Source organism: Salvia hispanica, chromosome 4, assembly GCF_023119035.1.
Source record: "Salvia hispanica cultivar TCC Black 2014 chromosome 4, UniMelb_Shisp_WGS_1.0, whole genome shotgun sequence".
Lineage (NCBI taxonomy): Eukaryota > Viridiplantae > Streptophyta > Magnoliopsida > Lamiales > Lamiaceae > Salvia > Salvia hispanica.
Genome location: NC_062968.1, coordinates 37,067,511 through 37,135,389, shown reverse-complemented (window position 1 = coordinate 37,135,389; position 67,879 = coordinate 37,067,511). Strand labels below are relative to the sequence as shown.

Here is a 67,879-nt window from a genome sequence, read left to right as displayed (position 1 = left end):
GAGGAGGCCCGATGTGACGGTGCTCATGACCACGACCACGGTCTCGGCATTGTAAGCACAAATTTAGATTATTTATTTTACACAACTGGTCGTTTCATTTTTCTTTTTTATTGCATTTATATGGAAATAGATGTATCTCATTGTTCGCCGTTTTCGTTTGTGTTGCAGTGAAGTGATAAAGGAGAGACTTCCAAGTAATGTCATATATCAGGTGCTTGAAGTTTGTTTGTCAGTCTATGTGAATGTTGTTCTTGCCTATGAATCAAGTACCAAACCAATCATTTATTTTTCAGTATGAGTCTAATCTTTTGTGTATTCTTCTTATTTGGCATAAGGCAGTTTGCTCCTCTTGATATACCATATAGTATGGATGTTTTTCTTCAATATTGGAGGCCAAATGCAGTTATGCTGATGGAAAGTGAATTGTGGCCAAATCTCATCATGGGCGCTGCAAGAAATGGCGTGAGTATTTATTCTCGCGTGAAGAATCGCAATTATAAATTCGTCCTTGCTTGTCTCCAGGTCCGAGTAATATAGAATTATGTTAAGACTGTTATAACTAATCATCAAGAGGCACTTTGAGTCATGGTTCCAACATTTTCTCATCTGGTGGTATTTCTTTTTTTTCTTCCATGTCTGTAGATTGCATTGGCGTTGCTAAATGGAAGAATCTCCACAAAATCATTCCGAAATTGGTCTAATCCAGTAATTTTACCATTGATCAAGTTGATGCTTTCAAAGTTTTCATTGATTCTCCCATTGGTATGTATCATGCTATATTTGAAACTTATAAACTTTCTTCGTTATACCTAATTGCATCTCTCTTTCCAAAATGCCAGAGCACAATCCAAGGGATTCAGTTTCAGCTATTGCAAGCTCCACCATATGTCATAAACTATACTGGAGACCTCAAATTTGGTATCTTATAGAAACACTTTCAGAGTCATTAAGATAGATCAGACTAAAAGGTGGTGCACTTCTTGTTGGTTTATATTCTTGCATTCTTTTATATTTTCCAGCTATATCAGATTATGGAAATTCTGTTGGAGTAAAGAAAAGCCTCGAAGAGATCCAGGCACAGCTTTCCTGTAGGAAAGTATGGATGGCGTCTTCAATTCATAAGGGTGAAGATGAAGGTAACTGATGAGTATAAATTGAACTGATTTTGTGATGTTGTTGTCTTAGTGTGATACTGTTTAGTAATCAACATGAATCAAGTGCTGTTTGGTATAGAATTTTTCAGATTATTTTTAATTACTCTGTTAATTGAATCTTCATTTCTACAGTATTTATCAGAGCTCACAAGTTACTAAAACAAAAGCATCCAGATCTAGTAACTATTATCGTCCCCCGTAAGCCTCACCTTGGACAAGATATCACGTTGGTACAAGTGCTTCTATTTATTGATTGACATTTCTATGTACATCTGTTATTTGGTTTAAGGAAAGCAAATTTAGCTATTTCTCGGGGTAGTATTATAACTTGAGATATTTCTGATTGGGCTTTGCATATTTGGACAAACTCTTATTCCATCTTGAAATGTTGTGTTGGTTCAATATAAGATTCATCTTCATTAGTTTTCACTTTTCACACTTTAGCTAGCTATGGTCAATCTGAGGTATAACAAACTTTGTCATAGTATGTATTCAGATCAAATCCTGATCTCTGTGATGTGAAAAACATTTGGGGTAGACATTGGGTTATTTTGACAGGTGCCTTTTTGCCACGATTATTTCCTTCAAAATGCTTGACAAAAGCAATTATTTTCATCTAAATAAATTACTACTCCAGTAATTATTAAGTTCACTAGTTGGGTAACATTCTATAGAAATATATATGAGTAATAGTTTATAGAGGCATTACATTGTTCCCGAACCTTTTCAATGTGACAGATTTTAGTATATATTCGTCTTTCATGAACTTGATTGATGGTGTTATCTTATTTGATGATACAGAGATCACAGGAGGAAGGAATTTCTGTGGCATTGCGGTCTCGTGGTGATAATCTAACCAATGAAACGGGTATATATATGGTTGACACATTAGGTATTACACATTTGCAATTTCTCTTTCTCTTTGTTCTTCCTCCATATAATATTCTGTATATAGAATGTATTACCAGTGTTCTGACTCTCTCTCCCCTCCCTGGTTCATCAAATGGAGTATTATTTTGCTCAACCAAAATGTAGCTATCAACTGGCTGCTTTTATTTCAAAATTTTAGGATTCAGCCAAATAAGTTTTATGAAGTTTGGAATGTAACAATCATTAGTGCATGATGTCACACTGTACATTAGCCCCTTACAGTATCATACTAGTACTTCAGTTCTTAGTCCTTACAGTGTCAGTGTACTTTTTATCTTCAACAAACTGATAGAATCTTATTTTATGTTATAGGTGAACTTAGAGACTTCTACAGCTTAACGCCAATAGCAGTAGTAGGAGCTTCATTCCTTCCTGGATCAGCAGGTCACAATATATCAGAAGCTGCTGGAGCTGGCTGTGCTGTTTTAACAGGTCATTTTGACTATCTCAATTGAGATTATGTAAAAAGGGGGAACATAATCTATTTATTGATATCTGGTAGTTTATTTTCAGGCCATCATGTTGGCCACTTTTCGCACATGGTAGCCGAAATGCAACATGTGAATCCCCTTTCAGTTCTGCAGGTATGCAAAGTCTCTTTAAGGTTTAGATTATGATATGTGCTTATTAGGTGGATTAGGGAGCTAAAGATATACTCTACTACTCCTTCCGTCCCATTGAAGATGACTCACTTTCCTTTTTGGTTTGTCCCAATCAAGATGACTCATTACTTAAAATGGAAATCCCTTTATCTCTACTTTATTCCCTCTCTCTTACTTTACTCTCTCCACTTAACACACAAAATAAAGTTGCATAAAATCCCGTGCCGCCCAAGAAAGGGGTCATCTTCCTTGGGACGGAGGGAGTATTAGATTCTGTTAGTGAGCTCTTTTAATGGTCAAACTCAAATATTTTCCTTTTTTTTCATGGCGTCGCTCTTAATGATATTATCTCTATATTTTCAGGTTTCACATGAAAAGCTAGTAGATGTTGTTAGTGAGCTCTTTGTCAATGCCGAGATTCTTGAAGCTCGCCGACTGGCTGCCAGACAAGCATATCTTACTCTATCGCGTGGAATTGTTGAAAAATTATGGGATACGTTGCATTTTCACATTTTTATGAAATCTGTAAGCACCGATGATGCACATGGTGAGAGAGGCTAAAATTTAAATGCAAAGGAGAACAATCGCAATGCTTCCGGTTTATTGCTTTTGCAAGGTGAGAAAATTTCCTATTTTGTTGAAAGTTGTTTATTTTTGCGTACCCTCCAGCCTTTTAGTGTAGCATACATGAATGCATTTTAAGTAAAGTGCAATTTCATTAAACATTCTTTGCATTATTAATAGCGAATCAGATGGGAATATGGTTGCTGAGTCAAATTACTATATCTCTGTTTTATCAAATTACAGTAAAAATGGTTGATTTTGGTCAAAAGAAGCCTATTTGTTATGTCAATTTGCTGTCTGATCCGTACATTGAAATTCGATAGAACCGTAGTTTTATTTATCAAATGAAGAATACACCATTTGGAAGACGTCTAATCTCAATTTTCATAGCTTATTTTGCTACGAACACAAGGCTGTAACACCATTCCTTGCTTTTGCCGACAATTGTGACATCGCCTTCTCTGTCATTGTTCATTTTCTTTTTTTTCTTATTACGACAAAGTTTCAAAACAATTATAAAGGTCCGCTTCCCTATGTATCTGTCGACTTTATATTAGTAACTTATTTAACCCAGACACGCTTTTAACTTATGAATCTATTAGTAACTTATATTCCTCTTTTGTTTTTCATAAAATAGTTTACTTTGTCCTATAAATTTGGATTTTGTATGCGAAAGGTGTTACTATATGCGATGTTGAGGATTGATGGAATGAATAACATGTGTGTTATCGAGCTCGATTGATTATTATTAGAATTGCATGTAATTTATATACGTGACGTGAGATGAAATTGAATAATTTGATGATTTGGCAAACGCAACTTTGCTTCTGTGACACTTAAAGTAAGAGCTTTTCTTTTTGAAACAGGAAACAAAAGAAAAGGTAAAGAAAGAAAGAAATGGCTTGTGGATTGGCGAACTCGTACTAATTTATTCTGTAAATCACTACAAATGCCGAACCAAATTCAATTTATATGCCTAGTCTATAAATGAAAAATGTGTAGGTTTACCGCTTTTCTAATTTAAAGTTTCTATATTAGCTAATAATATCATGTGATGGGAGGGAAATTGCGTTTTTTAGATCTATAAGTCAATTTGTAGAGAAAATGATCAATTTGTATTGGCTAAAGTAGCTAAAATTTGAATTTGGTCTTGGGACTGAACTAGTATTGGCTGATCTACAATTACAGTACTAAAGTTGCAGTTTCCCAAATGACATTCTTTACTTTTAATTGATGGTTAAAAACCAATGATTCAAGTACATTTTGAATATACTTAATCAAAGGTTAAATTTGTATGGCCAGTGACTTTGTTACTGAAATGTGGATCCATTTTGTGTCAACTAATCTGTTTTTTACTGTTAACTGAATCGGAAGAATTTGGTTAAAGTCTGAATGTGATCCCTCTCAAGTCTTGAAGAATGTTAGCCCCTTTTATATGTTGCTCAACAATCAGGCCCAGTAAAAAGCATTGAAAAGCTCTACAAATTCTCTTTTCCATTATACCACAAATTTTACAATTTTTTTACTTGACTCCATTTGATTGGAATAGAGTGGAGAACAGCAATCATTCACACAACAAACACACTCTTCACTCTCGCACTCCTTTAATCATTTCGCTCTTTTTATCTATAAATTTTATTAAAGTAGTAAATCAAGCACAATTCCCTTTTCTCTCTCTCTCTCTCTCTACAATCATTGTTCATTCCTATTTGTACTGGCCTAGTCAACATTTGTTTTGAGAAAGATAGAGCGGGAGAGAGACTAATTTCTTACAGCAATCCAGTGATCTTATTTAATCATGTCTTTATTATATACTAGTACTATATTTGTGATGCTTTATTAAGAAAATACTAGCTCAATAAGAACCCATTTTATGAATACAGAGTGTACTAATTAGCTTTTGATGCCCCTTTTTTTTTAAGTTCCATGGTCATTTCTATTAAAAGGAGGTCCAATATAAATGAAAAAATGTATAAAATACATGAGTATATTTGTATTGACCACAATAATAATGTCATAAAATAAAAGGTAAAGTTATTTGTCTGTCCACAGTTTTGAATAAAAGTGAGCCTCTGACGTCCCATGCATTTGCGCTCCATGCTAACAAAAAATGGACCTCATCTCGTCCTCCTTTCTCCTCATTCTGACCTCACTCTTGGTCGCTGCCACCGCCGCCGTCAATGACACCGCCGTCCTCTCTCTATTCCGCTCCCAGACCGACCTTCACGGCACACTCCTCTCGAACTGGACCGGCTCCGCATGCTCCGCCAACTGGCTCGGCATCAACTGCACCAACAACCGCGTCACCGCCGTCTCCCTGCCGTCCCTCAGCCTCCGCGGCCCCATCGACGCCCTCTCCTCCCTCGACCAGCTCCGCCTCCTCGACCTCCGCTCCAACCGCCTCAACGGCACCCTCGCCGCCCTCTCCCAATGCCCCAACCTCAAGCTCATTTATCTCTCTGGAAACGACTTCTCCGGCGAGATCCCGCCGGAGCTCTCCTTCCTCCACCGCCTCCGCCGCCTCGACCTCTCCAACAACAACCTCCGCGGCCCCATCCCCGCACAATTCGCCAACCTCTCCCGCCTCCTCACTCTCCACCTCCAGAACAACGACCTCTCCGGCACAATCCCTAAATTCCTCGATTCCTTTCCTCTTCTCAAACAAGTCAATTTATCGAACAACGAGCTCTACGGCGCCGTGCCGAAATCCGTAATCTCCCGATACGGCGAGGCGAGCTTCTCCGGCAATGAAGGTCTCTGCGGGAGCAGCCCTTTCCCCAAATGCTCATACACAGGCGGCGATCATCAATCATCAACCAATCAAACCGTTCCGTCAAACCCTAGCTCTCTTCCTTCCTCAACAACCGCCACAATCGACGAGCCAACAACAAGCAAGCATCACAAAAAGCTTAGCAACGGCGCAATCGTAGCAATTGTGGTGGCGAACTCTGTTTTGGTATTGGTAATGGCATCGTTCGCGGTGGCCTATTGGTGCGGCGGAAAGCGATCGAGGGAGATTACAAGCTCGAGCGAGGGCGGGAAGAGGAGCAGCTATTCCAGCGAAAAGAGAGTTTACGCTAACAACAACAACGGCGGTGGAGACAGCGACGGCACTAACGCTACCGATAAGAGCAAGCTGGTGTTCTTCGATAGGAAGAAGCAATTCGAGCTGGAGGACTTGCTCCGAGCATCCGCGGAGATGCTCGGAAAGGGAAGCCTTGGCACAGTGTACAAGGCGGTTCTAGACGATGGAGGCACGGTGGCTGTAAAAAGGCTTAAAGACGCAAACCCCTGCGCTAGGAAGGAATTCGAGCAGTACATGGATGTGATCGGGAAGCTCCGGCATCCTAATGTCGTCAGATTCAGAGCTTACTATTACGCCAGAGAAGAGAAACTGCTCGTTTATGATTACATGCCTAATGGCTGCCTCCATTCACTTTTACACGGTAGAGTTGTTGGATATGAATGAATTTAAACTAACACTTGTTAATTATTGATAAAATTGATGGTGGCAGGGAACAGGGGAGCAGGCAGGGTGCCATTGGACTGGACGACGCGGCTGGGGCTGATGCTGGGCGCTGCGCGGGGGCTAGAGAGGATTCACCAAGAGTATGCAGCTTCGCGAATTCCTCACGGAAACGTGAGATCATGCAACGTGCTTCTGGACAAGAACGGCAACGCCTGCATTTCGGATTTCGGGCTGTCGTTGCTGCTGAACCCTGCTCACGCGATTGCGAGATTGGAAGGGTACAAGGCGCCGGAGCAGAATGAGGTGAAGAGGCTGTCTCAGAAGGCGGATGTGTACAGCTTCGGGGTTGTGGTGCTTGAGGTGCTGACGGGGAGGGAGGGCAGCGTGGACCTACCCAAGTGGGTGCAGTCGGTGGTGAGGGATGAGTGGACGGCGGAGGTGTTCGATCAGGAGCTGCTGAGGTACAAGAACATAGAGGAGGAGATGGTGTCGATGCTGCACGTGGCGATGGCGTGTGTGGTGGAGCTGCCGGAGAAGAGGCCGACAATGGCGCAGGTTGTGAAGATGATTGAGGATATAAGAGTTGAGGTTTCGCCCTTGGGGGAGGACTATGACGACTCACGGAACTCGCTCTCGCCCTCCCTTCCCACAACTGAAGATGCATTCTGAGTTGGTTAGGGAAGAATTGCAATAAGATGCATTCTCATTGCTGCTACTCAACTCTACTGTCTTTGTCCTACGTATTATTTAATTTACTGTGTTTCTCTACGTACGTATTTTGCTATAAATACCTGTTCAATTTTTGGATTTAATTTATGGTAGTCATCAACACTATGCTCCACGTTTCTACTTATTTTCCGCCGGATTAGTGAACAAATGATGAGTTTAATCGATAATGATTCAATTAAATAGACAGTTACTGTATAAAAGATTGAAGGCCTGATGGAAAAATTATAGTGAGTGAGCAGGCCAAGTGATTGATTGGTATTGTATCAAGTCAATAAATAGTCGGAGTGATAATTAGTGTTGATTACTATGATAATCATGAGACATTTATATTTAATGGAAAATAGCTCATCTCATCTATATGGAGATGGAATTTGAGCCTAAGTAATAAAGGCTTCTTGGCAAAGGAGCATTGCTAGGTCCCTTATATAATGACTATCATTACATTTACATCCATGGTTGCTCTAAAGTCTAAGCTGGATGACTATCAGTAACAAGACAACATCATTTTACTCACAAGAGCACCTTAAATCTTTTTTTGCTTTCTTGGATTTACATCAACAACTGAAACTCTCACAAGCTGTGATGAATTGGAATGGAAACTCTCTCTTGCTTCTGTATCTTTCTTCTGTTTTGCAGCCTTCCTTTCTATGATGAATTGGAAACCCAATCCAGTCCATTCTCAATCACTTGCGTACGGATGTACTATGTGAGAGTATATCCCCCTTTTAGGGTTTAGGGTTTTAGTATAAGAGAGCATTCACAATAGGGTGGACACTTTGGCTGGACACTTTTACGTTTTTTGTCCATAGCCACTTTTTATTTGTCCACGGCCACAAAAAAAAGTTTCCGCAGCATTAGTGGACATTTTTTTTAGCCACATTTCACTTTATTTTATTTGTTGTAGTATATTGTAATTCAATTACAATTAAAATTATCGGACTAAAAATATTTAGATAAAAACGACTAATAAAACAAATTAAAATTGAAAACTAAATTTCGTCGGATAATTACAACGAAAATTTGATCTACGGAAAATCACACATGTTCTTCACGCTACGCCGCCTCCCCTACGTGCCCAGACCTCTTCAATCAAATTGACCTGGAGTTGGTCATGTGTTGTGCTCCTGCGTATATCAGCGAAACGTTGGATCAGATATTCATTACTACGTGGTACACCCATCTGTATCGGCGCGGATGCAACGCCGTGACTTGTACTTGCACCATCTTCCGGTGCCCAACGTTTTGCAGCAAATCCTTCATCTTCTATTATCATATTGTGCAATATGATACATGCTAACATAATATTCGCGACATCATCTTCGTGCCAAACTCGTGTCGGGCAGCGTATAATGGCGCACCGCGCTTGGAGCACACCAAAAGCTCGCTCAACATCTTTCCTAGCGGCCTCTTGTTTTCGCGCAAAATGTTGTCTCCTCGCTCCGGCCGGTTGGCGAAGTGTCTTGACGAATACGGGCCAACGAGGGTATATTCCATCTGCCAAATAGTATCCCATGCGATACTGCGTGCCGTTTGCTACGAAACTGATCTCTGGACCCTCTCCCCGGCACTCATCATTGAAGATAGGCGACGACTGCAGAACGTTGATGTCGTTGTTCGAACCTGCAACACCGAAATACGCATGCCAGATCCACAAACGGTAGTCAGCAACGGCTTCCAGGATCATCGAAGGATGTTTGCTTTTGAAACCAGTAGTGAACTGGCCTTTCCACGCCACCGGGCAGTTTTTCCACTCCCAATGCATGCAATCAATGCTGCCCATCATCCCTGGGAAACTGTGCACCGCACCGTGCATATCTAGCAGTCTCTGGCACTCATCGGGGGTTGGCTTTCGTAGAAACTCCGGACCAAAGACTTCTCGCATGCCCTTACAAAACTGCCGGAGCACCTCTAGACTAGTCGTCTCACCCATCTGTAGGTATTCGTAGAACATATCAGCCGGTCCGGCATAGGCAAGCTGCCTTATTGCAGAGGTGCATTTCTGAAAAGTAGACAGTCCGATCCGGCCAGTGCAATCACTTCGGAGGTTGAAGCAACCGTACCGGTCCGCCAATGTCGTCGCTATATGGGTGAAGAGCGGTCGCGACATTCTGAAACGCCGACGGAATATCTCAGCTGGGTAACGGGGGTTAGCGCTAAAGTAGTCTGCCATAAGCCGCTCAGCCGCTCCGACATGGTCTCGTGGGATTGTCCGACGATGACGAATCTCACGAGGGATCGCCGCCGCTGCCAATTCCGCCGCCGCCGCCGCCTCATCCTCCTCGTCGGCTTCCTTCTGCACCTCTTGAATCAAAGAATCCCAAGCTTCATTCCACAAATCATCCATAAATAGCAATGGAAATCCTCAAATTTTTAGAGATAGAAAAATTGGATAGAAAGTGAAATAGGTGTGAAGGTGTGTGTGGAGAGAAGATGAAAATAAGAGGAATATTTATAATAAAAACAATTAAAGATCCGAAATTTAAAAAAAAAAATGTAAATCGGCGACCGCCGCGGTGGTTTCGCTGTGCAATAGATAGCCGCGGCGGCTGCCGCGTTTCTCTCTCCTCCGGCTCGTCCTCGGCGCATTTGGGGCGAAAGCCCTTCCGCCCCACAAAACCGTCGGCCTTCGGGGCGGCCTCTTCCGCCACAGTAGACAGGCGCGGCTTAGCCGCGATCGGGGCGGCCGCGGCGGCGCCCCTACTGTGGATGCTCTAAGATCATACTCCATCCGTCCCGTGATAGTTGTCCACTTTTGCTATTTTCGTCCGTCTCCAATTAATTGTCAACTTTCACTTTTTACTATAAATGGTAAGTAGGCTCTATTCCCCTAATTCATTTCATTCACATTTATTATAAAATTATATAAAAGTGAGATTCATATTCCACTAACTATTTTAACCCATTTATTATTTTTTTAAACCCGTGCCAAAAAAAAAAGAACAATTATTAGGGGACAAAGGGAGTATAATAACAACAATATCACACACAATTACTCAAACCTGAGATGGATTGCATACAATTTGGTCCATGGGCTGGCAAAATACCCATTAACCAGTTTCCCTCCAGCCCACAAAATGACCTTTGTTATCTTCCTCTCTGGCTACACACTTACTTATGATTCTTTCATTTTTTTAACTTCTGAATACAATTGAGATAGACACCATCGAAACACATGATTTTCGATCATGACAGTGCTATACTTATTTCACAAATCAGGACGACCAGAAGACTGCCTGCAATTCGACTAACAACTTATGAAGTTCCAAAATTATACACCCCAAAAGCTTACACATTTCCCCTATTGGTCATAGGTCCCATTTATCAACCCTACATTTTAGATAGCTAAGATGGATATGAATTTAAACAAAAACTGATCACTTAAGACTTTACGAGAAGTAGATCAATAATATCCTAAAATAGGATTATAAAACAACCCTTTTCATGAGGATTCGAATTCAAGCAAAAATTAAGGAAATATATTTAGTGTGTTTAATGAACGAAGAATTGTAGCTGTAGATGGGAAGAATGGTCCCTTGAGAGTTGACGGTAACACAAAATGAATGAGAAATGACCATCTAAATGAACTTGTATGATTTCACATACTACACTTTTGCCAATTCTTTTTCGCAGTCTTTCTTACTCATGGATTAACAAAAAGAAGATATGAAAAATGTATTTTCATGAAACTGTTAACTGTATGTTGAGGGCATCAGATTACAGATGTATTTGCCATCAAGACTTCCCAACATTCCACCATTAATTAACAAAAATAGTACTAAGTTGAAGTAATTAGGGGAAAGTATTTATTTTAATTGAGGTTTAAGTGGACCAAAAGAGGAATATGCTCGCGCATCTAAAATTTCTACTACTATTACTCGCGACTTATTATTGGATCATTCATTACGTGGTGATTTGTTAGTGAATTTACTAATTAAAACAAAAGTATCAACTAAAATAGGAAATTTATACTAGTATAAGAGCAGTTAAGTGCAATTGGCATGTGTTTCTCTGCGCAGATTTAAAAATTTCTTCATCGTCTTCCATTGTAATCAATTAGAAATTCATTTTTGGAAATCATGCATCATTCGAATCACCTGCTGCTCGAGGAGCCTATCCGCATGGCCACCATTCTGGAGCCATCCAAAGCGGTTAGTATGTGTTGGACAATCTGGATTTCGTAATAGATCTGCGCATGCATGATTTTGATATTTGCATGATCGATTTGCCGCAGAGTTTCTTCCCTGCAATGGCGAAGATCGTCGGGACGTTGGGATCGCGCTCTCGATCCGTCGATCTTATTTCTGATTGTCTTAAAGCCGGATTGACTGGTAATTTGATCGACTTCCTTTTTTTATGAGGCCACTCTTCTGATTTATAATGTTCCTATTCTCTCTCTGTTTCGGCAGTGGGGAGATTTGATTTTTCGTTGGGTGATGCCGAGTATCATCAGGGAACTCTGGAAAATTTGAAGACTGCGATTAAGAGCACTAAGAAGCTCTGTGCTGTATGTATATTACTTTTATTAAAAATCGAAACAAAAACATGAATTTAATAATTAAGGAATCAGATTACTTCGGTCAACCAAACATGGCCTTAGTGCAGAGCGTCGATTTTACTTTGTTTCTTTCTTTGCAGGTTATGCTAGACACAGTGGGACCTGAGTTACAAGTGGTTAATAAAGCTGAAAAGGCTATAACACTTAAGGCTGATGAAAATGTTACTCTAACACCCGATAGAGGTCAAGGAGCTTCGAATGGAATTTTGCCTATCAACTTTGCTGGACTCGCCAAGGTTAAGCATCTGCCCTCTTTATCATTGCCTGGTGGCTTTATGTATTGGGATTCTAGTAAGCATGTCATTTGCTGGTTGTTTCATTCCAAGAATATGGATTACTTGCAAACATTTATCAACCTTGTTTCAACCGTCTGGGCATGATTTCCTCTTGCTAACATCTTTCAGGATGTCAATGAAAAAGCACAGTGATGAGTAAATTCATTTCTCATGTTTAATGCTTGCATTCTTTATAAACTAGTCTACCTTATCTGTACTTTGTAATATATCTTGGATACTCGCAGGCTGTGAAGAAGGGCGACACCATTTTTATTGGCCAATACTTATTTACAGGAAGTGAAACCACTTCAGTGTGGCTTGAGGTATGTCTAGAGCAGGAATTCAATTATTGAAATTTTACAATATTCATAGTGAGGCTCCTTTTCCCCATTATTCTTCTGAGGCTTTTTGTCCTGCTTGTGGGTGATTTTCTTCTCCCTTCTTTAAGTATCTCTCTGTCATTTGTTTGCGGCTTTGCATTGCTAGATATTGGTGGTTTTGCTGCGCAGGTAAATAAAGTAAAAGGCAATGATGTGGTTTGCGTAGTCAAGAATGCTGCAACATTGGCTGGATCGTTATTTACATTGCACGCTTCTCAAATCCGTATCGAACTCCCTACTCTGTCTGATAAGGACAAACAGGTTTGTGTAGGACAAAAGGGCGATGTATGTTTTGTGGTTTCTTTATCTGGTGCTTTCATAAAAGGTTTTTTTAAATAATTTGTCTTGTGCTTCTAGTAATATTGCTCTTTTACTTCAGATTATCAGCACTTGGGGTGTTCAAAACAAAATTGATTTTCTATCATTATCTTACACCCGCCATGCAGAGGATGTTCGTGAGGTAACTTTGAAAATGAAAAGAAATGTTTTAACAGGTTAATGTGCATTATATGACCCACCAACTTACTGATGATGCCTTCTTGTAATGCAGGCACGTAATTTTCTCTCCAAGCATGCTGATCTAAGTCAGACACAAATTTTTGCTAAGATTGAGAATGTAGAGGTGATTTCATAAGCTATATCTATTTCATTCCGTGTAGTTGTTAGAGTTTGTGTGAGTACCAGAAAATGAGATATGTTGTAGTTAAGGGGAGTCAAACAGTTTACTTCAGCATCTCCCTCACTTTGCAGGGTTTAACCCATTTTGATGAGATTTTAAAGGAAGCTGATGGCATCATTCTTTCGCGTGGAAATCTTGGTGTAGATCTTCCACCTGAAAAGGTTAGTTGTTATTATTTCTAAGCTATGAATATCTTCCAGGTTCAACACATAGTCTTTCTTTTGGATTTTATGATTTTTGTATATAATTGCCTAGATATAATCCCTGAATTGGCTCGTGCAGACTACATCTTAGTGTGAATTTAACAACACATTTATGAATAAAAGCTATAAAGAGCCACAGTCTATCCCCACCAACGACAATATACAGTAATTGAGCAGTCAACAACTATAAATATGCATTCTCTAGCCCCATTGTTTAAGGGGCGTGATACATTTATACTACAATAACCAATAGGCTTCATTTTTTTTTACCGTAAATCTGCCATGATGTGTAAATACCTTGCATGTTTACCTATCTTTCAGTTTTATCTCATATCCCACATTCCAATTATTTCCTTGGGTTATTCTTGGAATAAGAATCTCTCCTAGAGTATATTTCTGAGGTTGTCCAGGCTTTACTTAAATAACACAGAAAACTCAGAATGATGCATCTTTACTGTAGGCAGATTAGCATTAATTTGGTGCTATTTTACTTGCCTGCTTTATTTTTCTTAGTGAGCTTTCTTCTGTACTTGCAGGTGTTCTTGTTTCAGAAATCTGCTGTTTACAAGTGTAACATGGCTGGAAAGCCGGCAGTCGTAACTCGTGTAGTTGATAGCATGACCGACAATCTTAGGCCTACCCGTGCTGAGGCAACTGATGTTGCAAATGCTGTTTTGGATGGTGTGGCACTCTGCTGAAATCTCAGAAGAATTCTTCTTATTTTCTCTTTATACTTTCTTACTAATATCTTTGAAGAAATCTTTTTATCTACCTTTTGATATTTCTTGAAGAAATTGTTAAATTTTCCTTTTTTCTTGCTGGGAATATGTTGTCTTAATAATCTCTTATCTTACCATTCTATTTATATTTATTGTCCAGATACTGATATATGTTAATAGGTTGCAGCTTACTGGTAGCTGGTGAGATTGATTCCCGGTAACTATTTTACAGGGTGTGATGCAATTCTTCTTGGAGCTGAGACCTTACGTGGACTATACCCGGTTGAAACAATTTCTACGGTGGGAAAAATTTGTGCTGAGGTATGTGTACATGATGTTCTTATCATAAGATACTTGTACACGTTTGCATCTGAATGTATTGATACCTCAAATTTTTCTTGCATTTATAAGTTTCATTTGGCTGGCGTAGGTGCTTTTTCTTCGTACAACTTTGTTACATTTCCTTTATAATTGGTACAAGTTTGATACCCAACAAACAAATTGTATATAGAGTATTTGAAATTATTTCTAGCCCACGTCTTAACTCGACTGCCCTTCTTGTAGAAGACTAGGATATGCACCTGACCATCAAGTAGTTTGACAGTCAATGCTTATCATAATGCAATCTAAAGCTTTTGCTTTAGTAGGTATTTAAAAAGTATTCTTAGTTTTTAAATTGACACGCAGGCTGAGAAGGTTTTCAACCAAGACCAATACTTCAAGAGGACTGTAAAATATGTTGGCGAGCCCATGAGTCACTTGGAATCTATTGCATCTTCAGCGGTATGTTTTCCGCAAAGAAAACAATAAGAATCGAAAGGAAGATAGTGTACTTAGTGCCTTCTATTGTTGGTATATGTTCAAGAGTTCATGGTATAGATAAAATATTTCGGAATCTGTTTAGGTTCGAGCTGCCCTTAAAGTGAAGGCATCTGTTATTATATGTTTTACCTCATCTGGAAAGGCTGCTAGGTAATCAATCCATCAGTAATGTTCCTTTTCTATGGTATATCATTTTTTTTATAATTCTGATTCATCTCTGACTTCAATAACTATCCTGTTAAGTGCAGGCTGATTGCAAAGTATAGGCCAACGATGCCTGTTTTATCAGTTGTCATTCCCAGGCTCAAGACGAATCAGTTAAAGTGGAATTTTAGTGGTGCATTTGAGGTATCAGTTTGATCTTACAACATAAAAATATAAAAACATGTTTTTTTTTGGTTGTTTATATATTTATTTAATTATGTTCAGGCAAGGCAATCACTTATAGTACGAGGGCTCTTCCCCCTGCTTGCCGATCCTCGCCATCCTGTAAGTTCTTCATGTGCTGCAATATTTTAAAAAATCATAATCTCAGGTTGCAATGTTTGTTCACACAAGTTACGTTAAAAATGTGTTTACGGTCTGGGTTTTTGAGTGTCGTGTTCATCACTGCTTGGTTTACAGGCGGAGTCTACAAACGCAACTAATGAATCAGTTCTCAAGGTAGCTCTTGATCATGGAAAAGCCTCAGGAGTGATCAAGTCACACGATCGAGTTGTGGTCTGCCAGAAGGTTGGAGATGCATCAGTGGTAAAGATAATTGAACTTGAAGATTAAACATGCCACCGCCTCCGATTTGCCACTAACTCGTTGCTGAATTTTGCAATGGCCACATCGTATAGTCGATCATATACGTGTGCTGGCAAACGGAGAAATAAGCCCTTTTGGTTTCCTTGTTGCTAATTTAGGATGAAATGCGGCACAAATTGGTAACAAGTGGGAGTGTAAAACTGGAAACGATTCTCCAGGCACAACTCTGGTATCTTATCTCTTTACTCAATGCAATAATTGCTGCAGATTAGAACGAAATCTAAACCTCTAGAATTTTGCTAGTATTTGTCAAGTTTTCTTAATGGTTGAGAAATCACTATTAGGTGAGGAAAAGGAAGGGACCTTTTTGCAGCTAAAATGATCTATTTTAGTTCATTCTTGATTAATACTCACTCCGTCCTTGAAAAATATGAACATTTAGTTCGGCATGAATTTTAATGAATAACTGGTAAAGTAAGAGAGATATAAAAGGTAGTGTTAGTCAAGAGTGGGCTCCACATTATTGGTAGTGTAATGTAATGATATAAGTTGTAAATAAAATGATGTGTAGGTTAATATGTTGTTTAACTATTCCAAAACTAAAAAGCTCTTAATTTTCTAGGACGGACTTATAAGAAATTAGTTCGTACATTCAGGAAAGAATGGAGTAGTATAATTGATTCAAGCATAATATTATAAATCCAATTAATGCAAAGTTTGCCACAACTTATTTCCAAACGCTGTAAAACATTTCTCATATAAACTGAACTAATAAAGTTACATAGTAAAATACTACTATCTCTATTTTCTGAAAACTGAAATTCTTCTTTCCGTTTTCTAAATAAAGAAACTCTTCATTTTAGAAAATTAACCCAATAATTAACTAACACTAATATCATTACTTATTTTAATTCTCTCTTACTTTATCTATTTTTTATCTACATCTCTCTTACTTTTTCAATTTTATATTAAAACTTGTATTATTTTTAAAGTTTTTATTTTTAGAAAACGAAGTGAATATAACTTTGATAATTAAACAAGAAGCGCCCATGGCCTTAATAGATTGCGGGTTGAGTCCCATTGGGTGTGCATTGTAAAAATGTCTCATTTTGCCATTTTAGGATGTCCGCGATTTGAAGTCCTATTTACCTCTTTACCTTTTTACATTCTAAGTGTATCCCACTATTCAACCAAATTATTACATTCTATTTACCTCTTTACCTTTTTACATTCTAAGTGTATCCCACTATTCAACCAAATTATTACACTGACATTAACTCTTACTTCATCCGTCCGCCATTGGGAGTAGCATTTCTTGGCTACACGAGTTTTAAGAAATGTTAAGAAAAGTGGGTGGAAAAAAGTTAGTGGAATAGAGGTCCTACTTGTATATATTAGTTTTAAATGAAATATGAGTTAAATGAGTTAGTGAAAGGTGTGACCCCTATTACTTTTTACGGCAAAAGTGAACCATGACTCCTATTTACGGACAGACTAAAATGAAAAAACAAGACTTCTATTCGCGGACGGAGGGAGTATATAAAAGTGGAGTCCACATTCCATTAACTCATTTTTTTTATTTTTCTTCACAAAGTCAAATAATTTCTTAAAACCTATATCAAGTCAAAATGAGACTATATATTGCAGAAAGATGCAGAATATTCTCACTTGAATCGAGCAAACCAAAAAGGAAAGGTCATCTTAAATGGAACGGATGAGAGATTATTTTTTTTTTCTACAATCTTATCAATTTATGCATATTGTGCCTCTATGTGTGTGTGTGAGAGAGAGAGAGATTTTGTGACGTCAGTCGTGAGTATGTAAGAGTTAAGAGCTGAAAATATTTGAATAATCATTTTGGAGGTGGACGTACTTCTAAAATAAATTAAAAATTCAAAAGCATATATCCGTTGATTTAAAATTCAAGTATTTACGTTTTTAACAAACAAAATGAATGAAATTACTTAGATTTGAAAGTTGAAACTCACCAGCCAAATTCGGATAAATCGTAGTAGTAATGAATATACCTAACCCAAATTGCAAAATATGCAACCTATTTTAATTTTTCGAATTTCTATCATAATTTCTCTCTTTCTTTAATTACACTGTTCTTAAGATCATTATAATTTGATGTTTGATTTAAGATCCCTGTGGTAAATAATTGAATCAAAATTAAATAATCTAAAAAAAATTGCAGAAGTTTTGCATTTTCAATCCATTATCTATTTTCTTCATACCGATTTCCCCTAAAAGGCTTAAAAACCTATTGAATTTGCAACGGCAGATTAATTCATAACAATTGAAGAGAATGATCGATGGAGTTAACAAAACTCGTGATGAGAATGCAGTATAGTTGATGTTGGAGTCGGAGTAGAGGTTGAGGTGGTCGTACATTGAGTTTGGTAGTTGAGTAGTAACATTGAGTAATGTCGGCGGCAATTTATGGTGAATTAGGTGCTGCGATCAATTCTCCAACACCGTTTCCGTCCAAGGCGGCGCCGCCCCCTCTCTTTCTCAACGGTAAACCCTTTTTACTCATTTAGGATTCTCTTGCATCGGATGTTACATTGTTACTACCACTTGGCTGTTTCAGAATTTTTACTTGAGGAAATACTAATACAATCACACAATTTTTTAATTAGGATACTGTACTTAATTATCCCAATTTTTACTCGTACGTAGCACCTTCAATTTATCAGTTACTAAAAAAAAACTTACCAGTAGTATTTTCTAAGGACGCATGAGATGCAATAAATTACGTTGGAAATTTTTAAAAAATAATCATAATTTAGGACGCAAAAGAAAGGGTTTCTAATTTAAGGATAAATTAACAATTTTTTTGTTTTTTCAGGACGCTTCAATTTGCGTCCTCTAATTTTAGTTGGGACACAAACGATAAGGATATTTTTTTGAAGCATTAGGGTATATTTAGAAACACAAATTAATATCCTTAATTGTATTAGAAAATATCCTTGTCCGATTTTTTTTTAGCGTCTGTACTGTAAGCATGGTGGAGAAATAGTTTAGAATGCTTTAATTGTAGACAAATTTAGATAAAAAGCATATTGTTTCTTTATCGATAGTATGGAACAACATGAAGCAGACTTCTCTTTCGGGTGGAGTAAAACAAAACATAAGTAGGACTCATGTTATTTCTAACAATTAATTCTTTAGATTTATGATTTTCCACGTGATAGAAACTTGTGATAAAAAGTAATAACCGAACCAAAGTTCAAACTATACCCTAAACTATATGCTAAGAGGGCAAATAATAAACTAAGGAGGCCGTTATTGCGTTTCAAATCCTTTAAAGGTCGTAAATACTCTATACTTGTTTCGTTGTGATATGGAATCAAGTCTATGGATTTATCTTCAAAATTAACTTTATTTGAAAGTTGAAACTATACGTGACCATTGTTTTTGAAGAATTTCATTTCATATGAACAAACACACACAAATAATCTACAAATATCATTGTACGTTGCGTTTGCACACACAATAATATATTACTCTAAAAAAGGGCAACTGGCCAAATAAACCCACGATATTTGGTCAAATTCTAGTCTCAGTACGACAAAACAAAAAACTGTTAAGAATATTTTTTAAATGCAATTAAAGACGTTAATTTGTGTTTCTAAATACAGCATTAACGTTTCAAAAAGTGTTTTATTGTTGGTATCCCAACTAAAATTAGAGGACGCAAATTGAAGAAAAAATAAAAGATTAAGTTAATTTGCTCTTAATTTAGATTTAGGAACGCTTTCTTTTGCGTCCTAAATTGTTGCTATTTTTTGAATTTTCTAGCATAAGTAATTGCATCTCAATTTTTATACTCCCTCCGTCCTAAGATATTAGACCCATACTTAAATCATAATTTTGACAATTTTCTGAACTGTCCCATGAATTTTGAATTTGGAGAAAATTGAGCTTGACATGGACGCTGCAAACGTATGTCGTAATTGAATCTGTAATTCACAACCTCGTGAGTGAAAGGATATATGAGAGAGAGAAAATTCAGATCCTAGTGAGGTTCCATCTTAAAATTATTTAACGATACATGAAGTGATTCGCTAGACATTTAACTTATCTCTCTTTCTTCACATATTTGAAATGAAACAAGTTACATTTATATTCCCTAAAATCCATGAGGATTTTAAAAAGCTACTACCAAGTAATATGCTCCCATTAACATAAATTTGATTGCACTTATATCCACTTTTAATTTTTCTTTGGTGGGTAAATGAAAATAAAATCATAGTACTATACTACTAATTTAATAAATTTGTCGTAAGTTACTTGGTGATAAGAATTTGTAAAAATGTGATAACCGTTAGAGTGAGATTGTAAGGCCGTGCATTTACGTAGCCCTACACATATCGCCGGCGTCTCATCATGACTCATGAATGTAACGTTCATTTTCTAGGGTTTGAGTTTCCATTATTTCTTTCGACGTTGGGAGTTGAGACTTTATTATTTCTCTGAATAAATATTAAATATCGCACCCCAAACTACACATTCCTATTCTTTTTCTAACTTGATGTTTTGTTTTTATATAACATCATGTTGTCTAAGCTTTATATCTATATAGAAGATTTATTTCAAACTGATTTTGATCTTATGCAATTTATGAGCATTAACAAAGTATCATATATGTACCGTGTCTCCTTTCTTTTAGGGTGTGTTTTAGTTTCTTTTAAGAAAATAGTCGAAAATATATATTTCGCCATTTTTTCATATTTTGTAAACTACTTTATTTTAAAATTATTAGGTTATATAAAATGGAATACTGCTGATTTATCTGATTCAGGAAATAAATTATTGAACATAAAGTAGTGCATATCCCTTCCAAAAGCATATGGGCATATACTTCAGCTAATCTAATAATTTTATTCTTCCAAAGTTATATTATTCCAATCACGAGAGTGCTAATTCGTTGTGAGTATAGAATATTCTTTATCATTCCTAATCAATAACGTAGCAGACTAATTCATATAAACAAATACTATATAAATTAATTACAGGAATTTTGAAATTACAAATTGCAAAATCGAAGTTGCCTTAACTTAAGGCTATTTACTTCACTTCAATACTATAATGAATTATTGCCACCAAGATTTATTGATTTATCTATATTAGGTATGGCAGGACTTTCTCTTTACAACAACGTATCAAATTAAATTCATCTCCCTCGTTTTATCTAATAAGGGTTGGACATATTTCAAATAATTCTTTCCAATCATTACAATGTGCCTTAAAACTGGAAAATAAAAATGATCTTAGTTTAGAGAATTCTGGACGAGAAATAATATACATGGATGAAAGCTTATGAAATAATAATAACTTATTCTGAATAGTTTGAATATATTTGTATGTAATACATAGTAGTAAAAGTTTATGAAAACGTGGATGAATATAATGGTATTGGATTCCAATTTCCAGGCGGTGACTATATATTATTGTTGTTGTTACTATCATTATCTTTGGACTTTCTTCAAAGTATTTTCTCCAGGTGGGATGCTTGGTTTAATCTTTAAAATTTCGTATACACTGACAATAGAAGCTTAAGATCTATCAAGCTAAAAAAAATTCTCCTATTCGTTTATCATTATCGATTTTTCAGTATTTTGTGTGAATTGATGTGAAAAGCTTATGTCATTCCGCGTCATTTTAAAACGGATTAGTTTCCATGTAAAAAGAGAATTTCATACATTTCTATTATACTTGTGTACCAAATCAAATTTACCCATCAAGTATCATACTCTTGCTGAGAGTTCAGATAAACATTATGATCAAACCGCAAAAGATTTGATAGTAGTAATTGACATTCAGGAAAAAATCCATGCAGCCAGCTAAAGAAACACGAAAAGATTATCACTTGACATATTTTACACAAATATTAACCCAAAATGATTTGCGTCTTCTTCTTTTTTTAACTATGTATTAAAAATTGAAATTGTTAGTTGTAAGTCATGCGTGGATGGGTAAGGGCATCCACAATGGGGCGGACAATCGTCCGCCACTGTAGCTATGCGGATGATGGGTTATCCATTGTCCGCGCCCGATAGATCGTCTGCGGACGATAGGCCTTCTATCATCCATCGTTTGCGGTATCGTCCGTCCCACTGTGGGCGACGCAGAAGAAAGCGCGGACGATGCGACGCGTTTTTTTTTCTTTAATTCATCAAACACTATATATATGCCTCACATTTTCATTCTGTTTCACTCTTCCACTTTCTCAATTCTCTCTATTTCTCATTCTCTCTATTTCACTAAATAGAATTAATCCAGGAGATTACCCAAGTCCGAATAGTCCGATATTCGGTGGTGGTGCACGGTGGCCGGGTACAGAAGCCGATGAATATCGGCCCTTCGACTCCAACATCTAGTACGATCCCGATTTCAGCACGGATTCGTACGGGCTGTCAGACATGGAGCCTTCTCCCACGCACGCACCCGCCCCACCCCGCGGCCGCTCCTCCGCCGCCGCCTCGGGCTCCGCCACCAAAAAGAAGCAAACCAAGGCAAGAGCCCAGAAGTTACCGCTTCCGGTGAACAATGAAGAGTTCGCCCCGAGGAGGACGAACTACAACCCGGATGAATCCATCGTCTTGATGAGGTGTTGGATTGATATTTCCGAGGACCAGGTGTTCTCCAAGAACCAGAGGCAAATCGCGTACTGGGAGCGCATCGTTGATAAATACAACGAGGGCAAGCCGCCGGCCGCCTACAAGCGCCACAGGGAGCAGCTCCACAAGCACTGGGATCAGATTAAGAAGCAGGTCAAGTTGTTCTCGACGGAGTACGAAAAGTGCGAGAGGGAGCAGGGAAGCGGCGAGAGTATGGCGGATGTGCGCGATATGACGATCGCGACGTACACTTCATTGTACGGCGATTTCAAACACTACCAGCCCTGGCTCCTCTTGAAGGAGAAGCAGGAGTTCCAAGGAGGGATTCTACTCCTATAGGCTGCGGCGAAGAGGGCGAAGCACACCTACGCCGGTGATTATACGAGCAACGACAGCTGCGCAACTCCAATGGACCTCAACCATCCGCTGTACGAGGATGAGAGTTCCGGCACACCGATGTCCTCCTGGCGTCCCTTTGGCGTCATGGCTGCCAAGAGTAAGGGCAATGCGAAGGCAACGTCCTCACAGGCTACGCCACTGGCCCCGGCCCCGACCGCAACCGCGGCCCCGACATCGGCTGCGGGACATGCCTACACGGAGTTGGTGGCCTCCGCCTACTTTAGGATTTTGTTGGACACGCACAATGGCCTCTTCAGGCAGACGGACAACCCGACTCAAGTCGAATACCTCAAGGATATGCCGCAAGTTGGGAATGCTTTAGACTAGCCTCACAGTGCACTTGTTTTTTTATTTCAACTTTGTAATTTTTTTTTTAATTAAGTAAATATAGGATTTGCCTTTTAATTGTGGTTTTTTTTATTATTTATTTTGCTTTATATATTTGCAAACGTAAAATTAAATACAAAATAGAAGTATAAAAATTATAGGGCGGACTTTAAAGCGCCCCACTGCAGGTGAAAGGGTAGGAGGATAAAATGCTGACGTGGCGGATCATAGTGCGGACCTTATAGCGCCCCATCGTGGATCCCTAATAAAAAAGAGTGTTTTTGTATTAACATAAAATGGAAGGGTTAAATTTGGAAGGAAGTGGGGGCAGGGTACAGTCATTGAATTTGGATCTTTGTATAGATCCTATTCCTACCCAAATCCTTAAATGCGCGCAGTTGCAGTGTGAAAGAGAAGGGAGCTTCATACAAAACTTAACTCATTTAATTACTCATCTAAAAAGCAACACAAAGTATTAAGAAATGGCATGCATGCATCTCTCTCTCTCTCTTTCTCTCCCCACTACCTTAATAATACTAGTTATTAACAAATATTCTTTTACACAATCCAATCTAGCTATGCTGTGTATACTATTTCCGTCTTTCCGCCATATATATAGTGGAGTAGAATTTCTTTTCTTAGGTCCCAGGGTCGTCAGTTCCGGTCAAGAGGAATTGGTCCATATAAAAAACAAACAATCATACAATATATCTTCTTGTTCTTGTTGTTGTTTATGGCATATATATATTTTTGAAACGCTCTAAGTTATAGGAATACTCCTACTATTTCTGTTCAACATCAAATATGCCACTCAATTGCAATTATGATTTTCTTTTATGGAATGAATATTATTTTAGAATTAGATGTGATATACTCCTTTCATTCATTGTTAAACATCTTATATTGCTATTTTGGGATGTCTATCATTAAAATTCTAATTTCATTTTTACTATTTTTAATATATAAATCAACATTCTACTAATTTGTTTTAGTCATATTTTATCATAAACCCCATCCATATAAAAATAGGACTAACATTTCATTAATCTTTTCCTTTCTATTTACCTTTATATTTTATAATCTGTGAGTAAATATGTAAAATTTAATTCTGGACGGATGGAGTAATAAACCATAACCACACCACCCTAATGTATGAAATATACTCCTATTACACTGCAAATAAATGGTATTTGAATCCAAGAACTGTTGCTAATTAAAAAGAATTTAGTGGATAATTAAATAAAATCTTGAAGCCCTACATAACGGATGGAGTAAAAACGCTTTATTGTCAAACCCAACTTTGATACTTATATGTAGCTCATCGTAGGCGCTCAAATAACAATTTTATTATTTTTATTTTCTCAGTATCTATTTTATGAAATTAATGCCAACCGAATACGGATATACTATGACAAAATCTGAGTGTAGTAGTATATTATTTTTGTGAGGCGACTTAAATTTGAATCGAAACTATGAATAAAAAATTGTTTGTCCAAAAAAGGGAGAATGAGTATCCAAAGTTGCGACAATAGGCATGAATGGATGCTCCAAAGTTAGATCTCCTAAATCTCAACAACAATATTTTCCAATCCAAAAAAACATCATTTAGACATTACCCAGTGGACAAGAAACTGGATCATCGAGAAATTAAAAATAAAAAAATAAAAAAAAATTAATGGAGAGGAGAAGGTGTAAACTGTACGGAGAGGAAGGAAACATAGAGTGATGAAGGAGAAGGCGTGAGCGAAAGAGGATGCATATTGTCAGTTGTATGGGGCAGGGGTTTAACGGGGACCAGATCGTGACCCCTCTTCTCCTCTCCACTATTTTTCAATTTTTACTACTTAACCATTATTACACGGCCTATACTTATTAAATACTAGTATTGGTTTGGCTTATACATTCTTTTTTCAAATATTGTATTACTCCATGTGTTTGTTGATAAGGAAGACTTGCATTTTTGCAGTAAATTAATTAGTAGTAGCCTACTTTTACTATTTTTAATCTTTCTCTTACACACAGACAGCACAGTGAGTGTGGGTACTGTTGTGGTGTTAGTAGTATTTATGAGTTGCATCCAAAGTTAGAGGCATGGATTGTTACAAAAGCCAAAGGCCTTTTGTCCAATTTCCTCTTGTGGTGGACAACATTCTTGTAAGAGTAAAGCTTCCAAAAGAGATCCACACTCCCTTTCTCATATTCACTTTGTTTCACCAAAAGGGAACTCAAAAAATAAAAACCCCTCCCTCTGTCTACTACCTCTGCACACAGAGAGTGGTCCATTTGATTCACTAATCCCTCACATCACCTCATCATCATCATCATCTTATATACACTACACTACATTACATTCTTCTCTCTTACTATTAAACAAAACAAACCATGGATTGGAATGGCAACCTCCGCGTCCCTTTCGTTTCTCGACCCGCCGATAACTCTTTCAGCTTTCTCTACAACTACAACTACGATCACTTCCCAGGCAAGATAACCTCTTCTTTTGTCTCATTAACCATTAACTCCGAGTTTTATGACCTAAAATGTGTGTTTTTATTTATTTATCTTTCCTGCCAAACTGGCCGTAAAAACGACTATGATTTCGTCAGGGATGGAGATGAAGCAGGCGTCCGCGTTGCTTCCGGCCATAATGGACAAGAGCAGCAGCAGCAGCAGCATTAACATGAATTACGGAATGGGACATGATCCCAAGAAGAAGCGACTGAGCACGGAGCAGCTTGAGTCTCTGGAGAACAGCTTCCAAGAGGAGATCAAGCTGGACCCGGACCGAAAAATGAAGCTGGCCAAGGAGCTAGGGCTTCAGCCCCGCCAGATCGCCGTCTGGTTCCAAAACCGGAGGGCGAGGTGGAAGGGCAAGCAGCTCGAGCGCTTGTACGACGCCCTCAAGCAGGAGTTCGACGCCGTCTCCAGAGATAAGCACAAGCTCCAGCAAGAGGTACCTTCTTTATTTTGTTTTTTCTCAGAATGCAATTTCAAATGTCATTTTCATGCAAAGAGAAACTAAAAAACTGCTGGAAACAACTTTTTTTTGTGGCTTTGTGTTTCCATATATGCATAAAGTTATTTTGTACTCTAGCTACTTAACTCACAAAAAAAAGGAAATGATTTTTTTTTTTTGTTTTTTTGAAAAATCTAGGTTTTGGCATTGAGGGCGATACTAAAGGATCAGGTGGCGAAGAAGCAAGCTTCGGCAGGGTGCACGGAGGTTTCAGGAGAGGAGACGGTGGAAAGCACGAGCTCGGGGAAGGGGAGAGGGGAAGGCAACAATCAGATGGGAGAATGCAACTATGTGCTGAACGTTGAAGACTATAGTCCAATGATAATGACTCCATATAATTGGGGTGCTCTTCCTTGATCAACTTAATTATATGTTCATATGATCATTAACTAGTGCTACTTCAAACTTTGAGATTATCACTGTAATCCCTAATTTTCTAGGAACCCCTAACAAATTAAGGTTCTTGTAGGAGAGTTGGCTCGCAGGGAATTAGATTTTCTAGGTTTCTTCACCTTACTTTACAACATGCATGTTTCCAGACTTGTTACTTATCACTAATTATTATTTGCTTCATTAAGATTTTTATAACTTCTATTATCTCCTTATTCTGCATGGTTGTTGATTTTCATTCCTAGCTATAAATTCTAATATAGGAGTAATAATTTTTATCTCCTTAACATAATAATTATTAACCGGTTTAATTTAATTGTCACAATATCACTTAATCACCACCACATTAGCAATATCATTTAATCACCACCAAAATATTAGTTGAGAAGTGGTGAAGTTAAAAATTTAATTTTATGAGACAGCGCATTAGCTCTACAAATCATTATTGGTTCAATCATGTCATAGCTTAATTAATTATTCGCTATTAATGAGCCGTGGTTCAATAGTTATATGTATATTGAATTGCTACTCGATAAGCTTAATTAATACTAGGTAGTACTAAAAAGGATACCAGCACCCGAAAGCACTCTTTTTTTTAAATCGATAAGTAATGTTGATGCTATAATGTTTATGTGCATTTACACTATATTAAATGAACGGCCATTCTTTTCTGTCCATCAAAGTGATAAAATACAACGTTACGAGGAGAAACAAAACTAAAGAAAGCATTTATTATGCTGAATATTTAAAAGACACACAAGCAAAAAGTAAGTAATAACTGAATATAGTATTCAATTTTGTGTCACAGTTAATATTCGAAATTTTGTGTTTAAATTTGACATTACGTAACACGCAAAATTATTTTTAAAAATAGTAGCAGTACACTATATATGATATACTAGTATTATTCAATTTTGAAACCTTACATTTCAAAATAAAAAAGAAATTACATAACTATCGAATATATTTTCCGATCAATCTCCATTTTTTGAAAATGTAACCTCGTCTCATTAGAATCTCATAATATCAATGTCCTTTTCCGCTATATATTCATTAAGCATAGTAGTAGTACATTTCTTTCTCAAATAAATGAATGGGCTGATTATGTAGAGGTCCGAATCTGAAGAAGCCCAAAAAAAAATTTACTACATAAATTGATAATCATTACCAATGTGTAATACTACTAATACAACATTTTGTACAATATTAGTCACGCATGTACAAATTGAGTTTGAGGTTGCAATTTTTTCTATTTCTAAACTCCCACCTCTCAACACTCATTTGCCATAAAAAAATTTACAATACGTCCACAACTTATTTGCTTGTCTATTTTTAATAATCTATTATCTTTTGAATTTAATACAAATGGAGCTTTTATACTTCACTTACTATTCATCTTATATTGATTAAGTCAATCAAATTATAAATACTCTTATGGGAAACCCTTGGTAAGAAAAGTTATTTCTTAATAAAAATTGTAATTTCACCCATTTATTTTTAAATTCTTAGCTCCTTAATATGGTCGACGGGTAGGGAGGGGGAGGATCATTAGGCATTTGTGTTAAATAGGTTAATTGGGTGATGAATAAAGGCACCCACGGTTCAGGAACTGGAAGTTCTGATTCCAAAAAACTTGGAACTATAATCAGATTGTGAACCATTTTGATGGTTCCGATTTTAAACCGGAAAAATAGCTGTTTTTTATGGGTTTTGACAATTCTAATTCCGATTTGATGGTTTTCCAATATTTTAATAAAATTTGATTTATATATATAAATCATTTTTATGTTTATAGAGATATCTATATATCCTTGAATGAATGCTCTCTTTTCAAAGTGAGATAAATAGAGGACAAACTTATCACCCTTTTTTAGCCGAGCACTAGCATCTTTTATACACTACCAACTCTTTTAGCCAAGCACTAGCATCCTTGATATTTTTATGATTTTATCCTAAAAAAACTATTGATATCTATTATCCAAAAAAGAGTAAAGGCCAAATATGGTCCCTAACATATGGCCGTTTTATCAATTTGATCCTTAACATTATCTTTTTGATTATTTGGTCTCTCACAAATAAAGTCCTCACTTAACAGAACCGTCTAAAACTAATGGACAATGACATCTAATCAGATTTTGACCAAAATTAACTATTTTAATTAATATTTTTAATTATATCAAAAAAATAAAAAAATAGATCTGGCGACTCCCAAGGGGTACAAGTGTACCCCCAAAACTGCAAGTAGTCTAGTGGTAATATGCATTTTTGACATAGCGTTCGCGCAGGTTCGAGTTCTCTCGGCGTTAGATTTTTGTTTTTCACTCTTATTCATATACTCCCTCCGTTCCATTGAAGATGACCCACTTTCCTTTTTGGTTTGTCCCAATTAAGATGATCCATTACTTAAAATGGAAATCTCTCTATCTCTACTTTATTCTCTCTCTCTTACTTTACTCTTTCCACTTAACACACAAAATAAAGTTGCATAAAATCCCGTGCCGTCCAAAGAAGGGGTCATCTTCCTTGGGACGGATGGAGTATTCCTTTTCTGCCTTATTAATTACGCCCTATTGAGTAATTGTTTTTAGTTTCTACCGATGCATTAAATGTTTTTCACTCCTATCCATTTATCACAGTAATATAGTGTTATTTACTCTCTCCTTTTTATATACACTGTAAATAATGTATTGTTGGATATATCTTGATTATCGTTTATAGTTTCTCATCTAATGTTTGATTAAATATAATAATATACATTTGTTCTCTCATTTATTTTATACTACACAATAAAACATGTATGACTGAAATAATTTATTATTTATGATTTTTGATGCTCAAATTTGGGATTATATAAAAAAAAATATGATGTGTTTTATTTTAATTTAAATATTTAAAACGTTTTCAGAACTTAAATAATTTATACATATATAAATATCTAAGAACTTTCATTTCTAATAGTGAAACATTTTTAGCAATAATATAAAAAAGTAATCTATTTTTTATATCGATAATAGAAGAAAAGATAGATTGAATATTAAATTTTCAAGTTGGTGTAATTATTTATCGTACCCCATTATGAAAGTTCTGGATCCGCTATTGAGTCAAAGAGTGTAACCTAGTAGTCATCTACTGCTTCTAGATTGTGAATTTATTTGACGGAAGCCTTTTGTTTATGGGAAAATGTCTTTTATTTAGGAGAAAAAGAAAGAGAAGCAATGACGCGGATTCAAATGGTGAAGCTCGTGCATGCCGGATTATCTGGCGGGCCTACTCCACATTTTAATATCGCATAACCAAATCGTGCCGGCCCCTTCACGTTATCCTATTTTTATTATTTTCTTAATATTTCCATTTTAAAGAAATTTAGTACTGAAACAAAGAGGGGAAATTTAGAAGACAGATAGATAGTTCACACTTCAGTCACGGTCCTATATATCTTTCCCATCTGATGTAGTAGCATTTATACTTTAGCCAAAAATATGCTAAATGTATTTCAAATATGCACGCATATAATAACTAAGTGAACTGTATAAAAACTAAATATTATATTAATAAATTCCACGTAATTTAAGATTGATATAGTGTTGCACATATTTTTATCACTCAATTTTTCATAATAATAAAACACTTTTTTTCAGCCATAATTCAACAGGCCCTTGCCCATTAAACGAGCCACACAAAAGAGATTAACCAACATATCAAGCACTAGATTGGATCATTAAATGCATTTTAAATGTGTCTATCTACCAATTCAAATACACCCTAAATTTATTTCAAATATTCACGCGTATAAAAACTAAGTGAATTATATAAAATGTTCTTGATGTTTCAATTATGAATATAGATAGTCTTTGAAGAATTTTATAGTCTTGAGTGAACTATGCAAATGGTCCATGAACTTTGTATTTTGCACACCAATAGTCTCTGAACTTTAAACATATCATGGGTTCTTTTCACTATTCGTCATAATTTTGCACCAAAAATGCCACTAAAACTTGCGCATCTTGGGTTTTTTTGTGAAGAAAATAACGATAATTGCTTGAAAGATAAAAGGCATGAATTTCTATTGATTATCGATTATGAAATACTCCACGTCTCAACACATTTTTATAATATATGGAGATACAAAGGTATTTCAAAAATATTCTACTCCCTCCATTCCATAAAAATATGAATATTTAGGACGACACCGAAATTAATGCAAAATTAATAAAGTAAGAGAAAGATAGAAAGAAAAAATAATTAAAGTATTGTTAGTGGAGAATGAAGTCCACCTTATTAGAAAGAATGAGGTTATCAAATACTCCCTCCGTCCCAATAAATATGAAACGTTCGCTTTTCGGCAAAGTTATGTAGTGTTGTTTTGTGAGTTAAAGAAGAGAGAGTAAAGTAAGAGAGAAGGAAAAGGAAAAGTAGAGATAAAGTTATTTCTATTTTAAGAAACGTTTCATTTTTTATGGGACAACCCAAAATGGAAAACGTTTCATTTCTAATGGGACAGAGGGAATAGAATGAAATATTTTTATGGGACATCTCAAAATGAATTATTTCTATGAGACGGAGGGAGTAGTATACATGTCATATCAAATTTTAAATATAATTCTAACCAACTAAGGAAATAAATCATAAAAATACAAATTACTAATATATAAAAATTATTAATTAAATCTAGTATAAATATATTTACTCGCTCTATCCAACTAATGAGGGATTAATACTTTAGCCAAAACAAAAACATGTGTATTTCAAATATTCACGTAGTACAAAATGAGTGGACCACAATTTAAGATGGGGATCGTTTATCCCATTATAATTTATTTTTTTTATAATTTTTATTAGTTTTTCTTTATCTTTCATTTTGTGGTTTTTAGTCTAGTAGGATAGATTATGATAACTACGAGTCTACGAGAATCCACCAATATAATTTGAATTATAATTAATATTTTTAAATCCTGGAATTAGAGTTAATTAATCCAAAGTTAAGCTATACTTTTTCAAAATTCTAAATTTCAGTAATAATTTTTTTACTATAATAAATACTCCAATTAAAGTATAGGATTAATTTTTTTTCTAATTTGATTTCATCACCAAAATAGATCAAAATGGTTTTCATAGGTTGCCGTTGGAGGGCCTTTTTGTTCAAAAAATTGAAAAAATTATAAAAGTTAAATAAGGAAGTAAATCATGCCAAATACTATGATCGAAGATGGAGACTGTTTATATACTTAGGTCTTAGTCCATTTAACTTGGAAGTAATTTGGGCCCTACTAAATTTCTCTAAAAATGAAAATATACGTCAGTCTCGTTTGTCGTGTCGCAGGCGAGATATAGATTTACGAAAATGTGTAGCGAAGAAATAGAAGTTTGTTGCAGCTTGAGCACATGACTGCTGTTTGCTTCCATTAAATGTTGTTGAGATTAGAGGAAAAAGAGGAGAAGACAAAACAAACATGGCGGATCCTTCATCCTCCTTTTCTTCTTCTCCCAAATTCGTTTATTTTGTAGTGATTCCGTTAATCATGCTCTCCGCGCTTCTGCTCATATTCAACCACAAACCTTCTTCCTCCTTTTCCTTCCCATTGCCGCCCCAACCTATCGCTCTCACCTCCGCCGCCCCGCCTCCAGTAATATTATTATCCATGTTTTGATTTCTTTACTTTGAAAAAAATACTAGTGCTGATTTTCTCCTCAAAATCCGGCAGGTTGTTGAGAGTAAGAGAAAATATGCGGATTTAGAGATGGTGGAGGCGAGTTTAGCAAAAGCTCGAGCAAACATCCACGAAGCTCGAACCAACAACGAATCCTCATACGACGCTGACTACATTCCGCGCGGCCCCCTCTACCGGAATCCCAATGCTTTCCACAGGTGTTTGTGCTTCAAAACAAATTATGTTGACGAATGATTTTGATTAACGTGGTGCAAATGTAGGAGCTACTTGGAAATGGAGAAAACGTTGAAGATTTACGTATACGAGGAGGGAGACCCTCCGCTGTACCACTACGGCACCAGCCTCGGCATCCTCGGTATTGAAGGCATCATTCTTCATCAAATTGAAATCTCCAGCTTCCGAACCACAGACCCTCTCAGGGCCCACCTTTTTTTTCTCCCCATCAGCTTCCAGTCCATCGCCAACTACGCTTACGTCGTACACAACCGCGCTTGGGATCCCTTGCAGAACATCGCCACAGACTATGTCAACCTCATCTCCACGCGCCACCCTTTCTGGAACCGCTCTCTCGGCCGCGACCACTTCATCGTCGGCTGCCATGATTGGGTAACTAAATTCATCACCTTCTAATTCTCTAATCTCTTCAATTGAATAAAGTTTTGACATGAAATTTGTAACATGGAGACGCCGAAAATTTCTATTGGTGCGGAACATCTGTACAAGAACTCGATCAGGGTCCTCTGCAACGCCAACACCTCGGAAGGGTTCAAGCCGGGGACGGATGTGTCAATGCCGGAGATACACCTCCCCGAAGGCACCTTGGACGGGCTGATCGGAGGGCCACCAGCAGAGGAGCGCCCTGTTCTAGTTTTCTACGCGGGAGGGGTCCACGGCTACATCAGGCAGGTCCTGATGGAGCAGTGGAGGAACAAGGACCCCGAGATTCAAGTCCACGAGTATCTCCCCGAGAACATGTCCTACTACGGGATGTTCAGGAGGAGTAAGTACTGTATCTGTCCCAGTGGGTGGGAGGTGGCCAGCCCTAGAATGGTGGAGGCCATCTACATGGGCTGCGTTCCGGTGCTGCTCAAGGACCACTACGCCAAGCCATTCGACGACGTTTTGGAGTGGACTAAGTTTGCACTTGAGGTTGAGGTGAAGGAGATTGCAAACTTGAAGAAGATTTTGATGGCTGTACCTCAAGAAAAATATTTGGAGATGCAGAGGAATGGTGTGAGAGTGAGGCGACATTTCGAGGTTAACTTCCCTCCTAAACGCTATGATGTGTTTCACATGATTCTGCATTCTATGTGGCTTAGAAGAATCAATGTACAACTCCATCAACCACATATTTGACCAATTCCAACATATTGTATGCACTAGTATATTTTATTCACAACTATACATATGTGATCTGAAGGCGATTTTATTTTGTTTTCACTTGATCAGGAATATAGAGATCATAATTTGAGTTGGAGACTCTACCTTCTGTAAATCACAATTGTAAATCGAATACACATTACTACAACAGAAGCGCTTAAACTATTAATTTGATTTTGTTTATTAGTTATAGACCTTGATGTGAGAGCATCACTCATTGCATTGTCATATTTTGATACACAAATAAACAAGTCGCCTCATACTCTTCATAATTATTGAACTATAAACAGTTCATTTTTGACAACTTATAAACCTGACAAGATAAGTCGCCTGTATGTTCAACGCATCAGAAGCTGGAAAGCCTCATTTTCAGTTTCCATTTCATACTCGTAACCAAGACTATTTGCACGCTCCCGAAACTCTCCCATCTCAGCATCAGAGACTTGGATGCCAACCAACACATTAGCACCAGTTTCCCCCTAAAGATGGAACAGATGGGTAAGTTTTCGGAAATGGAAAGTCCAAAATCTATCAAACAAGAAAAGCTTGGGATAATAACCTGTCCGCGGTAATGGAAGAGACTAATATTCCAACGTGGAGTAAAAGCGTCTAAAAACTTCACTACGGCTCCTGGCCTCTCAGGGAAAACAAAGCGACACAGTAGCTCATCTTTGACATTTGATCGGCCTCCCATCTGCAAAATGAATCACATACAGATAGGTTAAGTAACCAAGCAAGACATATAATCAATATTTTTAAGGTTAAGCCAAACAGAAACTTAAGTGAAGTTGTAGGAAAACAGAATAAAGTTATCAAAATTCAAAACTCAAGTGTCAAACATGAGGATTGAAGTGAACTCAAGCCAATACTATTTCCTTTCAATAAAGTTACATACAAATATCAGAAATATGAGTCCATACCAGATGTCGCAAATGATCTTTCACCAAGTCATTCTTTGTGAGATTAATAGTATGTAGTTGGGACGATTTTAGTCTTTCCATCATTGCACCAAGTTCTGCTTTTGTGTGATGACCAACACTGTATAAAAGAGAAAAGGGTAAACATAATAAGAGTAATTATACCAAACATGTTTGTTGTTTTTTAGAAAACACGCGAAGTCGCGAAAGGTATGTATTGCCTTGCCTGTATAGTACTAGAGATTTTTCTTTATCTGGATTGAATCTGTATTTGAGTTCAGTGATATTCATAAGTCCGACCTGCAATCGGAAAATATCTAAATAATAAAAAGGGGGATTTATCAGTCATAAAGGAATGACAACGAAGATTATAAAGAAAATCGCACAAGCTCACAAAGCCGCTTAAAGCTTCCTGGCTCCTCTGGCATGTAAGTTGCCAATACAGCTTCACGGTGTCTACCGACATCTGCTAGCTCAGTTACGACTCTCAGTCTATTAAAATTCATGTTAGCACCACTTGTCACAGCTACTACATTAGCACCCTTGAGTCCATAGTACTTGCAATAAGCCTCAGCTCCAGCCAGGGAAAGGGCACCTGCAGGTTCTAAAATACTCCTTTTCTCCTCAAACATGTCCTGTTACATAGAAAAAATGAGAACACTTATCAGAAAATACTACACTATATATGATGTTGGTTGTCCTTAAAACTAGTAGGTTTGAAGGAAGGAAAAGGAAGTTGACCTTTATTGATGCACAAATAGCATCACGGCTAACAAGAACTATTCCATCTACCAGTTCCTTGCAAAGACGAAAAGTCTCCTCACCGACTGCCTTGACTGCTACACCGTCAGCGAAGCCTCCCACATGATCCAACACTACTCTCCGGCCATGGTGCAACGATAACGCCATTGCATTGGCATCAAAAGGTTCAACTCCAATAATTTTGACTTCGGGAGAGACCCTTTTTACATAGGCAGCAATGCCAGCTATAAGTCCACCACCACCAACCGGTACAAATATTGCCTCTATGGGTCCTTTCATCTGTCGCACAATTTCCATGCCTACTGTTCCCTGCCCTGTGATCACATCAGGGTGATCAAAGGGAGGAACAAATGTGCGACCGTCCTCTTCGGCCTGCTTTTTTGCGAAAGCTTGTGCTTCATCATATGAATCGCCCACAATCACTACAGTCGCCCCTAGTCTTTCAACCGATCTCCACTGCCATTATCACGTGAAAGAGATTTAGAAGCGGTCTTAACTAAACAATAGTACTATGAATAAGCACACCACCTTTATTTCTGGAGTAGTAACAGGCATTACAATCACAGCATTACATCCCAATTTTTGGGCAGCTAATGCTACGCCCTGTGCATGATTTCCGGCTGACGAACATATCACTCCTCTTTCAAGTTGTTCCTTTGAAAGATTTGCCATCATATTGTAAGCCCCACGAATCTTGAATGAAAATACCTACAAAACATGTTTTTTACTCACATGTCAAATCTATAGTCACATTTGTACTGTTCACCAATAATCATCTCATTTTATTATTTTCGTCTGCCCACCAATAAATGTTTCATTTACTTTTTTACTGCTTTTGGTAATAACTAATAAGTCTCGCGTTCTTCTAACTATCTCACTCACATTTTATTATAAAACTAATATATAATATTCCCTCCGTCCCACTTTGGGAGTTCCAAATTACCATTTTTGGGTGTCTCACTTTCGAAATTCGGATTATAATACTCCCTCCGTCCCATTTTAGGAGTCCTGGACACTTTTGCGCATCTGTTTTATAAAAATGATACTAATAAATAGTTAAAGTGAAGAAATGGTAAAGTAAGACAGAATAAATTAGAGAAAACTCTCCTCAACATTATTCTCTCCCTTACTTTACCATTTCTCTACTTTAAATTTATTATCATTTTTATAAAACGAGTGCGCAAAAATGACCGGGACTCCTAAAGTGGGACGGAGGGAATATTCCATAAATGGTAATAGGCTTCATATTCCACTAACCATTTTCCACTCACATTTCATTATAAAACTAATAGTATTAGTATATAAAAGTAGGACCAACATTTCACTATCTTTTTCCCTTTACAAGTCTTAAAACTCGTGTCGAACTCAGATGAGACTCCTAAAGTGAACAGAGGGAGTCTAAAACTAGGACTCACTTTCCATTATACTCTCTCTGTCCCACTTTAGGAGTCCCGGTTGAGTTCGGCATGAGTTTTAAGAAATGTAATGAAAAGTTGGTGAAAAAATATAGTCGAATGTGGGTTCTACTTTTTATATTAATTTTATAATAAAATGTGAGTGGAAAAAGGTTAGTGGAGTGTGGGGCCTAATACCATTTATGGACCGAGACTCTTAAAGTGGGATACCAAGTCAAAGTGAGCATTGAGGGAGTAAAAATCTGTGTTTATGTTTTCACAAAATAGAAGCGCAAAAGAAAGAGAGCAGTGGAGTGTAGAATTATTGGAAAATGATGTTGAAAATTGAGAAGAAAAACAGCGAGTCGCAAATACGTACAGGCTGAAAATCCTCTCGTTTGAGCCATAGGTTGGCACCCAACCTATCAGACAGCTTGGACGCCAGCTGCAATGGCGACTCATAGGCCACGTCATACACCTTCGACGACAGAATACTCGTCAGATATTCCATTGCATTCAGCGTGCCATCTCCACCAGCAGAGTTGCCACTGTACCTATTTGGCAGCAGATATCCGCTCTCGCACTGCAGCGAGCTCGGCGGAACCACCTCCTCCGGCAGCGGTGTGGCGTTGGACAAAATCGGCGATGGCAGACTGAACACCGCAACTGCAAAAGATCTCGGAACTGTCTCGCTGCCGGAAAATGTGGAGCGGCGGAGAGGCGACTGCGCAGGGACGAAACGGAGGACTTCCATTTTGCAATTGAATCTGTGTACGTAAGATTCCTGCAATGGAGTTGAAAGCCTTGCTCTGTTTATAAATGTAATTTAAGACATGCTAAATCTCATAGGTACTTAAATAAAATTATAAGCCAATTAGGGTGCTAGTTAGTCTAGGTTTTGCAATATACTACTATGCTATTTCTCACTAGTAATTAAAGTGACTTTAACTGAACCTATAAATAGGACTTCACTAAATACTCCACTTTGTTCCTACCTGGTAGTTGGTACCCTTTTTATTCAATAGTCATACAAATGGTGTGCCTGAATATTCTACATATGAGATTTGACTGTTTTTTAATAAATTGAGTATACAAATGGTTCTGCTAGTAAATATTTTACAGATAAGAATTGCCTATGTGATTCCTATATATTAAGTATGTAAAGTGACTGCCAATTATCCCATATAAATTCATTATTATCCCATATAAATTCATTTAGGCACAACAATTTGAGAATCAAAAATCCATAAGTCCAAACATATATTATGACATCTCATTTCAGTATATATGCTAACAAAAGTAAATAAGATATTAAATTAAGGGAACAGTGAGAAAGATTAATACTACTAGCTTAGATGAGAGAGAGCAAGAGAGGAAAAATAAAGAAGAGATAGGAAATTATAGAGTTAAAATGTAATGGAATTTTAAAATAATATTTTCGACCAAAAATGCCCAATATATGCAATCATCTTTTTGATAATGTTATATCAAAGGTCAAAATTATGTAAGAATATTTTTAAAGAATAGCACTGTATAATTCAAAAACCAAATTTGTACTAGTTCTCTTTTTTAAAAAAAAATTAAGTTGAAGTGTTAGAGCAGGCAAAGAACTGGTATATTTCTTCCTTCCCATATAGCTAGGTAGGGTAGTACTAGTTCATAGTAGTTCTCTCTTTAATTTAAATAAATTAAAGTTCCATAGCAAATAAAGAAATGGTATATTTCTTCCTTCCTATACAGGTAAGTCGGTAAGTTTGTATTTAATTAATTATTATTGATTAAAAAATTCATACTGCTGTCATATTCTAGTCTAGAAAACTATCGCAACGATATTTATAAACTTTTGACTCATCCATATCAAAATATTTAACTCAACAATATAGGTACATACTATATTTGCAACTTAGGACTAAACACTTAGCCATTACATACATATTTTAAGATTATTTTATTAAATTATGAGAGATTGATTAGGAATGAAGCAGAAAAAGTGGAGTAGGAGATCCCTTCTGAAATCCTAGTGGTATAGTTAGGTCTAAAATCACACTCCAGATTCACGATAGTTGAGTCATTTCATTTTTATAAGTTTAACTATTTATTACTATTATTTTTACGAGCGTAAAAATGAAATGGCTCAATTATCGTGGAATAAAGGGAATACTAGTTTCGTGATATTTTGAAATGTCAGACTAATTTTGCAATTCACTATAAATGTAAGATGAATAGATCACACTTTTTTTTTTGTTAGACCAAAAGGAGATCCACTAGTCAATGATTATTCACTATGCTGATTCATTGGTACTTTGAATGTGGAACAATTAATTCAAGAATTTAAAACTGCTTCATATCTAAAAATATAATAAGGATCTATTCTCTAGCCATTTAACTAAGAATGGATGAGTCCCATGTTATTCAACCACATTATACTACTTGGTATTTTAAAAGCATACACTGCAATAATTCCTAAACTTTAACGAATATCATATACACTGCAATAATTCCTAAACTTTTTTAATAAACGAATATCAAGTTGTCTTCACTGCACGTTTCAAACCTGCCCATTACTACTTATTTTAACTAAACGAATATACTTCACCAACATCAATTTTATCAATACATACACGCGTATCCAACTATTGCACTAGCCCATGACTTAATTATATTCTAAAAGTCGTCACAAACAAATAATATTAGAAAGTAACTAGCAAACAACTTTGGTGGATTAAATAAGTGCTCACACATAACAAACAATCCCACACATAATTGTTGTCATTTATGTATATAAGTCTTAATTAAATAAATAGACAACAAAATTAGTTGCTGATTAGCAGATTGTGCACTTATATTTTAGAAGGTTTTTAGATTTCAAGTTTAGTAGAAAGATAGTGGCCGTACCACTAACTTTGGTAAAGGAAAAACTAAATACTAGTAATAAGTTCCACTTTACTTTTAATAGAACTAGTTTTAGCACCCGCAATATACGCGGCTCACGCAATTTTAAAATAATCATGGTAAATTGTAAATAATTAAAAAAAGCATGATCCTTTAGTCATAATAATTCCTCACACAATTTAATACCTCCCATCCTAAAAAAGGTGAATATTCACTTCATCATCATTTGAATTTTGAACCACCAATAACACCACCACCAATAAATGCAATCCAAGATGAAAATTCGTTAAATTTTGAAGTTTCATCACTAGATTAAAAACAATCCAATATGAGAAAGCGATTGACTTTTGCTTTTATTAATTCTCCTTGCATACGATGCACCTACTTTTTAACACAAATACTTTCATTTTGATTCAATAACAACCGGTCTCTAATAAGTTCCACTGTACTTTTAAAAGAATTAAGAGATTTGTACATTATACTCCATAATAACTAAGTATATTAGTAATAAACTCAAATTAATATGTGTATGAGTTGGCTAAGCTGTAGAGAGTAAATGTCTAAGGCCAAAGGTAGATATGAGACTCTTGTGATACGATCGACCTTTAAATTTAAATTTATTTACCAATAAAAAAAATGTTTCAAATTTTTTGACATCGATGCTTCTTATTAATTAAAGTGTCCTTGTTTAAGTGTATATTGATGACACAGTGTAACTTAAATGATTAAATATATCTCCTACATTTAATAAGTCAGAGTTGGAGTAAACAAAGACCATTATTAATCCTTTTTAAAAAAAAAAATCAAATGCATTATATGGTTATATCTATTATGTACATTCAGGAAAATTTGAAATTGAGAATAGTAATTCAATTTTGTAAACTTAATTCCAATAATATATCATCCAACAAAGAAAAATTGAGAATAATAAACATAAAAATATGTACCTTCCTAAGAATTCAAATGGGAAGGTGTGTGAGTGAGACGAAGTTCTTTGGATTTTCAAAATGGGATTGCATTTTAATCATTCCTATTACTGTTAGGGATTGTATTAAAATCTATGAAAACATACTACATGGATGTCGTTGAACAGCAAAATTTGAGTAGGAGAATACATTTTCCCTTGCGGCTGTTTGGTTAGGAAAAACAAAAGAATTACTGTACCTTGGAATTCTGCTCTCTGTTTTCTCTCTCGTTTCTGTTTGAGAATTTGGACGTGAGTTTTGGGGGTGGAGGAGGTTATGGTGTGTTGCAGGTATGTATATAACCTTGTAACTAATGGAAATTAATTGAAGAGAAAAGAGATAAATGTACATGTATTGTACATGTACATAATATCTTTAAATTTTTTAATTTAATTGAATTTCATTAAAGTTAATTTTGTTAATGGAAATTAATTGAAGAGAAAAGAGATAAATGTACATGTATTGTATATGTACATAATATCTTTAAATTTTTTAATTTAATTGAATTTCATTAAAGTTAATTTTGTTATTTATTGTATTATATGTAGTAATAAGAAAGAAGTGATGTAGAAATTTTATGTCAAATCGTAACATGATTTCAAGCTTGATTTGAATTAATTATATATTATTTAGTAATTTTTTAAAACTATACAAATATTTAAATTAAAATTTCATTTCTTTTAAATCAATTCATTCCTAAATGATTGTACAATTCGAATGCAGATTGTGGAGATAAATTGTGGCCATGTTGGATTGCTAGGAAAGTAAAATGACAAGAAAAATGAATGAATCCTTAGAATATGATTCTTAACAACTTTACTTTCTAGTGGTTGGAAAGATATCAAAATATTAAATTTCATATTTGATTTTATCAATTATAATTTTAATATTATATTAAAAAAAATATTAATTACAAATAACTATAATAATATACGGAGTATTATTTTATTTAATGTATTATAATGACAATTTAAATTATTGGATTAAGATTTTCTTAATTTATAAGTGGTTTATTTTATTATAATCATTAGTAAATATATTTATTATTATAGTCATAATTATAAGTATTTATTGATTTATAATTGAATAAAATTTATAACTCAAAATTCTATTAAGGCTATGTTGATTAATTAATAATTTACAAAATAGTAATAATAATATTATTATTTATTGTATGATACATAATTTAAATAAATGTATTATAATTATTTAATAAATACTCCACTTTATTAAATACCTAAATATGTAAGAATTTTAAAATTAGGAAAAAGTGTACATGAGAAAAGCTAGGATTCAGAATTCGAGAATAATTACTTTCCTCTCAAAACAAACGCAAAAATTTAAAATTTAAGGAATTAAATTATCAAAAATAAACACAAGAATTTAAAAATTAAGGAATTAAATTACCAAACATGGCTGGGTTAACAAGTGGAACGAGAATCTGCATCATGGCCTCTGAATTCCTAACATTTGGGCTCAACAAAACCTTTATTTTTGTTGGATAAATAAGGCCCAATAGGTTGTAATGATATTTAATTTCTCAGATCCAATATAGAGTAAATTTGGACATAAGCCTTTTATTAGTTATACAACTAGTCTACTCAGTAAGGATCACCTAGGTGATCCATTCCGTAGTCTACTAGTATTGAAGCATTTTAGCTTTCCAATTCGTCATACTTGTTACGAAAATAAAAATTACTTCCAACTATTCGATTCTATCTCAAACTAGTATACCACCTGTGCAGATCATAATTTAATTTATAATAATTCAATATTTTAATTTAGTAAAAATTAGAAAATAATTCAACACGTGGCATTGGTTGTAGTTAATATCTGAAATTAATTCTACTGCAATATGTATATTTAGAATAGATATTATAAAATTTCAATTAGAATAAAATATTATAAATCAACTTCACATAAAAAGTTAGTACATGATATAAATCAACTTCACATAAAAAGTTAGTACATGATAATTAACCACGGGTTACAAAGTGAAAATATAGTTTAATTTATTACTTTTGAATAAATTTATTGTACACAGACTTATCAGTAAGATATTAGGAAATTTGCGATTTATTTATAAATTATAATTATATATGGGAAATACACTATACACTTTATTTGGTTGACTTCATCGAAGTTTCAACTTTCGCAAACTTTTAATCTTATTTTAGTTCTTACGTCAATATTATATATAAAAAAATTATACTAACTTAAAAGTTAAAATACATTAAATATATTCGAATAATATTGAAATATAGATTAAAATCTATACATATAAAGATATCACAGTTACATCAATCATACCACAACTTATTTTGTTTAAATATCACAAAATTTTATGGATTGTTTGATTTTATTGGTCAATTAACTAACAAACAATAATTAATAAGTATTATTCAATAAACTTTTAGGCAAATAAAATATTGAATAAATTAAATCCATTAAGATGAATTAAGTAAACAAAACACAATACTCCCTCTGTCCCAAGATATTAGACCCTTATTCCTTTTTTGGGGTGTCTCAACATATTTGAGTCATTTATATTCATGGTAAAAATTTCATTTATATTCATGGTAAAAATTTACTTTTACTACCGACTCTATTTACACCACTTAACAACATCTCTTAAATTCCTATGCCCAAAAGAAAATGCTCTAATATCTTGGGACGGAGGGAGTATAATTTAACTATAGGCAAATCCAATAACAATTAACAAATAAGGAATTAAATAAATTAGTTTACATGAATTGAAAATAACCCATTAAATAATTAAATTAATGTTTTACGCATTAATAAAAAATCTAGATTTACATCCTGGATTTCGGCAAGGTAAATATCTACCTTCCCTTTTCTCTTTATATTCTAGATTGACGACATTTGACACATTTTTTATGTCTAAACCTGAAGACAACGTAGCTAACTTTTATCATTAATGAAGTAAGTAAGGTAGGTGAACCTCCTGGTTTCAAAAAGAGCACAAAATTAGTAACATAACAATCAAGTATGTGTAAAATATATGAATATTAATGCATTACTATCGGGCATTTCTAAACATCACAACCATCATTGCCAGCTTTGCAGCCATCTCCCTCCTCTGGAAATCAGGCATCAGCCTCAAGCCATTGCGCACGTTGCCAATTTCAGCCATTAGCATTTCTAAATCTTCAAATTCATAAGGTTCATCATTAAGCTCTGATATTTGGTCTGCTTCAAATGCCTTCTCATGGTCGAGCTCCTTGGGCAACTAAGAGGCTGATGTTGACGGCTGGTTCTCTTCTCTGATGGATTTATCTTCACTCTCTCTACCTGAAGTTTCAGGAACCCTTTCCAAAGGCATCCCATTTTCTGAGATAGAAATGGGACCATACGCAGACATCCATCCTATATCATCTCATGGTTCACTTCTGCTGAAGCAGAAGATAATACTTCATATTCAGGTTCATAATCAGATTCTTCTTCTTCGGACAACTCTGAGGAAAGTTCAAAGGCATTTAGTATAGTCCCTAGTGAAATTCACATACATAAATAATGAAGACTCAAACCTAACAAACAAGCATCTCTACCTTCTTGCTCAGGCAATGAAGGCTCGTTTATCCTGTCACCAGATTTCAACAACATTCCAGGCCACATATGAGCAGAGAGAGCACCATAAAGTCTATCAACGCCATGTGAATCACCATCAACAGAAAGACCTGTAATGCAATGAAATTTTACAGTAAAGCATTAGCATCTCCATGGAAACTTAAATGAGATGGTAGTGGTGTACAAGTTTTTAGTTCAGGCACACTGCACAAAAAAAAGAAGGGAATATCGAATCCAGTTGAGCAAAAACCAAGTAAGAATGATAAGAATATACTCATTACTCAAGATATGGAACATGCTTAGTACAGGTTCTTACATTGATCAAAATTAGCATTCGTTGCACAAGTTTCGACATATTCAATATTGTGTTCCAGACACCATTCTATGCAAGATCTCTTAAAGCCTAAGGATGGCTCATCATTTCCCAATAAACTACTTCCTTCAGGATATAACATAATCAGAGAAGTCCAGATGAGAATTGACAGAGGATTCATCAAACGGAATTATTTGAATAATGACAGTTACAAAAATGGTCATGTATAATTTGCACATATATATATATATATGTTGCGGTTACAAAAAATTAACATCCCACTCACTCCACTCTCCAATTAAGAGGCCACACAAACGGACAATTAATATTTACTACTACAATTCAGTCAATAAAAAAACAGTTTTATTTAAATAATAATAGTATCTATTTTAAAAGGGAATTTTCCAAAATATTCTCAAAACTCCCATTTTATAGTATTGTATAGATTATTTGAGTCGTATTCTATTCTGGGATGTTAAAATTACTTGAGTCATTTTTCTTTTTTTTCCTAAAACAAAATATCTAATCATACTTATTTTATCTTCTCTTATCTTTCCTTTCTCCTACTTTATTCTTATATGGGACGAAAGAAGTACTAAAATATAAATTAAACTTTTCTCCGTCTATCAAGCAAGCAAGAAGTACTATCACACATATAAAAAAATTCTCACTCAAGAAGAGACATTACATGTCGATCACACGTAACATTGTAACAATGATTACTTCAAACACGACACATGACTACTTATTTCACAACGATCTAATATTAGAATGCATAAGAAAGGCGGGAGTTACAAAAGAATGAGAAAAGACGGATAGATGATAAGTATAATCTGGACTATTAAAAAATATCAACGGATCAAAAAAAAGCATCAACAGGAAAATATCAACAAAATTTCAACGGTAGTCAATGATGGATGATGTGTTGATATTGTATTGAAATTGTGTTGAAGCTGTATTGAGGAGTTTTGGATTTGTACAATATATAAGTTTGCATATTATCATTACCCGATATAATTATTATATAAGTAGGAATATAAAAGTAACGACTTAAGAAAAACTTTTTATTTTTTGATGGGACTATTTTTATAAATACCCTTTTTTGAAAGAGAAATATTTACGTACGGACTAAAAATATTTGCAGTTGCAGGGATACTAGTATAATAATATTATTTTATTAATTAATATTTAGAAACAGATAAAATTCGAAACCAAAAAAATATAAAGAAAAACCTTCTGATGCAGATTAGATATACACAGGTGGGGAGGGAGGGAGGGAGGGACTACCTTATAAACATCGCCTCTTTACCTCAGATCTGTTGCTTTGTTGTCTTCTCAGTAATTTTGACGAATCGTCGTCATGAATATGGCGATTAGGGTTTATCTGCTTCTTTTCATCGTTCTCTCTTACTCCTACACCGCTTTCTCTCTCTATGAAGACCAAGTCGGCCTTATGGATTGGTCTCTCTCTTCACCCGATGCTTGTTTGATTAGTTACAATATCATGATTTTGGCTGTTAGTGTAATTGACGATTGAATTTTCGAAATTGCGCAGGCATCAACAGTATATAGGCAAAGTGAAGCACGCAGTTTTCCACACACAGAAGGCGGCGAGAAAGCGCGTTGTCGTATCCACTGAGGAAAACGTCGTCTCCTCGCTTGATCTTCGCCATGGCGAGATTTGTGAGTGTGTTTTTATTCAAATTCAAATTATACTTAGCTCTGTAAGTTATGACCGTTGCTCACTCTGCAATGTAATGTGCCGCATCGGTTGAGTAATGTTTTGACTGTGGCGCAGTTTGGAGGCATGTTTTGGCACCCAGCGACGTCATCGATCAAATTGACATAGCTCTCGGAAAGTGTAAGCATGGCCCTTATTTATGCTTGTTTGTTAGCTACTTAGCTCTAGTGTTCATGATATGATAATAGTAATTTGTTAGCTTTAGAGTGGATATATTTACCTCCTTTTGGTGTTGGAGATTGGTTGATCAGCTTGCTATAACTTACTCAAATAATAACATTAATGTTTTTTATTTGCCCATTGTTCGGTTAAAGAAATAAACTGCTGTAGATCCCTTATCTTTTAAGTTACATTCATCTGTTTGCAGATGTCATTACCCTGTCATCTGGGGGAAGTATCTTAAGAGCCTGGAACCTTCCTGATGGTCAGATGGTGTGGGAGTCAACTCTTCTTGGCCCAAACGCTTCGAAGCCATTATTGCTAGTTCCGGTTAGTGAAAGCTGCTTAAACCATCCTATAGTGATGTCTTATGGGTCTTTAAATGCTTTACAGTCAGTTTTTTCGAGGGATGATTAGCATCACATTAGAGGATCTTTAGTTAGACATGAATGTAGACATTCCTGACTATGCAGTTGATTTTCAACATAAGAGATTGGAAATATGCTTCCCTAAACATGAATACATGATCCATTATGAAATGAACTTAGTGTTTAAGCTTCAAGGTTTACAAAGGAAATATTCTTGTTATCATTTTGGCTTGTTATCCAACTTGGTTCAATCTTCACTATATGTAGTTACTGCTCTGATGTGGAATCATTAAGTGCAGATGCAGAAGTGCCAATCTGTATGAACTTTATGAATTGTTTTGTTAAGTGTTTCTATACACTCACTTTTACTACTCACTGAACCAGTATATCACTATTTGCTTATTTAATAATGGAGTAATATTGAACTGATTTATTCGGATGGAGTAATATATTACTGCTCAAGTATTTCTGTAACATGAAGGAATTATGATTAATCCAGAGGTTCCATTACGCTATGATTCTAGTCATAATTCTGATAGGGAGTGAAAAGCATAACACCAAGGGCTGAAAACGAAATAGTTGAATACACAGAAACAGAAACGAAGCAGAAAATAACTGTATTATTGACATAAATAAAATAACAGAGAAACCATCCTCTTAACGAGGCCGTGGCAAACTGCCGATCAGCTTTCACAAAATCTTATCGCTTGGATACCTTTCTTCAATCGTGAAGGAGATATTTATAGAGAATTACAGAGACTCCTAACTGATAAAGGACTGGATAGAATAATTAAATAACAAAAGGATAACGACTAATTCGAAAAGATAACAACTACTACTGAAACTAAATCGCAAAGGACTCCTACTAATAAGGAAATAAATCTACTACCAAATCAAATCTAAAAGCTAACAGTGGCTATTCATCCTGATCAATATCAGATTCAAATATTTTTTATGCTTTTTTTTTTGCTGACTTTGGTTAGCCATTCATCTTCTTGGTTCAAATCATTAAATAGACTTGCAGGAATTGGTATAACATGACATCTTTTTGATGCAGGCTAATTTTAAGGTTGACAGGGAGAATGTAATGTTTGTCTATGGAAGTGGATTTATTCATGCTATCTCAAGCATTGATGGTGAAGTTATCTGGAAAAAGGAATTAGCTTCTGAAGGGTTTGATCACCTTTACACTCGAAATACCAACATCTTTTATAATTTCTTTATCTAGAATATGGTTGAATTTTTGCAGGATCAATATCCAACAACTAATTTATACAGATGGGAATGATACAATCTCTGCAGTGGGTTTTGTTGGTACCCACTGGTTCGGTGCTTATATATTAGATGTTAAGAGTGGCGAGCTGTTGAAATATAAGAGCATGGAGTTTACCGGTGGTTTTTCTGGGGACTTGTCACTTATGACTGACGACACAGCAGTAGCAATAGATTCTATTGGTACAAGCTTGGTTACTATACAATTCCACGATGGGCTGATTAGCTTCCACCAGACACTTCTCTCTCATCTCATCCAAGATTTTCAAAGGGCAGCTGTTATATCACCATCAAATATTCCGGGAGCGTTTATTTTAGAAACTGATAATTCTGTAACCCTTATTAAAGTTATGAGTAGAGGTGAGTTGAAGGTTGTTGAAGAACTTGGTCATGCAACTGCTGTGAGTGATGCTCTCTTTCTCCCAGGAGGCCAACAGGCATTTGCTTTGGTTCAGCATCGTGATGGTAAGATTCTGCTGACTGTGAAGCTTGATAGTGATGATGGAACGTCCAATTTACTTGAGGAAACAATTCATTTGGATAATCAAAGGGGAAAAGTACAAAAGGTTTTCATCAACACATATGTCCGCGTGGACAGGTCAAATGGATTCAGGGTTTTGATTGTCATGGAAGACGATTCGTTATTTTTGTTACAGCAGGGCGAGATCGTCTGGAGTAGAGAAGATGGACTTGCCTCCATTGTGGATGTAAAACCCGTAGAGTTACCCGTTGAAAAGGATGGTGTATCAGTGGCAAAAGTAGAGAACAACCTTTTTGAATGGCTTAAGGTGAAATTTCACAACACTAAGGCATTAGTAGATCTAGTTTCTATGATATATTTTGTTTGTTTGCAGAGATGGCTAAGCCTATAAAGTTTCATATGGATTCAGATTTTACTTGTTGACCACATTACTCACCTTTCTTGGGGGTTAAATCTCTTTACTCTATAGGAACAATAGTTCGAAAAGAGCATAATAGGCCCCTGCTTTGATTTAATAGAATTCGGACCTCTTAGTCATTTGCATGCTACTATAAACTATTTAACTCTAACTAACAGTATGTTTGTTTTATCCACTGTGGGTAAGCTGAGAACATGTTTCAACTTCATGTGCTGTCACGAAGGATACCTTGTGTGCATCATGGATGAAATGGATAAAGTAAATACTTTAGCTTGTTGAAAAATGAGTGGTTTGTGTATGATATTGCATCTGCTGATCTATCCTTTTCTACTCTTAGAAAAAGCAGAGCAGTGCGCTAATGGTTTCTCTTTTATATTCTTTTTCTTATGAAAGGGTCATCTGCTGAAGCTCAAAGGAACTCTAATGATAGCAACCCCTGATGATGTGGCAGCCATACAGAAGATGAGGTTACAAAGCTCTGGGAAAAGCAAGATGACTCGGGACCGCAATGGGTTCAGGAAGCTTCTTATAGTACTTACACGAGCAGGGAAACTTTTTGCACTGCACACTGGAGATGGGAGAATTGTGTGGTCGCGGTTACTTAGGACTCTTCGCAAGTCAGAGACATGTCAGCGTCCTAGAGGGATTAGCTTACATCAGTGGCAGGACCCTCATCATCATGCTTTGGACCAGAATCCATCTGTTCTGATTGTTGGAAGATGTGGAGACAGTCTAGATTCTGCTGGATTGCTATCTATTGTCGATGCGTACACTGGGGAGGAGCGCAATCATATGGAACCTGTTCATTCCATTGTGCACGTTATTCCATTGTCTTTTACTGATTCACTGGAGCAGCGATTGCATTTGCTATTAGATACCAACAGGCGTGCTCACTTATATCCGAGAACTACTGAGGCTCTTGATATTTTTCAGCGAGAATCAGGGAACATATACTGGTACTCTGCTGAAACTGAAGAGGGTACTCTAAGGGGTCATAGTGTGCATAAAAATTGTGTTCTAGAGGAGGCAGATAACTTCTGTTTTGACTCGAGGGACTTATGGTCAATTGTGTTACCCTCAGAGTCAGAAAAGATTGCTGCAACTGCAACAAGAAGTTTAAATGAGGTACTCCTTTTATCGTTTATCCTCTTTTTGTGACAACGAGAATTTTGGTTTTACAAAACTTTTGATTTTCCTTCAAGAGAGTTATGCTGCAAATTTATGTTGCTGGTTTCTGTAGTTGATGTAATTTCCTCTGGTTTCTTGTTTCTTTCAGGTAGTTCATACACAAGCAAAGGTGACAGCAGACCAGGAAGTCATGTACAAATATGTTTCAAAAAATCTGCTGTTTTTGGCAACTGTTGCACCCAAAGCTGTTGGTCCTATTGGTACTGTTACCCCGGATGAATCATCTCTGATTGCTTATTTGATTGATACGGTAACTGGTCGTATTTTGCACAGAGTGACCCATCATGGTTCTGTAGGTCCTGTTCATGCTGTAAGTCTCTTTCTGTTGCAGTAACTGTAGAAAAGAAACTGAACTGAGCACAGAATTTTCTTGCTGCAGTCAAGCTTCATAGTTTTGTCCTCAAAGTTATAATAAATAGTAAAACTTCTTTACATTGCTCACACTAACCATTACTTGTTGATCTCTATAAAGGTGTTCAGTGAAAATTGGGTTGTGTATCACTACTTCAACCTAAGAGCACATCGATATGAGATGTCTGTCATTGAAATATATGACCAAGCTCGTGCGGTATTCCTTCATTTCTAATCTTCTGATTCTCTTATATTTCTGTAGATATGTGGTTATAATAAATTATTGCGACATACAGGAAAACAAAGACGTGTTGAAGCTTGTTCTCGGGACACATAATCTCACTTCTCCTATAACAGCTTACTCTCGCCCTGAAGTCTCCACAAAGTCACAGTCGTATTTTTTTGCACATTCTCTGAAAACAATGGCGGTAACATTAACGGCCAAAGGTATTACTTCCAAGCAGGTTCTTCTTGGCACAATTGGTGATCAGGTCAGTTTTAATGGTAACCAGTAGTCATTGTTATTTGTGGCTTTATCTTTGCGAGCTTTTATTCTGTATCTTGCATGCCTAGTTTCACATTATTTCTCTTGTATCGGAGGTTGACCTGGAATCAGTTGATAACATTCCACCTTGTCTTTGATTATCAGGTGTTGGCTCTTGATAAGCGGTTCTTAGACCCCCGGAGAACAGTTAATCCTACTCAAGCCGAGAAAGAAGAAGGAATTATTCCTCTTACTGATTCATTACCAATTATACCTCAGGTGATGAAATTTAGAGATTGTTGCTAAAACTGGAATATGCTGAATTTTCATCTTCTTTTTCATTACTCTGGCATCACTTATTATCTCGTGTATATTTGCGTTTTGAGTCTCAATTTAAGCTGACAATCCACGAAGTTGGTAGATATACAATGATACGAAGATTTCTCTCTTTCCTCAGAAGCTTTATCCTTTTTCATTGATGGACATCATAATTTTCTAATGATGTTTCTTCCATCTCTGCAGTCTTATGTAACTCATGCTCTTAAGGTGGAAGGTCTCAGAGGCATTGTAACAGTTCCTGCAAAGCTGGAGTCAACCACCCTTGTTTTTGCTTATGGCACAGATCTCTTTTTCACTCGGCTTGCACCTTCTAGAACATATGATTCTCTTACTGAGGATTTCAGCTACGCGCTGCTTCTAATCACTATTGGTGCCCTTGTTATTGCAATTTTTGTTACCTGGGTTTGGTCCGAGAAGAAAGAGCTTCAGGAGAAGTGGAGGTGAGTGGAATGGTTTTGAAGTTCATGTTAGCTTTCCGACACTCTTAGTCCATGGGTCATTTGTCGTCGGACAAAGTAACCTTTGTAACATGGTCACTCTAGTCTGGTTTAACTAGTTCAAGTCGTGATGGTTAGATATATCTACCTACCCAATGTTGTAAAACAGAATGACAGGAAATCAGAAACAGATACAAAGAGTAGGCTTGATTTCCGTTATAGTCAACACCAACGCATAAATTTTGGACTGATGAAGCTAGTTGAAGTTTCTATAGTATTTTCAGGATTTTATGATGTATTGTTGGACATTTCTACGGATTTCATTCTCAGAGAACTATTGTATTTCTCACAATTTCATACATTGTATTCATGTGATCCATATTAACTCACTGGATGTCGTGGTGGTTATTTAGAAGCGTTTAATGATAATAGTGGTCATATCAACAAGGAAAATGAGACATTTTCATTGGGATAATTGTAAGTGAATCCATGTTTCCAGCATAAGATGGATTTTCATTGCTTGGTGGCGAACGACATCTCCAAACATTAGCAGAACAGGTCTGAAAATCTGGGGTACATATACATCGAGCTACGTGTAAAAATGAATAAACAAGACTAATCCCTAAATAAAGGGAGAATAAACTAGATGAAGGGATGGTAAAATATTCCTAATACATCCTTTCTAAGACACATTTGCTGCCAATTGATAGGAAACGAAGAGCAACACCTATATGAAATAGAAAAATGGCGAGGAAAAATGATTTACAAGAATGACCACTAATATATACAGTAAGGCAGCGCTAGTCGATAAAAATGAGCTGCTGCTCACGCTCAGCTGTCCAGCATTCATAAATTCGTCTTTACTAGGAGTTAATGAAACATTCACTGATAAAGAGCCTGAAAAGAGCAAATATTTGGAAAAAGAAAAATTGATGAAGTTACCATCAGCAAGATACACACAAAAGAGAGAATGAATATGGTTGGGAAATTAAACTTACAATCATAGTCTGCCCATCCTAGTCTTTGTTGAGCCAAATCATAGACAAAGATTTTATCTTTGAGAACAAGATCTGGAAACAAGAAAATAGCATATAATTCCTACAATTCTCACATATGGAAGTTTGACATTGTTATGAGGTGGATTCATAACATTCTGGCAAAAGAGCAGTGCATACTTAATTTCAGTTCTAAATTAATTAAAAAAATATCCGGTTTGGTACATGTCACTAATATCTAAGACAGGTGTTTCTTCCAACAGCTGATTTGGAGTAATACTTAAAATTGATAGCAATGTAGAGGAAAAATCTTTATAGGAGTGTAACAATTTGGGCTTAAGAAAATAAAACCGGATATGATTTAAAAGGAAAGGTAAGTGAAGAATGGAGAGCTTATCTGATAACTCTATAATAATTCAATCAACTGTAGAATCATGCAATTTAGATGCACGACAATCATTCCTAATCCACTATTGCAAATTTTGGTGCCATAGCAGCAAAACCAGCAGACAAAATATTAGAGGCAAAGATCCAATGTCAAGAGAATTTGCCACAATGCAACAGGCCAGAAACAGAGATGAGTGCTCCTTAGTTGTCTAGGCACAAAAATGGTTCATGGGATATCTAATTGTGCATATACACTTGTAGTCTTACAGAACTCCAGGACCTGCTCTAGGCATGGCTCAAGCAATATTTTGGCCTACACTTATATGAACCTCCCTGTTGCTTTAACTTTCAGTTTAAACCCCTATATCAAGTTACAGCAGAGCTTTAGGAAAAACTACAGCATAGAAAGCAATTCGTTTTATGATTTTCTTGATCAGTACATAATCTATGTTTAGCTTGTGCATTTTGCGTAGACTGTAAGATTGGTAGTGTGAAATGAAAATTGAAGTTCTGGTAAAACTCCATGAGACAATGGTAATCTGCTTTGAGGTTTCCTTTGGCAGTATATAATTTTGGTTTGGGTTCTGTTTTGCATGCACAGATCATAAGCTCAGATGATTAAAATTGAAAACTGAAAGCCGATCAGCTGACAGGCACTATACATATTTACACAAGATCATTTTCATTGAAGAAAACCAACCTCCTAAAATTGTAGTGCCTTGATTAGAAGCTTTAAGGAAGCCCACACACCACATTGAAGCGCCATCCTAAAAAAATGGTAGTAATTAGAAGTTTACAAATTTCGTGACATGAAATAACAATATTAGGCAATGACAATAACTACAGAGGGCAACAGAAATAGGCCAATATAGCTCTGATGAGAGGGCCGTACATACGGGGGGTAGCCACAATATAAACAGTAATTAACCCATGACAATGATAGCAAACAAAATGATATTAAATACAAAAGTAAATTCTTTCATTGTCAAAGTATTATTGCAAAACTGTGAGGAAATAGTAGTAATACATTAAAACATATAGAGAAGTGGAATACTCACAACAAAGCCTGAGCGCACGAGGTAGTCGATTGGTTTTAGAAACATGGATGCACCTCCAGCAAAGTTGAAAGAAACCGGTGGAAAAATCTCAGCTACACTGGTTAAATAACAAAAAAGATATCTAGATCATGTTTCTACCAGTCAGATCAAGAATCTTTACCCAACAACTTTCCACACTAATAGCTATCAAAAGCCAAACCTGGTAGAGACTAGATAGCATTGGTTGCCATTAGAGATAATTGAAGAGGCGGATGTAGAAACAGCAGCTGCTATCTGCGAGGCCAGTAACCATCTGAGTTAAAGTTGGGTAAAAACAGTAGGTTTTTAAAATTGTCAACTTTATGAGATCATATTATTAAAACACATCATCAAAATCTGGCAATATTGTAGTCTGCATATAATTTATACATCCATGCAATAGAACATAACCAACACCTTAGGAAGTCTTATAATTTTAAAAAATATGAACAAGGTACGAATTCCCAGCATTTGTTGAACTTACATACAAAAAAAAAGGAAACAATATGACTAAGGGATCAACATCCCTTAGTGTCTGAATCCTTAGTTGCTTATTTATTATGCATGCATTTGGATAAGCACAAAAGAACAGCCGACAGACGCATGCAAAGAAACAAACCGGAATGTAGCATTTTGCAGTTGCTGCATATATGTTAGTTTTTAGTGGCTGGAAAGTCTTGTCCTATTATCCTGTACTACAAAATTTAAGATGACAGTTAGAATGTTTCGGCAGTTTTGGATCCGAAGGGTTTGTTTTTAGTCAACTGGTAGACCCTAGTCTAATTAGTGCCTGGTGCCACACAAAATCATGAACTTCAATTGGATCCAAATAGAAGGAGATATTTACAGCTGCAATAAAAGGTTCATAAGCTGCTTCCACAAGGTAGACCAAAGTTGTTCCAGAATCAACAATTGTTCCCTGATTTACTGATGTTGTAAAAACTGTTGGGTCAATAGGCAACAGTTCCCCATTAACAGAGATGCTCTGCAGATATAAATTGTAATGAGGCCTGTAAGATCAGTAATACAAATCAGATGCTATGGAATAATCAAAGATGGATTCACGATATAAAACCATCAATGCAGTTTCAGCTCATGATGTCTTTCTCCACAGTTAGTTCAGGACTACCATAATGCATATAATATCAAGTGCAAAGGCTCTACTGCAAGATCACACAACTCAAAGAAATCAACTAACATCACAATGCAACACCCTTCTTGTCAACAATTGAATAATTCATAATGCCATCTGAAATATAATTTTATATTGAGTTAAGGCCAAAAATGGTCCCTAACATATGACTGTTTTATGAATTTGGTCCCTAACATTACCTTTTTGATTATTTGGTCCCCCACATATAACTCTAACCCGAATTGGTCCCAAATTGACGGGACCGTCAATAATAGACAGAGCAGCGGCACCGCCGCCGGCTGAAAAACCGCCGCTGCTGTCATCGGGCCGCCGCCGCCGCCGCGCCGACTTCGTAAAACAAGTTTCTAGGTTAGAAACTTGTTTCATCCGCCCCCAAATCAGAGCTCCTCAAGGAGGTGAACTCCACAACCGTTGTCCTCCCTCCGTCATCGCCGTTCCGACGCCACGCCGGCGGTACTCTGATGGTTCAGGCCTCCGTCGGCTGAGGTGCATCTCCAATTCGAAGAGATCTTCCCCCAAATCGACCAAATCGGAAATCCCCAAATTTCAAACTCTTCAAATCCGTTGCCTTCGTCACCGGTCACCACCAAAGGTCGTTGCCTCACCCTCACCGGACATCACCGTCGCTCAGCCGCTGCCGCTGCTCCGTCTATTATTGAAGGTCCCGTCAATTTGGGACCAATTCGGGTCAGAGTTAATATGTGGGGGACCAAATAATCAAAAAGGTAATGTTAGGTTAGGGACCAAATTTGTAAAACAGCCATATGTTAGGGACCATTTTTGGCCTTAACTCTTTTATATTAATGGTGCGGATTATTTAGACAGTAGAAAGCATATAAATTGTACCTAAACCATAGAGGTTTATCAGCATGAATACATAACAGAGACCCTAAATAGTTCAGCATGATCATAAGTTAAACCTAAGGGGACATATAATCATGTTAATGCTTCTTAAAATTTGCTGATAGAATAATTCATTGAATAACAAAAGTCACTATAACATGTAAGGGAAAAGACAGATATAGGACCTTCAATCATGTTTCTGATCCCAATATTGTCAACCAAAGATAACAGAACAAACATACCCATGGATTATAGCTATAAGCCTATAAATAAGTCAAACCAAACATAAATGCATTTTTATAGGAAGAAATACCAACTAAGCAGTTTTCAAGCTGATCAACTGCATGATCATTTTGTTGGACTGTAAAGCAAGTGGCATGGTAAATGCTATGTGTCATGTGTAAGTGATTTAAAGTCAGTAAGATTATAAAGTTTCTATGTTAGAAGGTATACGTACTGTGAGGGAACAAGGGGAGTATAAACGATTCTTGGATCCAATACCTCACCAAGAGCAAATATACCTCCACCATTACCATCTCCTTTCAAGCAATGGGAAAATACTTTAGGAGTAATCTTATGCGATGACAACTGCGATATCACAGAAACATCCTGCCTGCCAAACCCAAATATTCCATCAAGTGCTTTAGTGGATTTGGCTAAGTCTCCAAACAGAGAGGTGCTACACCTGTATCCACATATCAGCACATGGAAATCCTGTTAAACATAAATTTGACTGCTAGAAACAAAAGAAATGCATAAAAGCTTGGGGCCAAAATGGCCTGATGTTATCAATACATTTCTCCAATCAAATCAGTCAAGTGAATTTCAACCCCCAGAGAGTAGTCCCAACTAAAAGAATCTATTAGTCATGCAGGGGAGTAGCATGCAAGCTCACCCAAAGACGATAGGAGCAGAGGAATTGACAACTAGAGAAGTGGTCAAAATTGAGTCGAAATATAGTATATCAGATACATAAAAACCAGCTGTGCCACTTTGATCTGCGTATTGAAATGAGTAGCCACATTGATTGCTTTCACCGAAGCATTCAGCAGATGCAGTTTGAACTATGGAAGCACATATATTATCTGAGCAGGAAATAGAGGAAACAGTTGAAGATGCACCAGGGTCGAAGAAATTGAGAGGAATCTGCAAGCACAACACAACTCAGCATATGTAACACAAATTACTCTAATCAAATGCCCAATCCAGGATTGCTTGTATGAAGAGTAAGAGCTATACCCCTAATCCACTACTCTGTGGGCAATCCGTACAAGAACTGCAAGCAACCCACAAGATGTCGCTTCCAGTATCAATCTGCACATTAAAGTCACGTGGTGGAGTTCCTAATCTCACTTTTGTAAAATAAAGTCTGCATAAATGAAGGCACTGAGTCAATCATCAAACATAAAGTTGAGCCAATTGAATGGCAACCCAGACATACTGATTCACCCCAAAGATAAGCATGCAGCCATATTTAATGAGTATTACTGACAGTAAAGATAGCAAATATAACCTGTATAACGAACTAAAATTCAGCGTCGCCAAAATACAAATCTAACAAAACTTCAAAGAATCAAGTAAATTCAAAATCAATCAAACAACCGCGGAGTTAACTTAGTTCCAAAACAAAAAAACAAAAGGAAAGAGGGCAGAGAATTGAAAATTTGGAGAGTTACCCAACGACGTAAGGGTCAAAAGAGCCGACGACCTGAAAATCGACAATCCCGCCGGAAAAGCTCTGCAAAATACGCGCGTGGCGAGCACGGTCCCGAGCTTTAAGAACGTCGAGCTCCACCTCCTCATCAATCGGGAAGGCTCTCTGCAGAGTAAGCACTCCTTCAATTCCGGCGCCGCCACGCACCGTCGACAGAAAAGCAGCTGCTGCAATAGCGATTGCGAGCGCCACCGCTGTCATTGCCGGCGCTCAAAAAGGCCGCAGAGAGAGAGAGAGAGAGTATAGTTGTGCAAATTATTTATGAAATGTGTGATAAGAAAAAGTGAAATAGGAACGGGAGAAATGAAAAGTGGTGCGCTTCGTGTGTTTGGATTACTAGCTTGCTGAGACGGAGTAAACTTCATAAACAATTTCTATACACTCTCTCTCTCTCTCTCTCTCTGATTATAAAAAAGTTGATTAGTGTGTTTTGCAGATTTATTTAAGAGAATTATCACAGTAGCATAGCGGTTTAGCAATCTGCAACTTGTGGGTTTGAAAATGGGTGTACGGAGCGCGGATAACATCTAATGTGGTGTGTTGTCTCGACACCGCACGTAACACAGTTGTGCGTGGAAACTGTGAGCGCGCATGTCACGTGCCCGCAATGTGGCACGGGCTGCATATTTCAGTTTTAATTTTTTTTTTAAATAAGAAATTAAAAAATAAATAGTGTTAGGTGTAAGAGCCCAGAGTGAAATTAATTTCATGGATAACGCTTGTGAAATGCTTTATATACTATACTACTAGTAGTCTATGCATTCCTCTATTTTGTTGTAAGATTACGGATATAATTAAGTAATACTCCCCCTGTCCGGGAATAAGAGTCTCGTTTTTCCATTTTAATCCGTCCACGAATAAAAGTCTCGGTTCACTTTTATCATAAATGGTAATAGGGTCCCACCTTCCACTAACTCATTCATCTCACATTTAATTTAAAATTAATACTATATACCGAGACATCTATTTCACTAACTTTTTTCCGACCACTTTTCTTAATATTTCTTAAAACTTGTACCGCCATAAATGAGACTTCTAATGGCAGACGGAGTGAGTAATTAATAAATGTACTGCGAGTAAAGAAAATAGTTTATTGAAACAGTAGTAAATAAAATGATCATACTCCTATATTAAAGGTATTGTGGGTGAGGAATCTATAAATGGAATATATTGAAATACTTTGTCTTCTTAAAATTAGAAATCAATTTGGTAGTGTTCGTGTAAAAAATATCCAAATAGGCTAAAGTTTTGGGACTGATATAAAGCTAATTAAATCAGTTGCAGTGTTCCAATGGCCAGTGATTACGTTGCCCTAGACCCTAGTAGATAGAAATATGTGGCTTCGCAGATCCAACATACTGTAGTACTCCCTATTTAATTAGTATTCACATTTATACTATATGCCACACAACATAGAGTAGTACTACATTATTTTTCAGTTTCATCTTAAAATATTGAAGATTCTCGGACATATAAACCCCGGAAGTATCAAATATTTTAAACTAATTAATTATTATTCAAAATCATACAGCAGAAAGAGTGCTTAGGATAAACTAAATTATTGATTAATAAGAAATTGAGAGAAAGATTGAATTCTGGAACCTTCATGACCAAAAAGTGGAGATGTTGGGTATTTATAAAAAAGTCAATAACTTTAAGGTTTGATATAGAAAAATGAGAATAAAATAAGTGGACTTCCATTTATTTGGCTTTGCACGTATTATTGCCATGCACCGTTAACGTAAATTACTTGGCCTTTTCGTTTTGCAATTAAATAGTGTAGATTGATGTAAATTTAAGGTCTATTTATAATTTTATATGCTCCACAGTCCACCTCCATGTCTTGTCCTAATCATTGCATATATTTAGTGGGCAAATATAAAATTTTCTTAAGACTTTTATTTTTCAGCATATACCTTGGAAACTTGAATGTTGTTAGTTGTTACTCAATCAATTTGGAGCAATATTTCAATAAATATAGTACTATTGTTATTGAAAATGATTGACGCTATTTAATCGATTACTACCTTCATCTCATCATAAGAATTTACTTGAATGGGGATAAGTTTTGTTTCATTTAAGCTAATCATCTTAAGTTATCTAGTAGTACTTGTTTTAGCAACGGATATCGTAAGACAATGACTTAATTTCATGAACACGCTTCTCGATTTATGACGCACCCTTAAATATATACTCCATATTTTTTATTATTATTCTTACATCACAAGGATTGTTGACTTGTTGTTTCTTCCCGGAGATCGATATAAGTATCTGGACTAATATTTTGGACAAATTCCATATAAAAAAGATTGATGCTACGCAGTCTTTTAGGGTGATTTGCCATCGTGATAATGTCGAAATGCAGTCGAACTCAACAACGTAATATTATATTATAAATTCGTGAAAGTTCTTGTAATTTTGTTTTGATTCATTTTCTGAAAAGCCTTATTATACTAATATAGTTGAAATCAGGGATGGCGGCAGAAATTTTGTATAGATAGAGCAAAAATACATATAAATATATTTTAAGAATTAGAGAAAGGGCATATATAGAGAATTTTTAAAAAAAATTAAAAATTAATGATCAAAATAGTATAAATAATTTTTTTTCAGCTGAGGCCCCTTGTGATGATCATATAGATCCGTCTCTGGTTGAAAGAACAATAATATATTATTTGCATTTTTTTTATATGAGATGGTCTGTACCTTAAAAAAGATAGTATCTTCTTAAACCATAAGTAAACAAACCACCTCAATTCTTGATTAAAAACACAGAAACACTGGAGAATGAATGTATAAAATAATTGGTGATACCTTGTGTTGATTTTACTATGAGAGTCCATCTATGCATACTAGAATTTGGATCTCTTTTTTATTTTACTATGAGGGTCCATCTATGCACACTAGAATTTGGATCTCTTTCTAAAAGATCGCATACTAATTGAATTATGATAGGAGTTATATATTGCTTGCATTTTAACCCCAACAAACCAAGACCACTTTGGAATGCAGGGAACATGTAATACAATTGACCGAACATTGCATTGATACCACTATAAGGGTTCGTCATCGCTTTGAGCCAAGCCCTCGTGATTTTATTTTTGGGTCACTTTCCAAATGACCTCGTTATAATAGAATTGGAATAGTACTTATATATATTGCTTGCAAGTTGCAATATTACTTGTTCCCCTATATGACATAGATTTGCACCCAACAATTTTAATCATTTTCAACTAAAAATCAATTCATTTATTTGTGGATTAGTAAAAATTTTATTTCGCCTAATTTTTTTTACTGCTATACTCTTCAACGAGGTCAAATAGTCGTCTCTTTAGAATAAGTAAAAATAAGTAATTAAAATAAAATAATTTTGGCATTAATTGAAACTAATGATAAATTGTTCTTCTTTCATTAATAATTACAAATTTAAAACGGTCAATCACATTGTGACAGCGTGTCTCTATTCTTGAAATATTTGAAGTAATCATTAAAGACCATGCTAATTGCTAGTGTCGTAGCGCACGTTTTCATGTTTAATAATACTATATGTATTGACCTACTCTATTTCGTGTTAAAATTATGGACACTTTTCTTGAGAATAAATATCATACACAAACTCTAATAAAAATACTAGGTATATATACAGACTACAGTAGAGAATAGATATATCTGATTTCACAAGTTATGGCAAAAGGTGGTACAAATTAATTTTGTAATAAATTCAATAATAAATTATACTACACGTTACTAAAATATTCATAAAATTATTATTATTAACAAATAAACTAGAATTTTAATTCTATGATTTTCTTGTGCATGCTACGAGAAAAAAGAAAAAGAAAAAAAAAGGAATGAGTCAATAAAGACCTTTATTCCATTCCATCGTCTTTTGCTTTTATTCAAAATTGGTGCCCCCTTATGAATTAAACCCACATGAATTGCAGTAGAGGTAGTTGAAGAGGGGTTAGTTTTCTTGTCGTACAATTCTATCTGAAACAGAAACTTAAGCTAGTGTGTCTTCTTATTTAATTCATGGTTCCTAACTCACGTTTTGGCCAATATTTTTTTTCAAATTCTTTATATCCATCATTGAAGTGGAACGGTTCTTTGGCATGAATATAATCTTCTGGGGATCCTATTTTCTATTTTTATATGATATATATCGTTAGGATATTCTTAACGAATATTGTGACTAAATATCACAGTTTAGGTCGATTTTGATTTATTTTCCTACTATATGTTTCATTAGTATTTTTTTTATGGGCACCATGACATTCTGGGCCTTATCATCATTTTTTATTTGGACATTTACTTTTGTATGTTTACCATGCTCCTTTGCATTATCATTCATTTATACCCATTCATCTATCAATTATGGTCTCATTTTGACATCTTCATTCATCACCAATAAATATCTCACTTATTTTTTTACTATATTTAATAATAGATTTTAAATTCACTAACTTTATGTCACTCACATTTTATTATAAAACTAATGGAGAAAGCATGACTCACTTTTCACTATCTTTTTCCATTCAGTTTCCATTATATTTCTTAAAATCCGTGTCAAGTAAAACTGAGTCTATTATTCATGGAGGAGTAGTATTATTAAAGCCAAAAAATTACAACAGTACGGTAGTCTTTATCGTAGAGATAATCTTTGATCTGATATTTCCATAAACCAAAATCCAATTCAATTTGAAATATTTTGATCGCCAATCCCTTCTAAACCTAGAGCTCTGATGTGGTCAAATCTCTGATACGAATTGTTGGAAAATATTACTGACCTTCATGATTTACTCATAACATACAAGTAACATAAATCGACCCTTATGCGTTTTATGAATTGTATATATATAGTATTTAAATCAAAGAAAGAATAGATGCAGCACGACTTACTGAGGTTACAAGCAGAAAAACAAGCAAACGAAGTTCAATATCCAATTACACATAATAGAAGACAGAATTTGACAGACTATCAGGACTTTGGCAGATTTAATAGAGGAATGTCCAAAATCATCTGTTCCACAATTTGAAATTTCATATGTAAAAAAGGAAAGCAACAATTGTATTACATTACTAGAACAATTGTACAAAGACGGCGAGGCGAGAAGTAGCCAGCTTCCAAAAGCATAGCATTCAGCTGGTTGCAGTAGTCTTGGCCGCAAGGTGGGTAAGAGCGCGTTTATGATAAGTATGTCGCATCTTCTTGTATTTCTGTACAAAGGCTGAAAGATCAATTTCTCTATCAAGGAGCTGCTGGTGCAGAGCTTCAGAGTCCTCTTCAGTTTTACTCATGGCATCTGGTATAGTAAAATAACAACTCAGTTTAATGCACTAATACCTATTCAAGGAGGTAAGACTTGAATAATATATAGTGATCTGCTTTAGCAAGCCAATTAGTGTCGTGAGAAAAAAATCATAGAAAACAAAGTCATGACACATGAAGCAAGATATTGATGATTAGAACCAACATACATGAAATATCTATGTCATAGGGCATAAAGGAAATAAGAAAAGCAGATGAAACTCAATTGTCTAGAGTACCTTGAAGTCGATGGATGAGTGATGAAGGAGAATAGTATCTGAGAGTTTCATCCTTCTTTCTTTCCAGTTCATGCAATTTTTCTTGAGCAGCAGCCAACTCTGTAGTTCGGATTATTCTACACTAAAGACAGAAACCAAATAGGTGAATATAGTCCCTTTTGAAACTAGGAAGCAAGGAGTTAAAGAACAAATGATGGTGAATGATAACTCTTGTAGACGAGTTATTTTACTTCTTTTGAAGCAATTATAATAGAGTTGATGTGTGAGTTTTGTTGTTTTCTTCCATTCTTTCTTTTGTTGTGTTTTGTGTTTCTCTTAATAGTTTTTCGTCTCTGTGGGGTGGATACTTGATATTTATGAAAAATGAGGACAAAACATGCTATTTTCACATATAATTGGAGAAAGGAAGTGAGTAGGCTAGTTTTGTGCAGGAAATACACTGCAACATTTTAACCAAAGTCTTATATATACATTTTCTTTGTAGGGAACGACTTGCTAAAAGAGTATTGATGGAGGATCGACATGTTTTTGCAGAAAAATCCTAAGGAGGGGAGAGTTGCACCTGTCATGAAAGAAAGAATAGCAACTTGGTCATTCTACAAGCTAAATTTGGTAAACTAGCTCCTATGCCTAATGGAATAAGCCACAACATTCAAATCCATCTAGTTATCACTCACATCATCACTCTGATATCAAGGAAGAGTAGCTGAAGCAGGGGAGAAAGTCAGACACCATTTTGGGGTCCATTTACCAAATATAGTAAAAGCGAAATGAGACATTTAATAAGGGACATCCTAAAATGGAAAAGTAGGACACATAATGGGGGACGGAGGGAGTGTTTCTTAGTTTAAGTAATTGAATTAGATCAGCATAAAGTTTAGTTTGCAATCCATGTGGAGACTACGTGCACTTGTGTGTTTTATTACTGATTCAATTATCACAACAGTGAACAGAAAAATTAAGGCTATAAAATTTACCTGGTTCCTTAGCTCCATTATACGTGGTTCTTTTTCCAGATTCTCTCCTGGATGCAGAAAAATTAATTTCATTTGTAGTATGAAAGTCCAGTGACGCTACTGCAAATTGTGGGGCACAGAAAACTTACTTGCTAGCTGCAGTGTTTCATTCCTGAGTTCATCTCTGACCTGATTGAGTAAATACAACAAGATGGAGGTCATTAAGGGCAAAAGCATAACCAAAATTTGCTGAGAAGGCAACTTAACAGAACAAAAACGAAAAACATATTAAGGCAGGGAAGTGAGAATTGACACTCGCAAAAGAATGAGCACTAGATGAACTAGAAATAATGAAATTTCATGAACAGTTAGTACAAATTTTCTACAATGAATAGCTACATAAAGTCACTGAATCAAAAACTAGGAAACTCATAGTATAATCTAGTCACAAGTAAAAAAACCTAAAAGACAAGTCTAGTTCCGCAGACTTCAAAAGGCAAGGAAGAAAAAATGACGAGCCTTTTATATCAGTAGATTGCATAACTTAGCATGCTGTGATTAACTACAAGGATAATCGTGGATAAAAACAAAAATAGAGTGGAGAATGAGATTTCATATTCTCATTATGTGCATATAGTCACACACACAAAATTGCAAATAAAGACCCACCACTTTTCAAGATCAGCAGGAACTAGAAAGAAAGTCAGAAAACAGAAATAGGATGGGCTCTATACCAACTACTTGTTGAAGAACTTCGGAAAAAATGGAGTGCATAACATATATATCATGAGAGGATACACATGATCAAATGCAAAACAGAACAACCATATTATCTTTATGTTTACTATTTCCCAAGGTGATAACAACATACACGAGGAGTATTCTAAGCACCAGATGTGATGCTTCAACTGCTTCAGATACTACTTTGCATATACTTTTTGACAGCCTATATAATATAAACATTCTACACTCTTGAAAGTGAAATAAAAAGGTCCCTGCAGAATTTGGCATTAGAAAACAGTCTGAAGTGCAACTCACCCTATTTTGTGTTTTGACGGGTTCCAGAGAATACAAAAGATTCTGATAAGCATCCTTGTCTGATAGAAGCTTTCTCAGCTCATCAACACTGACATTGTTGGTCAACAAAGATAACAATGAGAAACTCTCCCACGCTATAAACTAAAACCATTCATTAACATTTGTATGTATCCTTCTACTGGGCAGATAGATAAGGAAAGTAGTTTAGGTGAAGATCCTCTTATTCATTTGCTAGAACCTCGGTGCAAGATATATACAGACAGACCAATTGCAAACATGAAAGCACATTTTATCAGTTTCATGTGCAGAAAAATTATTACTCCTTTGCAAGTAGCTCATACATTTGCCAAATTTGAAAAGGAGCAAATATCTTCCATCAAAAATTGGGTGCCCCTTTAATGTAGCATCCTAACAGATAAGGCCATATACAAGGGCAGCCATAAACATATACTAATAAAATAAATAGAGTGGTCACCTCTTATCTTTCAACATAGCAATGATGCCTGCAGCCTCTGCAGGTGAAACGCTAGACAAAGAATTTTGTCGGTCTGTCGGTCTTGATATGCCAAAGCTGCCAGATGTACTGGATCCAGGTGTTGTGGGGCGTGAGGAACTGGATGAACTAATGACAGAAGGTGGATACCATGAGTCTGTGGGCACTTCCTGAGGACGGGACTGAGGTTGCGGCTCCTGAGAGCCCCTGTGGAGAGATGTAACCAACAGATCAAAGTTATATCTTCCCCCTTTTTTCTTTTGCTTTGCACATTGCTGAAAAAGCTTGACATAAATTGAGGATAATGACACATCACGAATCCATGTACAAATGTTTAGACAAAAGAGCCAAAATCCAAAAATTCTCCCCGAGTTATTTGAAAAAATTAATCATTAACAACTGGTATGCTGCAATATCACATTACAAACACTGTAACTCCAACAAAAAAGGAACAGAACAGATAATAACATTAATTAAAGAAAAAAGACCGATTGTCTACCCTAATAGTACTTCTGTATTGAGAATCTATAAAATCGAATGCAAGCAATACCGGAAAAATAAAACAAATACGCCTAATTCCTAACTAAGTGTTAGAAAATGAAAATAACTAAAAATTCCTTAACGATTGGCCTCGAGGCCGTTCTTTTCATTGATAGAGGCAGATAGATTTCAACAAATGGAGAACTATCCAACAATCATTGCATCTCTAACATGCTTTACTTATTGGTAGGTCACCGGATTCATTTGAGCAAAAGAAAAAAGAGAGAAAGATTGGACAAAGACGGATTACCAGAAATTCTTAAACATGACTTTGAAGAGGTCTGAGTCGCCGGTGGCTTGATCAAAATATCAAACAAGAATGGAGAATCAGAAGTTCCAAACCCTAACACCAAATCAATTTGTCAGCGGGAAATTCCAGTAGCATCAAGATCGGATTAGAATCGCGTTTAGCTTCCTTTTCTTCTATTTTTGTTTTTAATTTTCGGGAGAATATTTTTTTGGCTGTTTTGGGGATATTTTGCGTGGTTTTGACTGTGAGGGTGGTAGTAGCTTTTATGGGCTTTTATTAAGTTCTCACATAATGACTTTTTCGAGAATTTTAAATAGGTAATCCCAATTCTAATGGTGTTTGGTTGAAATTTTGTTGAAGTTAATACAGCATTTGGTAGCGATTAGCCTTTATACTAGAAAATGATATTAAACATTGTGTGGACAAATATGCATTTGCTTTTTCACATGAAATATTTCCCCTGCCCTCTTCTTCCTCTTGACCCCTCTGCCTCTCTCTCCCTCCCTCTCTTCGCCTCCCTTCTCTGCCTCTCCCTCCCTCTCTTTGCCCCCCTTCTCTATCGTCTTAGGGGTCCTCCCAACTGCAAAAACCCTCATCCGGAAAACCCCAATTTCCCTTTATCACCGGAATCCCCTCCGATTTCGCATTCCCCAACCTAACAGCACCCCAATTACTTCATCAATGGCCGCACCGGAGCTAGCTCAAACCGAACCAGAGGGAATCGAGGGAGTCCCGATGACGTGGCTGAATTGGCCCCGATCAAAGGTGGAGGCGTCCAAGTGCGTGATCCCATTCTGCAGATCCTCCCCCTACGCGCTCCGATGCAACAATGGCTCTTTCCTCACCCAACCCTAAAAAGTTTAGCTTTTGCAACTATGGCGATTTCACATTAGACCTATGTACAGCAGTGGAATACCTGCAGGGGCTTGAATTTGTGATTATAGAGCAACGAATGTGGGCCTTCCTGGCTCCTTCTTCCTGGGCTCCAACAGCTGCGTCGCCGAGCCGTTGGAGGGCAAAATCGGTAAGAAGAGGAAACTGTCTTTGTTGGAGATGCAGCAAAAAATAATACCACACAATTTCGAAGAAAAGGAATGCTGGAGGAGGATATCTAGCGAGGAGCAGGAACGGAATCACGAGGAAAAGCTAGAGGAAGGAAGCCAAAAGCTGAGGGCAATCAAGT

General features: G+C 36.1%; 11 protein-coding genes across 13 annotated transcripts in view; 6 read left to right on the top strand and 5 right to left on the bottom strand.

Moving 5' to 3' along the window:
- Positions 1–3,354, top strand: part of LOC125219636 (probable 3-deoxy-D-manno-octulosonic acid transferase, mitochondrial) — a 3,604-nt gene extending 250 nt beyond the window's left edge. Inside the window, exons 2-12 of the mRNA XM_048121664.1 lie at positions 1–51; positions 169–211; positions 340–522; positions 643–762; positions 840–918; positions 1,020–1,136; positions 1,287–1,384; positions 1,956–2,046; positions 2,397–2,516; positions 2,598–2,668; positions 3,050–3,354. The exon at positions 1–51 is cut by the window's left edge and continues 43 nt beyond it. Of these exons, the coding sequence (XP_047977621.1) occupies positions 26–51; positions 169–211; positions 340–522; positions 643–762; positions 840–918; positions 1,020–1,136; positions 1,287–1,384; positions 1,956–2,046; positions 2,397–2,516; positions 2,598–2,668; positions 3,050–3,247 (1,146 nt within the window). The 5' untranslated portion in view covers positions 1–25 and the 3' untranslated portion in view covers positions 3,248–3,354. The remainder of the gene's footprint in view (positions 52–168; positions 212–339; positions 523–642; positions 763–839; positions 919–1,019; positions 1,137–1,286; positions 1,385–1,955; positions 2,047–2,396; positions 2,517–2,597; positions 2,669–3,049) is intronic.
- Positions 3,355–5,226: 1,872 nt separating this feature from the next.
- LOC125185473 (leucine-rich repeat receptor-like protein kinase PXC1) lies at positions 5,227–7,531 on the top strand. Its single transcript, XM_048082003.1, has 2 exons — positions 5,227–6,696; positions 6,766–7,531. Exons 1-2 carry the CDS (start codon positions 5,361–5,363, stop codon positions 7,386–7,388), a joined length of 1,959 nt encoding a protein of 652 aa, XP_047937960.1. The 5' UTR covers positions 5,227–5,360; the 3' UTR covers positions 7,389–7,531.
- Positions 7,532–8,496: 965 nt separating this feature from the next.
- LOC125221005 lies at positions 8,497–9,792 on the bottom strand. The gene is made up of 2 exons (XM_048123129.1): positions 9,156–9,792; positions 8,497–9,068 (listed from the first exon to the last, which is right to left on the bottom strand). Exons 1-2 carry the CDS (start codon positions 9,790–9,792, stop codon positions 8,497–8,499), a joined length of 1,209 nt encoding a protein of 402 aa, XP_047979086.1.
- A 1,671-nt stretch (positions 9,793–11,463) lies between these two features.
- LOC125223895 (pyruvate kinase 1, cytosolic-like) lies at positions 11,464–16,213 on the top strand. The gene is made up of 16 exons (XM_048127204.1): positions 11,464–11,596; positions 11,680–11,776; positions 11,855–11,952; positions 12,084–12,239; positions 12,524–12,601; positions 12,788–12,919; positions 13,038–13,118; positions 13,209–13,280; positions 13,409–13,498; positions 14,077–14,221; positions 14,492–14,580; positions 14,947–15,042; positions 15,164–15,231; positions 15,330–15,429; positions 15,511–15,570; positions 15,706–16,213. Exons 1-16 carry the CDS (start codon positions 11,525–11,527, stop codon positions 15,856–15,858), a joined length of 1,587 nt encoding a protein of 528 aa, XP_047983161.1. The 5' UTR covers positions 11,464–11,524; the 3' UTR covers positions 15,859–16,213.
- Positions 16,214–25,302: 9,089 nt separating this feature from the next.
- Positions 25,303–26,793, top strand: LOC125224188 (putative homeobox-leucine zipper protein ATHB-51). The gene is made up of 3 exons (XM_048127548.1): positions 25,303–25,662; positions 25,787–26,133; positions 26,335–26,793. Exons 1-3 carry the CDS (start codon positions 25,566–25,568, stop codon positions 26,551–26,553), a joined length of 663 nt encoding a protein of 220 aa, XP_047983505.1. The 5' UTR covers positions 25,303–25,565; the 3' UTR covers positions 26,554–26,793.
- A 5,155-nt stretch (positions 26,794–31,948) lies between these two features.
- On the top strand, positions 31,949–33,788 carry LOC125219527 (probable glycosyltransferase At5g03795). Of its 2 annotated transcripts, XM_048121529.1 has the most exons (5): positions 31,949–32,210; positions 32,289–32,452; positions 32,516–32,861; positions 32,940–33,512; positions 33,705–33,788. In XM_048121529.1, the coding sequence occupies exons 1-5, from the start codon at positions 32,037–32,039 to the stop codon at positions 33,747–33,749; spliced, it is 1,302 nt and encodes a 433-aa protein (XP_047977486.1). In that variant the 5' UTR covers positions 31,949–32,036; the 3' UTR covers positions 33,750–33,788. The 2 variants fall into 2 exon arrangements, with proteins under 2 accessions (XP_047977486.1, XP_047977485.1); XM_048121528.1 differs by having other exon boundaries at positions 31,951–32,210; positions 32,940–33,788.
- Positions 33,789–33,792: 4 nt separating this feature from the next.
- On the bottom strand, positions 33,793–37,582 carry LOC125219526 (threonine dehydratase 1 biosynthetic, chloroplastic-like). The gene is made up of 8 exons (XM_048121526.1): positions 37,088–37,582; positions 35,843–36,022; positions 35,294–35,770; positions 34,939–35,187; positions 34,779–34,852; positions 34,556–34,673; positions 34,195–34,329; positions 33,793–34,114 (listed from the first exon to the last, which is right to left on the bottom strand). The coding sequence occupies exons 1-8, from the start codon at positions 37,460–37,462 to the stop codon at positions 33,974–33,976; spliced, it is 1,749 nt and encodes a 582-aa protein (XP_047977483.1). The 5' UTR covers positions 37,463–37,582; the 3' UTR covers positions 33,793–33,973.
- A 5,999-nt stretch (positions 37,583–43,581) lies between these two features.
- LOC125221004 lies at positions 43,582–44,608 on the bottom strand. The gene is made up of 3 exons (XM_048123128.1): positions 44,470–44,608; positions 44,135–44,263; positions 43,582–44,041 (listed from the first exon to the last, which is right to left on the bottom strand). The coding sequence occupies exons 1-3, from the start codon at positions 44,606–44,608 to the stop codon at positions 43,953–43,955; spliced, it is 357 nt and encodes a 118-aa protein (XP_047979085.1). The 3' UTR covers positions 43,582–43,952.
- A 1,147-nt stretch (positions 44,609–45,755) lies between these two features.
- LOC125223011 (ER membrane protein complex subunit 1-like) lies at positions 45,756–52,093 on the top strand. The gene is made up of 12 exons (XM_048125952.1): positions 45,756–45,927; positions 46,022–46,149; positions 46,265–46,327; positions 46,575–46,696; positions 47,792–47,907; positions 47,984–48,794; positions 49,299–50,030; positions 50,182–50,403; positions 50,566–50,661; positions 50,741–50,935; positions 51,094–51,207; positions 51,451–52,093. The coding sequence occupies exons 1-12, from the start codon at positions 45,827–45,829 to the stop codon at positions 51,709–51,711; spliced, it is 2,961 nt and encodes a 986-aa protein (XP_047981909.1). The 5' UTR covers positions 45,756–45,826; the 3' UTR covers positions 51,712–52,093.
- Positions 52,094–52,265: 172 nt separating this feature from the next.
- Positions 52,266–58,319, bottom strand: LOC125223012 (aspartic proteinase 36-like). Of its 2 annotated transcripts, none has more exons than XM_048125954.1 (10): positions 57,835–58,319; positions 57,398–57,527; positions 57,054–57,304; positions 56,660–56,843; positions 55,010–55,147; positions 54,344–54,417; positions 54,145–54,241; positions 53,787–53,853; positions 52,703–52,774; positions 52,266–52,601 (listed from the first exon to the last, which is right to left on the bottom strand). In XM_048125954.1, the coding sequence occupies exons 1-10, from the start codon at positions 58,071–58,073 to the stop codon at positions 52,432–52,434; spliced, it is 1,422 nt and encodes a 473-aa protein (XP_047981911.1). In that variant the 5' UTR covers positions 58,074–58,319; the 3' UTR covers positions 52,266–52,431. The 2 variants fall into 2 exon arrangements, with proteins under 2 accessions (XP_047981911.1, XP_047981910.1); XM_048125953.1 differs by having other exon boundaries at positions 55,010–55,172; positions 56,616–56,843; positions 57,835–58,317.
- A 4,437-nt stretch (positions 58,320–62,756) lies between these two features.
- Positions 62,757–66,949, bottom strand: LOC125224515 (vacuolar protein-sorting-associated protein 37 homolog 1-like). The gene is made up of 7 exons (XM_048127924.1): positions 66,697–66,949; positions 65,889–66,113; positions 65,414–65,501; positions 64,525–64,564; positions 64,397–64,443; positions 63,420–63,540; positions 62,757–63,175 (listed from the first exon to the last, which is right to left on the bottom strand). The coding sequence occupies exons 1-7, from the start codon at positions 66,711–66,713 to the stop codon at positions 63,012–63,014; spliced, it is 702 nt and encodes a 233-aa protein (XP_047983881.1). The 5' UTR covers positions 66,714–66,949; the 3' UTR covers positions 62,757–63,011.
- Between the last annotated feature and the right edge of the window lie 930 nt (positions 66,950–67,879).

What these genes read in the sequence shown, in the direction of transcription:
- LOC125221004 (XM_048123128.1), bottom strand. Translation starts at nt 44,608, where the DNA reads ATGTTATATCCTGAAGGAAGTAGTTTATTGGGAAATGATGAGCCATCC. An exon ending in GAATGCTAATTTTGATCAAT is followed by an intron (nt 44,264 to 44,469) that starts GTAAGAACCTGT and finishes ATTGCATTACAG; the next exon opens with GTCTTTCTGTTGATGGTGAT. An exon ending in TTCATTGCCTGAGCAAGAAG is followed by an intron (nt 44,042 to 44,134) that starts GTAGAGATGCTT and finishes AACTTTCCTCAG; the next exon opens with AGTTGTCCGAAGAAGAAGAA.
- LOC125219526 (XM_048121526.1), bottom strand. Translation starts at nt 37,462, where the DNA reads ATGGAAGTCCTCCGTTTCGTCCCTGCGCAGTCGCCTCTCCGCCGCTCC. An exon ending in TTACTACTCCAGAAATAAAG is followed by an intron (nt 35,771 to 35,842) that starts GTGGTGTGCTTA and finishes TGATAATGGCAG; the next exon opens with TGGAGATCGGTTGAAAGACT. An exon ending in TCTTCCATTACCGCGGACAG is followed by an intron (nt 34,115 to 34,194) that starts GTTATTATCCCA and finishes TTCCATCTTTAG; the next exon opens with GGGGAAACTGGTGCTAATGT.
- LOC125223011 (XM_048125952.1), top strand. Translation starts at nt 45,827, where the DNA reads ATGAATATGGCGATTAGGGTTTATCTGCTTCTTTTCATCGTTCTCTCT. An exon ending in TCTTCGCCATGGCGAGATTT is followed by an intron (nt 46,150 to 46,264) that starts GTGAGTGTGTTT and finishes ACTGTGGCGCAG; the next exon opens with TTTGGAGGCATGTTTTGGCA. An exon ending in AAGGAATTAGCTTCTGAAGG is followed by an intron (nt 47,908 to 47,983) that starts GTTTGATCACCT and finishes GAATTTTTGCAG; the next exon opens with GATCAATATCCAACAACTAA.
- LOC125223895 (XM_048127204.1), top strand. Translation starts at nt 11,525, where the DNA reads ATGCATCATTCGAATCACCTGCTGCTCGAGGAGCCTATCCGCATGGCC. An exon ending in CCACTTCAGTGTGGCTTGAG is followed by an intron (nt 12,602 to 12,787) that starts GTATGTCTAGAG and finishes TTTGCTGCGCAG; the next exon opens with GTAAATAAAGTAAAAGGCAA. An exon ending in TAGATCTTCCACCTGAAAAG is followed by an intron (nt 13,499 to 14,076) that starts GTTAGTTGTTAT and finishes CTGTACTTGCAG; the next exon opens with GTGTTCTTGTTTCAGAAATC.
- LOC125224188 (XM_048127548.1), top strand. Translation starts at nt 25,566, where the DNA reads ATGGATTGGAATGGCAACCTCCGCGTCCCTTTCGTTTCTCGACCCGCC. An exon ending in CAACTACGATCACTTCCCAG is followed by an intron (nt 25,663 to 25,786) that starts GCAAGATAACCT and finishes TGATTTCGTCAG; the next exon opens with GGATGGAGATGAAGCAGGCG. An exon ending in AGCACAAGCTCCAGCAAGAG is followed by an intron (nt 26,134 to 26,334) that starts GTACCTTCTTTA and finishes TGAAAAATCTAG; the next exon opens with GTTTTGGCATTGAGGGCGAT.
- LOC125223012 (XM_048125953.1), bottom strand. Translation starts at nt 58,073, where the DNA reads ATGACAGCGGTGGCGCTCGCAATCGCTATTGCAGCAGCTGCTTTTCTG. An exon ending in TCTGCTCCTATCGTCTTTGG is followed by an intron (nt 56,844 to 57,053) that starts GTGAGCTTGCAT and finishes ATGTGGATACAG; the next exon opens with GTGTAGCACCTCTCTGTTTG. An exon ending in AGGATGGGCAGACTATGATT is followed by an intron (nt 52,602 to 52,702) that starts GTAAGTTTAATT and finishes TGCTCTTTTCAG; the next exon opens with GCTCTTTATCAGTGAATGTT.
- LOC125185473 (XM_048082003.1), top strand. Translation starts at nt 5,361, where the DNA reads ATGGACCTCATCTCGTCCTCCTTTCTCCTCATTCTGACCTCACTCTTG. An exon ending in CCTCCATTCACTTTTACACG is followed by an intron (nt 6,697 to 6,765) that starts GTAGAGTTGTTG and finishes TGATGGTGGCAG; the next exon opens with GGAACAGGGGAGCAGGCAGG.
- LOC125221005 (XM_048123129.1), bottom strand. Translation starts at nt 9,792, where the DNA reads ATGGATGATTTGTGGAATGAAGCTTGGGATTCTTTGATTCAAGAGGTG. An exon ending in GAAAGGCCAGTTCACTACTG is followed by an intron (nt 9,069 to 9,155) that starts GTTTCAAAAGCA and finishes TCGGTGTTGCAG; the next exon opens with GTTCGAACAACGACATCAAC.
- LOC125219527 (XM_048121528.1), top strand. Translation starts at nt 32,037, where the DNA reads ATGGCGGATCCTTCATCCTCCTTTTCTTCTTCTCCCAAATTCGTTTAT. An exon ending in AATCCCAATGCTTTCCACAG is followed by an intron (nt 32,453 to 32,515) that starts GTGTTTGTGCTT and finishes GTGCAAATGTAG; the next exon opens with GAGCTACTTGGAAATGGAGA. An exon ending in TCGTCGGCTGCCATGATTGG is followed by an intron (nt 32,862 to 32,939) that starts GTAACTAAATTC and finishes TGTAACATGGAG; the next exon opens with ACGCCGAAAATTTCTATTGG.
- LOC125224515 (XM_048127924.1), bottom strand. An exon ending in GCTATGTTGAAAGATAAGAG is followed by an intron (nt 65,502 to 65,888) that starts GTGACCACTCTA and finishes CAACAATGTCAG; the next exon opens with TGTTGATGAGCTGAGAAAGC. An exon ending in ACTCATCCATCGACTTCAAG is followed by an intron (nt 63,176 to 63,419) that starts GTACTCTAGACA and finishes TTACTATACCAG; the next exon opens with ATGCCATGAGTAAAACTGAA.